The sequence below is a fragment of the Vidua macroura genome, chromosome Z (assembly GCF_024509145.1).
Source record: "Vidua macroura isolate BioBank_ID:100142 chromosome Z, ASM2450914v1, whole genome shotgun sequence".
Taxonomy (NCBI): Eukaryota; Metazoa; Chordata; class Aves; order Passeriformes; family Viduidae; genus Vidua; species Vidua macroura.
In genome coordinates this window covers 47,783,397-47,844,344 of record NC_071611.1, presented here as the reverse complement: position 1 = coordinate 47,844,344, position 60,948 = coordinate 47,783,397, and the positions used below count along the sequence as shown (strand labels likewise).

The window sequence follows — 60,948 nt, the reverse complement described above, 5'->3', positions numbered from 1 at the left end:
AGGCAGTTGCGAAGGTCCAAAGCAGGCAGAGGCCACTGCTCTCTTCCAGATCCCTCAGTCAATACGGTCTTCAGAGCATGCCTGCAAGCAACTGCAGGAGCTTGGGCATGTCCTGCCCACTGTGCCAGCCTGGGCCTAGAGGCTGGTACTTGGTCTCAGCTGGAAACAAACCCACCTTTCCCTGGAGAGCACTGGAGAGCTCATGCCTAGCCTTAGCCACAGTCTGGCCAGAAAGATCTCTTCCACAGAAACTGTTTTTGTGAGAAGTTGCCAAGGAACACAGACAAATGTTTACTTCAGTTGCCCAGGAACTGTCCATTTCCACAATTTAGCCAAAGCCACAAGCACTCAGGGAGCAAGCAGTGGCCTGTTCGCCCAAGCAGTCACAGCCCGAGTGAGGGTTTACATCTTCTGCCTGGTTTCAGGATGGACTGCATGCTGTCCCCCTACCCAGATATAGGAACCACCTTACAGTTTTCTGGTGTCATCTGGGGACTCTTAGGTCTGTGTCTCTAACAAGGAAAAAGTTTGCAGCACAGAGAAATTAATTCAGGGGGTAGCCAGAGGGAGTAAAAGCTGGAGAAAGTTAATGTAAGGAGATTAAGGCACAACCTAGTCCACCCCATGAGCCAGAAACCTGTGAAGACAGAGGGGTAATCCAGAGCAATGCTGCCAAACATTGTAACTGAAAATATTTTTATTTGACATCAATAGTAAAGAATACACATTTGATTACACATCCCTTGATATATAAATTATAAGAATGCAAAAGCAAAACCATCTACAGGAAACCCAAAGGCAGTCCAGTATACAAGTAGCGTCCTGGGGAAAAGCAGCATATCAGGACCCTCCCTCATGCTAACAAGCAGTCAGTCATCCCAAAGAATCCAAGCATTAGCATTTTCTTTGAAGCTGTTTTTCTGGGTTTCAACCATTAGTTACAATCAGTATCACTTTGAGTGTTTTCACCAGTAGGGGAGAGGAAAAAACACCACCCACCATAGGACACAGTTGGAATTCGCTTTGGTGCAACGTGTTTGTAAATGTGGCCCCTGAAAATCCCAGGGAGAGAAATTTCATGGCCAGGTCAAGTCAAGAGTATTTAATAAGTTTGACTGATATAGTTTACACAGAGACAATGAGATCTAGAAATCACAGGTCAGCACCAAAGGGCAACATGAGCTACGAAAGGTGGCTTCAGTTCTTTACATGGCTTGTGGCTTTAGCAGTGGAAGAGAAACTAGGCAGCAGCTTCTTGCACTACTAGTATCTCTCTGCTGAAAAGGGTTTTCAGGTTTCCTGACTTTCCAGTTTCCATTTCTTCCCTCTTTCAAGGCACATGTTGTAGAAACGTTTGATCACAACAGCCAAAAACAAGCACTCATCCCACCTCCATGACATTGAATAATTTCACCATACAGCTGAACAATGTGTTGTTGCACTAACTTTTTTCTAACCATCCAAGAATCTCACTGCAAGGAATGCTGCCAGCATCTCCCCCACCCACCTGATAGCAGACACATACCACTACAGCAGAAGATCCCAACTCTGACTTACAAAAGGCTCAGCACAAAACTGACGTGCTCTCTGCAAAGACATGGCATTTTCAAGTGCAGCCTTGGTAAGTTTTTGGTTATCTGCTGCTAGCTGTGGAAGTGGAGCCCTCCTTCTAAGGCAGCTTTATAAGAAAAATAAAAAATAATCCTTTCCTGTGTCTCCATTACTGCTACAGACTACACCCATGCCAATGTTTTACAGGGAGACATTTGACCTGATTTCTGTAAAACACATCATCTTGTACTCCCCCTTGCATCTTTAAGACCTGGAGCCTGATCTGCCATAAGGACTATTATATTGTTTGGGTTTTTTTAATATTCAGTGATAAGCACAAGGGATAAGCTCTTAACCACAAGCCTCCTTCCTTGCACTTTGCTCCTGCTCCATGCAAGATCATCTTTCCACAGCTCCCATTGTGACTGGAGCAGCAAGCCTAGCCAGAAAGAGCTTTGAACCAAAGGAGGTGAAGACTTTTCCAAAGTGAGACTGAAAAGGCATCTAGTAAATTAAAGTCCCTATGCATCCTGTGAGCCACTGCTGGCCTAAGAAGAAATGCAGTGTTCCCTGGTCCCTGCAGGATCCCACCCCTGCAGTGCAAGGGTTCAGCAAACCTTCAGGTCTCAAAAAAATCTAACAAAAAAACAAACAAAACCAAACAAAGGAAAAAAAAAAAAAAGAAAAAAATGCAGTGCTGAAGATGATCCCCAATACAACAAAATGTCCCTGATTTTAATAACCTTCAGCACAGGCCAAGGAAGTGCAAATTGCTGTGGTCAGAGCTGGTGGCAAAGTACTCACCAGAAGGAATTAAGTTCTGAGTTCTGGCTAAGAGCTTTAAATTACTTAAACCAGCTCCCTAGGTGTCAGCACTTGAGGCTTTCATACATACACGGTCAAGGGAAGGAAAAGCAGGGTCTGTACAGGTGGTGGCCTGGTGCACTGACCGAAAATAGTACTGCAGAATGTGCATGCTCCTCAAGCCTGAGACAATCAGAAGGGAGGTTCCAGATAGAGGACACACATTGCAAGCAGGCTTTAGGCAAAGAAAAATCATTTGGATGTCAGCCCTGCTGTGAATATCTCAGCACTGCAGGAGATTTAATAGACAAATACACAGAGCAAACAAAATACATGGCTTATATATAATGACACACATAAAAAGCCTACTAGTCTAAAGATAAAGAAGGCTTTGAATCACATCCTATTACGCTGCACCCTACTTTAATCTGGTATTAAATATACTGCTTATGATACACAAATTACTTTTAAAAGTTATTAAAATGTTACAATGACAACAAAAGTAATAAAAGATTTCAAGTTTTATGCACAACCTTGCAAGAGAAAATTTTGGTTTTAGGAAGCTTCAGACAATGCTTAAATAGCATGGTAACCTCCTACCACTGCTAACAAGTGTTAGCAAATGTTAAGGCCATAATTTATTTGTGCAATTAAATTAATCTTTATTTCATGAAAAAAAAATCCAAAAGACAGATCAACACCACAAACCCCTCTCTGAACTCTTCTACCCCCCAAAAAATCCCAGGAGGTTTTGTGCTGAAGCAAATAATCTCTATCATATCCAGAAATAAGGTTATCTGAAGCCAGCAGTTTTTAGAGAGGTCATCGGTATAGCTTCCCACCCTATGCAGGGAGCTTACCCACAAATTCTGGCAAACTGTCTCATCTCACTCAAAGCTTCCTTTGAGTCTAAAAGAAATAATGACATTCATTGAATTCAGACTTGATTGTTCAACACCTGCTCTGCACATAGATGAGATGTTTGTTTTGGTCACTCTGAGAAAAAAGTTGTATTATGCTGTCTCCATTTAAAAAAATCTAATGCAAAGCGTAAACTTGGACAATTTTAGCAGCATTTTACAGTCCTTCATAATGTAAAACCAGGAATGAATTGAAAAGAATGCCTGCACACACCTCATTCAAAATACCAAATATAATGGGCAGTAACTGTTGATACATCACAGTTGCAATCAGAAAAATTTGAGTCCAGCAATTAATTCAACATGGGGACTACTGCAGCAAATAGATCAGATTCAACAATTTCTGGCAAAGTAACTATTTACAACTTGTATGTACAGTTTCTGGACTTAAAAAACAATGGAGAGCTAGAAAGTTGTGTAAAGTCAAGTTTGAAACTTAAAAAAAAAAATTTAAAAAAGCACTTGTCCAACCAATTTGGAGACACTTCGGCATGCCAAAAGAGGCCTTTTTTTTGGTTCACTGCAACTCTTATAAAACCAGCACATATAACGCATCAGTGAGACCAGATATCCTGGGCAATATAGGCAAGTCTCTGTTGTGTCTCTGATGTTAGCTATTGGGGGAGCCAATATCCACTGTGATCTTTGTATAGAGAGGGTACTTATCAATTCTTAACACCTTGTAGGACAGCGTATTTAAGCCATCAGAATTCATTGTCTCCCGTGTGTGAGCAATTCGGTCAAACCTGCAGGAGGGGAAGGAAAAGAAGTAGGGGAGAGGGTGGAGACAACAAAGAAAGAAGGAAAAAATGTTTAAACAATCTGATCTTTGCATACCTCTCAGTCAGCATCGCAGGTGTTTCAAGAAAAACCTGAATATTGGTGCTATAAACTCCCAGATTTGGCCAGCCTGAGCAATGGGCCAGTGCATCCCTATGGGGTCAAATCTTAGCTAGGAAGAAGCAGCCAAGCTTTTAAATCACACAGGTAGTTTTCCAGCTCTGCACTAGAGAAGAGGTTTGTATCCCAAAGACAAGCTGGAAACAATTGCTCAGAGTCTAATTTTCTCGGTTTAAGAAATAAAAAAATGGAGGAGAGGCCTTCATGCCATAGTGAAATGTTGGGGAAATGGTCTATAAACAGATAATAAACTGGCAAGGGGAAGGTGGCCGCCTACAGAGCAGAAGCAGAGAGCTCAGTCAGTGAGGAGATGCTGCAGCCTTTCTACATTGGACCTTTGTGCCTAGCAAAGAGAAAGCCAAGCAGTTGGAGCAGCAAGAGCAGGAGGCACCTCTAAACCTGCTGTGGGAAAGGATGAGACGCACCTCTCGGGGTTGGGTTCATTCTTCCTGTCCCGGGAATGCCGGATCATTCTGCACTTCCCAATGACCGCATCCGGACGGGATATCCCCATGCCTTTAAACACCAGCCTGTATAAAGCAAGTACATTAAACACCCAACGGATGTGGGATGCTCTGCTGCACCTTCCACAAACAACCACTGGTTTTACCTACTATTTTTTTTTTTTTTTTGAGGGGGGATGTTACTAATGCACTTCCAAGCTTGCCAACACAAGGAAGGAAAGCCAGTCCTTTTCCACACAGACACTATTGTGCACAGTAGAGACCTCCCCCTGCCAACACCAAGATAGTTCACCACACCCTCACTTACACCTCCATCTTCTTTAAACAGCACCCAATGCCACATTAACCCTGGTCCAGGCTGTAGACTCAAATTAGAGTGGGAGTCATCTAGTTTTTAAACCATCTGGATAGGAGCCAGAGGAGCACTTATTTCTTGTGACGTGAAAGCTGCAGTGGTGGGGGAAACCGAAGTGAATGGTTGTGAAACAGCATAAAGGAAACACATGGTCAGAATCACAGTGGTCCCAGGTGGCAGCCCGTCTTTGTTGGTATGCTCTCTACAAAGCACCTGCAGAGTTTTTTCATGGATATCAGTGATGAAAAAGTACTTGATTTCTTCTTTGCCTCTCCCTTTTCATTTCTGTATAGCATCTTCTGTTCCTCAAAACCCAAGTGCCCCAAAAAGAAAGGACTGCCATGAATGTCAGAGCAAGGACTTGCTCTGAATGTCCTACTGGAAAGCTGTCCCTCTCTTAGTTTTTTAACAGAAGTGCAAAACCTCAGGAAGGTACATTTTTTTTTTAAACACCTTTCCTGAAGCCTAGAACAGCTCAGAAACCTCAGAGAAAAGATCACAGAGTAGTTTTGTTACCAAGAAACATGAAGAAGGCCTCCAAATACAAGGCCCTCATGATGATTTCTCTCAGTGAATGCTGTGGATATGTGAAGCTGTAAGGTAGCATATTTGTCCTTTGCCCTGCTCTTCCCAGCCTGCCCTGTGAGTACACCTTCATCCTCTCCTGCACTCCGAGCCTTGCTCAGCTTCCTTCCAGTCAAGCTTACATGGCTCACAGCATTATACAGACAGTCTGACAAATGGAACTCTCATGGGAACAAAGGGATCTGCTACAAGGCTGCAGACCCAAACAAATCTTGGGTTGCATTGGGCAAGGTGGGTTAAGGTCTCATCCACCTTCAGCTGCATGTCCTGAATCCCCTTCTTTGAGCCAGTGCTGGGAGACCCAGAAGCACACTGCTCCAGCCAGTGCACTGGTGTGGATGCTGGTGAGGCTATAGGGTAGAATGAACAATGGCAGGGGGTCGGGGTGTGACTTTTCCAACTAGAGGCCCTTCCCACTGCACCCTGGGAGCTGAGAAATGGGTGAGAAACCCAGCAGGAAGGAACATGCTCTCACTGAGCCAGCAGGTTGCCCACACACCACCTTCACCTCCTGCCTGGAGACACCCCATGTCCCCCCCCACACCCAGGTGAGAACAGCAGGTCTGTGTTCATCCCCACCCTGAATGCACCTCAGGGTGCCAAGGAGGAAAAATTATTTACCTGTTATAAATGTCATCATCTTCACCACCCCAGCCCCAGTAATTGTTTGGGAACCCATTGATCTTTGTGAACTGTTCTTTGCTCAGGGCAGACACACCTCCAAAATACTGATTGTAAGGCAACCTGGAAGCAGAGAAAAGAGCACATTAGAGGAGAAGAGGTGTTAGCCAAGGGGCAGCCTGCCTGCCTGAAAAGGGCTTGCTGCTGCCCTTCACCCAGCCCACACACAGCCAGCACCACTGCAAGGCACCTTCCTGCCACAGGAAGCAGCCATGTGTTGTGGTACTCTGGACTCAGCTGAGGGAGATAGAACTGGTAGGGTCAGTCCCAAATATATCTGAAAGTATTTTGCAACTGGAAGTAGCTGCAGCCTTTTACTAAGCTTTACACTGTCCTCAAAGTACAGGCTGAAATGCATATCACCTCACCGAAGGTGACATGAATGCCACAGGAGTAGCAAGAGCTCAGACAGACATTGGATGTGCCACAGAGCCTTCTCCTCCTGCAGCTATACCGCTCACCTCCACACTCCTTAGTGCCCCAAAATTAAGCTTGCAGCTCAAAACTGAGCTGGCAGGATGATCTTGCATACAGAAAGCCAACCAGCTCCCACCTGAAACAGGACAATTCACCAGGAGATTGGGGACAGATGAAATTCAGACCCAGAGCACAAGGAGAGGGTCCACACAGGGATCACCAGGACCTAGTGCAGACCTGTCTCTGCTTTAACAAGCAGAGAAATCCCCAGGGCCGTGCATTTCTGTTTGAAGTTTCACCTCTGTGCAAGAAAGAACTGCAGCTGCTGCAGTGTCAGTGGCAGTCCTGCTCCAAGCAGGGCTTGGGTCTGGAGTGGAGACATGTAGAGACCCTGCCAACACTACCAGTGCTATAGCTTTAGCACTACTGGCCACCACAGGGTCATGACCAGTCTTCACTTTATAGATGAGCTTTTAAACTCCTCCTTAGGGATTTGGAACAGGGAAAAAAATAACAGAAAGGAAAAGCAAGACATGTTTTCGTTCAGAACAGCTTGCTAAACCCAAATGTATGCTGCAAGAAGTTTCGCTCTGTGCTGCTCTCATGTACCAGGGCAGTTCTCTCAGCGGCATAAAACCAAACAGCCAAAAAATTTTTGTCTTGCTCTTAATATAGTGTCTGATGCAGTCTTTTTAAAGCTGCACATAATTCTCACTGTGTAAGAGTGTCTCACTTTTCAGACTGGATGGAAATACTAGCTGTCTTCCAGTTTCCAGACTGAAATACAAGAAAGGATATGTGGGCATCTGCAAAACAAAAGCTGCTTAGCTCTTCCTCACCCTTCGTTTCACCTTCCAGAAGCTGTGAATTTTAATAAACTGCTCAGCTGCATTTCTCTGCCTTTCTCCCCTGCAGCCACCTGCTCCCTGCAGGGCTGTGCATGTTACGACAGGCTTTTGGGAGAGATGCTTCCCCATGCTTTCAATGGTGGGCGGGGATGCATAACACTGCACCTGCCCTGTTAGGCTGGCAATGGTATTAGGAAACAGATGCCACTCCAAAAGGCGTCTCACCGAAATCCAAATTTATCCATGGATACAGAGAGGTGCCGTGGCTGGCTGTAACATTTGTAGGTGTTCCTGTCATCCATTGGGATGAGGTCTACATCACTAAACACAAAGCAATCATAGTCATATTCCTTCAAGGCCTCTGCAAATCCAATATTCAGCAGTTTAGCACGGTTAAATTCTTCTTCTCCATCCTAATTTAAAAACAAACAAAAACAGTTAAGTGACTTAAATATGAGAGTTGACATCAGCAGTTTCTTACCTGTTGCCAGATGCCAGTGTTGCTGCTTTGGGCTGACATGCCTGATGATGGACTGAGCTCGAGCTCAAGCACTGCCTTTGCAGCACCCATGGCATGTTTGCAGCAGACCTCCAGTGACCCCCAAATGCTGCCTGTGGGACAATGACACCTGAGACAGCTGCAAACCATGGAGGCAAGAAAAATGCCTGAGGAAAGGCTAGACCCAACTCAGCTCCCATCTCTTGGTGGGAGCCCCCAAGAGGGCAGGTTTGATAAGATAGTAAGCAGTCCCTATGTCCCACTCTATGCACAGGCATTTAAGGATTGAATTTTCTTATACAGGGCAAGCAGGTGGGGCTTCCTGGAACAGCAGAGAGAAGCAAAAAGAGTTGAGCTCCTCTGGAAGAAGGGACTCTTGCTACAGACAGAAACATTGGCAGTGCTTTAGCTTACAGCCATGACCAGGACCATGGACCAAAACCTCGCTGTGGCCAGCTGTGGCCAGCACCTTCCTCCTAAGCTTTGCCACAACATGGCTGTGAGACTGTGGCACAGCCACTGCTGAGCAATGTGTGATCACACGCCAAACCTGATTTGCAAAGCACAAGATGGCACCAGGAGCCAAGGTCTGATGCTTTACTGCTCTTCTCTGACCCTCTGCCAAGCCCTGAGCAGCCATGAATGCAGAGGAGCAAGATGCTCCCTGGGCTCTGAGCAGCAGGCTCAGCACATGGCTATGACACACAGCTTTGGTTACTGCATGGCAGGCCAGCATGAGCTGCTTCCTGAAAGGGCTACAGCTTGAGAGATGGATGCTGCCACCACAGTGGCAGCATCCCCTTAGTTGGTGTTCTTCCACCACTATTTATCTGTCCTGGGGGCCTTGATGGGAAAATGCAATCAGGAAGGCTCTCACATGGGATGATGGGAAGGACTTGAAGAGCTGACACTACAGCAGGGCATATTTATCCCAGGGTAAGCACAGCTAATGAAGGGACTGGCAAAAAGCAGGGCAGGAAAATCTCCACTTTCTTCCTCAAGTAATGAAGCACTTGAGGAGAGCCTGTTCAGCCTTTTTCAGGCAAAAACACTTCAAAAGCACATGTGGATTTGAGCACAAGTACAGGCTCACAAATTGCTGAGTACTTTAGCTTTTTAGCTGAAAGATCATACCCAAAACCCAAGAATACTGGTGGTTTGAGAGTAAGGATTTCCAATCAAAGACCCCACTCTGCAGCAGCAGCCTCAAACCCAAAACCTTACAAGGGAACAGAACAGGTAGAAAGGAACTCACAGGGCATCGCTCAAAGAGACTGAAGATTTTTGCCAGTCTGGAAACAAAGACTGCCAAATCCATTCCAATTTTAGTCCTTCACATTCTCTGAGCAGTATTAAGACAAAGGACTCTTCCACTGTGCAAGCTGTACCCCTAACCTGCACTACCGCACACCCATCATGGGATGCAAATCAAAAATGGATAAAATACTGTGCCCAAGGAGCAGCAGCTTGAAATACCACACTCTTTGTAACAGCTTTATCTGGCTAATAAGCAATAATTTTGGTAACTGTTTAATCCAGACTGATTAACAGATCTGCTGCTGAAGAGCCAATGCAGGTTCTTGAAACAGCCCCAAGTATATTCCAAATGAAGGTTTTAAAATGCAAATGTCAAACCAGTTTTCAAAAGCATTCCTCACCTGCCTTGGGCATAAATGACTTCACAGGGAGGAGTAAGATTTCATGGAAGAGGATCTGAGCAAATTCTCAGCATCCTCACCCAAAACAAAAGGGTTCACACAACAATAAGATGGTGGCTGGATGATCACCATCATGCATAAAGCAAGAGCAGTGAAAACTCAAGTACAGAAAATGAAGGCAAGTGGAACAAAGAGGCTGGGGAGAGGAACCAGCTGAGGTCATGAGATTGGAGGGTTTTCTTTCGCCAGCAAAGGCTGCTGCCCAGTACTCCTCAGGTCCCATGACACCAAATCCAAACTTGGCTCCAAGGTTCTGAGGGGAACTCATCCTGGTGCTGGTGCAAAGTGCAACGTGCTCACACCTCAAAGCAACTGCTGGGGCCAGTCTAGGAGAGCAGCCTCATTTGGCTGCTCTTTTCCTAATGAAATTCAAGACAAAGGGCACCAATTTTGTTACCAGCAGAGACTCAGCTGTACTTAGCCACTGCCTTTGGGTAGCCTCTAACTCTTCTGGGTGACACATGGAGATTAGCAGTGCTATAAGGAGCTGTTGTTTTTAAACCTCTCCACAAAAAATCTCAAGGCACAGAGAGTTTTGCACCAAGAGCATGCAAGACCCTTCCTGCCACCTCACCCACAGGACCCTGGCAGAGCTCACACTGGAGCCCTGTGCACGGAGAGGGACAGGACACAGCACAAACAGTTCATGTGGGCATTGTCACTCTCCTCCCAAGTGGCTACACAGCTTCACACTCTGGCATCCAAAAGACTAGGAAGAAAGGAATCTATACAACCTATACAAGAAAACAAAGAACCCTCTCCAAACCATTTTTTACTAACTTTACAGTGAGAGTGTAGCTCATGCAGCAAACTTTGCGAGGCTGTTACCAACTGTGACTGCTCTGACAGCAGGAGGCTGGTTTTCTGTCCCAGAAGGTATGTGGGGCTTTAACAAAATATATTGGAACAAAAAAAAGAGGTTTTGCTTTTTGCAGAAGCTCTGTTTCTTTACCTAAGGCAATGTGGAAACCCTGGTGTGCTTGTGGTATCTCAGATTCAAATCTCTTAAAACTTGCATGCTGCAATCTTTGACTGATCCCAAACATTCTGGAAAAACAACCAAACAACAAACCAGAGCTGTGAAAACTTCCGTCCAGGTTAGCACAGAGCGCGGTACCTGCTGGTGACCCTTGAGAAAGCAGGTAAAGCACAACTGAAAAAACCTCCATCCCTCACCTCTGCCTGGTAGCTTGTCATCCCATGAATGATGCTATTTGTCACAAAGAAATAGATTTGTTTGGACTTGCTCGGACAGAGGAGCATTATCCTGAAGAGCGAGGCAGCACACAGAGGACTGCTAGTTTGACAATGCAGTCAAGCTCTAGACATAGCCTCCATGCTTTCCTAGGCTTTCAGACAGAAAATATGTAGTCCAAGCACATTTTTTCTATTTTCTTTTTCCTGACAATTTTGTCCCAGTGTTCTTTTGTCCTGAAATTTAACCCATGTCTGAGTTCAGTGCTGGTGCCCAGCACCTGCTTCTGGCTCCTGAATTAACTCTGTCATTCCTAGAACAAATTGCTGCCTCAGTCCTCCAAGGTCTGACACTGACACTGCTTGCACCTGGAGGTGAGTGATCAGCCTGAGCAAAACAACATGCAGGCTTTTTTACTTCCCATCCCTTACCTTAGCTAAATCTAGTTTGTTCAGCCAGACCTGCCAAAGAAGCATTCTTTTTTTAGTGCTAGACAGAAAAAATTGAGGTTTTTGGAATCGTTATTCATACTAAAGGAGTTGCAAACCAGCAAGAAGCCACATGTCCTGACTTTGTTCTGCCTCCCAAGTCTATACAGGAGGCAGCTCTGTGATTCCTCCTGCAGACAGCACAGATGAAATGTGGCTGCATCTCTCTCCTGAATCCTATGCTCTTCAGATATCATGGAGGTAACAGTGAGGATGTATGTTTCTGGCCAACGAGGAGAGCCATCACCTCCAATGGGAGCTTGCTGGCTAAGTCATAGATACACTGAAATAGCCTGAAGCACACAGGCAATATCCATGGGGAAGTCCTTCCTCCAGTGGACTTGACCAGGTAGAAACAAATTTCCAGAGCCATAGAGAGACATCAGGAGATACTTTGGTATTTCTCAGTCACAGGGTGTTTTGAGGCCTCAGCACAATTACACTGGACAGTGGGAGAGAGCAGCCACAGTGGAAACCTGCCTCCCTTGCCACTGCAAGGGTAAGCAGGAGCTGAGCACAATTCCCTCCTTTGCCCACATACCTGATACCCCCTGCAAAGTAACACGAGTAAGAGTGATGCCCCAACCACCTCACACACACAAGCACACACAACTCTCTGGAAAACTACTACCAAGACACTTCAAATAGCACCAGGGGGCAGTGGAAAATGGTTGAACAACTACCCAGTTTTCAGGGAATTGGCTAAGTCTTCCCTTTCCCAAACTTTAGTCTGGCTGCATGGGCATTTGCATGGGCTGAAATGCAGTGAGATTAATTTCTAGACCTGAGCACCCACGTGGCAATGGCCACAGGTGTGGGAGAAGCCATGGATAATGGGAGTGAGCGAGGCTGAGGAAGGCACTGAAAATTCGTCACCTGTGCGGCATTGATGGGCCCTGGGCAGAGCATGCCCGGCCATGTGTCCTCATCTCAGATTTACCTGAAAAATCCTTCAACATACAGGGTTTGGGTTTTTCTAGGGGTGGAGTGTGCAAGGTGAAACATAATACGTTATTTTCCACTGGCTCCTGTTACATGCTGGACATTTTACAAACATCATCCCCCTGAATTCAGCCAAGTCCTACTCAGAGGCATTCAGGCATGCAAGAACAGCACGGTGGAGAAACAATGGATTCGTGACAGAAACACATTGCGCTGAAAGGAAGAAGTTTGACATTACCAGTGCAGCAGTAGCAGGGCTCAGCGCTCCTCTTTCTTTCTATGAGATGCGGAGCACAGAAGAGCATGTAGGCAGCGTGTAAGAGCCAGATCACACAGTAATTCTCCTTGCTTCAGTGATTGCTTTGATATAGACAGGATTAACAAGTAAAGGTAATATTTCCCCACTAGAAGGAAAAATAAAATTAAAAAAAAAAAAAAGGAGGGCAGATGCAAAGGGAAGGACAGACAAGAAAAAGAGAAAAGCAATTGTCAAGACAGCAGAGAAATAAGACTGTTTTCTACTGTACTTCTGGAAGAATTAATACATTTTCTGTATCTCTCTCTATTCGGTGTTCCCAGTCACCCTTGGGAGATGCATCCAGTGGTTTTACTACCACTGACCACTCCACTACTTCTAGACATGACTTATTAGAGGCATGCAGAAGGCGAACACTTATTTTACAAATTAAGTAGTCTAACTTGCTAACCTATATCTGCTGGGTGTGGCCAGGGCATACATACCTGCCATATATACTTGTAGTATGGCATATATACTTCTGTGAGAGTTAACTGTAAAGGACACAGCCCTAGTGCTAGAGAACAGGACCACAGAAGAGGAGTAGCCAGCAACACAGGGCAATGCAAGCCAGCATGCACCATCACAGCAGCAGCAGGGACTCCAATCAGGCTTCAGACACTGCCTGCCTTTAGGGGCACCAGCACTGCTTTCCTCTCCCTGGAACACCACCGATGGGGAAACACCCCTGCCAGCTGCACTGCCAGCTCTTCACAATGGAGGCGGTTGCTCTCTCACAAGCAATGCCCCAGACCACATGCGGGCAGCTCTCACAGCTGGCAGGTGACTACACCTGCTGCCTGGGAAAGCAGCAGCCCCCACCGCAGGACCACTGCTGGATGCCACACCACCCTCCCGTTTCCAAGCTGTGCTCAGAGCAGGGAGGCACCACCTGCACCCCCTGACCAGCAGTGTCTGTGGCTCAGCCAGCCCTGTGGTAACTCACATGGGCAAATGCTGCATGTGCAAGGAAACACAGCCCAAAGCATGGAGGGCTGCAGCTGGCCCTGCACCGCTGCACCACAGCGGCACCATCTGCTCCTTGCTTTACACAGGATAGGTTTCCTTACAGGGCTCAATTTTAGGGCACAGCATGCCAGTCCACATGCTGCAGAAATGCCTTGTGTCCTCAGCAATGTGGCTGCCAGGTCACAAGCACAGTCAGAGGCAGGCACCGAACCATCTTGGCTGCCGTGCCAGGGAACTACTGCTAATTACCCAGAAATCTCTTTTGTCCTGATCTCTGGCACCCTGGAAATGAGCAAAGCAAGAGAAATTGTAGTAATGGAGTATCAGTTTTCTCTCTCAGGATAAGTCTGCCCCTACTTTCAAGTCTGTGGTGAAATTCATCACTTGGGTGACCATTTTAAATATTCATGGTGTTTGATATGCCCAAACACACCAGCTGATCCAAGCAGAAGTTTAAGGAGTTAACACTTAAAGAAGCATGTTATTTCATCTCAGTTCTTACTGAGCTGAGAAAAGAGGATAAAAATACATATCCAAGAGAGAAACTGCAGTGCAATTGTCCAGAAGGTGGTCTCTGCTGAGGCTCTCAGAATTGCATCTGCCCTTTCACCCTGCAGCCTGTAAAAATGCCAGCACATTTTAAGCCTTTCCAAGGGCGAACAACACTCACTTATTTAAACACCATTATGCTATAAATTAAGACAGCTTGTCCTGAGCGAAATGTGCATTTTTATGCTTTTCTTTTTCTTAAAGGCAGATTGAAGGCCAAAAGATAGCAAGAAAAAAAAGCCCCAAAACCAAAACCTCCAAGAACTTCCCCATGATTGCTTGTTTCTTTTCTATTCTCCTGAAGGCAACCACTTACCTGCCCCACTACCACAGCTTTGTTTTCTCCATCCTGACTTTGTGCACTAGCTTGAACAGAAGGTGCTTGATAAAGTGAAATCCTACACATTTATGGCACATCTACTAACAAATTAGGCACTACCTTCCAACTTGTCACCTTAAAAATCTCTTAATGCCATTCCTGCAGCAGTTGGGAAAAAAAGACATTTGGAAAGAGATAATTAATTGGGTTGTGCTATTAGGAATTCTTTCCTCCTCACCAAGTGGTTTCTTTAAGCAGAAACTCTTAAGATTGAATTGTACCTGAGCAGAAGTGGGGATCTCAGGTTCTCCATCAAAAGCATTGAAGCAAAATCTTTCTTCCTTTTCTTTTTCTATTTTTAAGCAACCTTACAACCTGCCTGTCAGCCTATTGCTTTTCAAAGTAAAGCAACCATTCCTCTATTTTAAGGGGCACAGGCACTGTTGTGACAGCTGTGTAAAAGCTTATCTCTAGCATCTTACCTGGTTGATAACATATACTCCATAATCTAGTTGCTGCCTTTGGAGAATCGGGTGCAGGTAATAGAGCCAGTACTTCAGGTGCTCCTCTCGGTTCCTGAATGGTATGATTATTGCTACTTTCTGAAGGGCTATACAGTCTTTTGGAGCAAAATGACCTCCTGCTTTGACCTGTGGGTTTATTCTTGCCACTTCTTCCAGGTTTACGGGCTGGGAGAACTCCACACGTAGTGCACCAACTGGAAGAGAGTCATAACACAAAGCAAATTAACACACACAATCTATTTCTCTGAACATACATCCTTTACAAACATTAGGGTTTTGGTTGAGTTTGGTTTTTAGGAAACAGAGCTTTTGGGCAAACACAACCCCATCAGTGCTTGGAGGTACTGAAGCTTGAACCATCCATACCCAAAGCAACCTCACACCAAGTCAGAGCAAACCCACAAACAATGTGTCCTCTTGGTATCAGAACCCAAAGGAGTCACTGACACTGAGACCTGCAAATCCTGCAGTCTGTGTGGCCAACCAAGAGCTGTGTTCCCACTGGCACATGCACCACAAAACCAGCCTGAAGTACTGCCCTCTGGGCTCTCACCTACCTCAGGCAGCCCAAGAGTCAAGCACTTCAAAAATAGTTCTGTTCTCCTACCAACAAAATCACCTATGGCTAGTCACATGCAAAGTGAATAAAATCCCCTTCCTGTTTTTTTCTTAGAGATATTTTCAGTGTTCCGTAGACATGTCATTTATTTATTAGAAGTTCTGTTCTAGAAATGCTAAAAACCCCCATATCCAGATTTGCATTCCGGTTGGCAATTCCCCCAGATGGTTTCAAAAGCGGCAGGTTTTGAAACCACTGAAACAATGTGTCAAAACCAGGTTAAAAGTGAGAAGTCTGGATGGCATCAGAGAAACCCTTTCAGAATGGCCAGGGTTGCCCTTCTATTTGCTTCCAGCTTCTACAGCATCAATGGAGCGATTCACCACAAAAGCCCAAGGAAAGGCCATTCCTGCTGCCACGTCCTGCATCCAGCACCAGCCAGTCAACAAACTACACTTGGCACAAACTCTGCAGTGGGGGGGTTGCTGAGAGCCCCCTGCACAAGGCATAAAGCATCAACCATAAATACCAGTCTGAGGATCACCTCTTAAGGATTTGGCTGCTGTACCATCCCCTTCTCCTGCATTTGAATGTGTTTGAGTGTCCTACCTCACAAATGCTACTGCCTCACATTTGTTGCAGGGACCCCCAGGTCCCCAAGGCAGGGTACACAGCCCTGGAGGTGCCCCTTGAGAACGAGCACAAGTGACTTATGGAGCTCAAAAAGGCAGCAGCCATCACAACCAACCTTGTGCATTCCACAATTTCCGACTAGTAAAAAAAGCAGAAATAATTCTCCAGACTCATGGCTCATTCTTGGTTATTTAGAAGAAGCAACTGTAGTTTGGTTGTGCTGCTTCACTAACCTGTGGTCGCTCACACTGAAGAGAACTAAGAGGAGACTGGCCAAGCTGGCAGAGATGCTCGGTGTACCTCCAGAGGCAGCAGGGAAGCTTTGCTGCAGAGCAGCTACATAGTCACAGGATGCAAAGGGATCTCCTGATGTCTGCATTTTGCACTGGTTAAATGGGCAAGTTCCCCTCTAAAGTGAGGAGAAGGCAGTGATTTCTCAGACTCTGGGGGCACTGGGACCAGTCTGCCCACGCTCCCAGCACTCCAGCAATTCCCAGTACTGCTGACACCTGTGCCCAGTTCTGCACCCTCTCTGCCCCATGGTACAAGTTGGGTCCTGTGGGCCGAAGCCTCTCTACTCTGAAGTCTAAATGTGGCTTGCAGGGAGAGCTCAGAAAGTGCTCTGCAGCAGGAGGAAGAGGCAAAAATTGGAGGAACTGGGGCAGGAAGGAACACGGAGTGGAATTACCGGGACTGGGGCTCAGTGGTGACAGGATCAGGGGCCAGGCACAGCCACCCTCGTGCCTGTGGGACAGGCATCATATCAATAAGGCCAGAGGTGGCAGGAGGGGGAGGCAGTACATTGCATGTTTCCGCTGGATTTGAGGCCTGCTTCCACACCATGGTGGCAAGCATTTTTCCAAAACAGCCTCTGGCCCCAGCCCACTTGCACACCCACTTCCCCCAGCCGTCCCTGTGGCCATCAGTGTCACATCCATTAGGAGATTAGTACTCAGAGCTAGGATGATGCTACACTTTTGTGATTTGAAAACAGCAGAGGGCATTGCACTGGGCATGGTTCACCTAACCAGTCACAGCCAGCAAACGCAATTATGTTGGGCATCTGTGTTCAGGGACTTTATTTTCCCATCCTTCTTGGACCAGCAGCAGAACCTGTTGGGATGCTGCAGGAAGCAGAGGGGCAGAAGCAACTACCCTCTCACAGGGCCCCGCCAGCCTAGTCCATTGCCAGGCACTGGGTGTGGCTGCTGTCCCATCAAACAAGCCTGTTCCTGTTGGGACAAGCTGGGCTCTGTGTTCCCAGTTACTGGACTCTTCTCCCAGTTGCTGATCCCAAGAAGTGACTGTGAGCCCATCAGACTGGAGAATGCTTTCTAGTTTAACAAACAAAGGTTCTTTTAATGTCTCAAACCCACTCAGAGTAAGGCAGGAGGAAATGAAAGTCTGCCATTTAGGTGAACTTACAGACGAAATCTCCCACTGGTAACTTGTGAGTTCCAGCTGGGCAAGGACAGCCACAAGCATATGGAACTGCAAACAGCATTTTGCTGGCTGGCATCCAGCAGCCCCCCAAGGTGAAACATAGACCATTCATCCTGCCAGCACTCACTCTGGCTTGCCTTATGGAGACTGGAACATTGGCAAGGAAAAGATGGGAGCAGAAAGGATATTCATTGTAAAAAAACAGCTGCAGAAGGCAGAGATTTAACAGTTTCATAGTCTTGAAGGACATTAGTGAGAAACAATCTCTACTGCTCCAACCTCCTGCTTAATGCATCAGTTTTAAGGGCAGCACTCCTTCTAACAAATACTGCCCTAATGGATGCAGCCAACATGTAGGTCAGTGAGAAGTCCCCAGGCACCAGTGCCATCCATGTGTGGCAAGACAGGCACCTCTGAGACAGGCTGGACGCAAAACACTCGGTTAATACAATCACCAAATACAAAACCAGAAAAAAAGCTGAATAGGCTGTTTTGAAATACAGAATGACTAAAACAAATTTGACTTCATAAAGCCATGTGGCTGACACAGAGCAGCAGCAACATACTGCAAATTGACACTTCCAGTTCACTTCCCAAGCAGGACAAGGCTAAAGCCAAATCCACAAACAAACAGGCCTTCCAACTGGTTAATAGAGTCATAGTTCCAGCTACTAGCTTTAAATAATTTTCACTGAAATTTGACTACCTGGATAGGAAGCAGCCCTAGGGCTGCTGTTTCCCAAGGATGCTGACTCAGGATGTAATCTGCAATGCCAAGAAAACGTGCAAAGTCTGCTGCAAGTGCTGTCCCACCTGTCAAAACCTGTCCCAATCTATGTTTACTAGGTAAACTTTCCAGCTCGATTCACTCCATCTGAATAATTTCTGATTCTGTTCAAGCTGATTGCCTGACATAGGAATCACTGTATGAGTCCTTCTAAAAACAGTCAGGCATGACAGTGCTGTGTGGACTTGCAACTCTGGTCACCCATGCAGCCCAGCATCTGTAGGCAGATGCCTGTTGGGTTCAGCATCACAAAGCTCTAACACAGCAGCTTCATGAACCTCCACTGTGTATTTTTAGCAAAAGAAAACCTCAAAAACATAAATAAGCAACTGCAGGAATCTTGCAAGAAAAAAAAACCACAAAAGCACAGCATCACATCAAAACATTTCAGAGTTTGTAAAAGGAGGCTTTAGCTGGCAATGGCAGGGGAAGAGAAAGATACACCAAAAAAAACCCACTCCTGCCCCTCACCTCTGACCCCCAGAAGCATTTCTGCTCCCAGGGAAGGTGTACAGGAAAAGCCAGGGGCACAGCTTCTTACACAAAGCAAAAAGCGAGGCTTGCAAAAAGCAGAGGCAGCTCAGTGCTGAATCACCAGGAGCCTGTCCCACAGTGCCAGTGATTTTCCCATCCCCACTTCCCAATGGCCATGCCTGCCACAACAACTAAACCTCCTGCCATCTGAGGCTGCCAGCACACAGCCTTCCTGGTGCTCATCCTGCTAAGCCAAAATGAGAGGACCCTCACATAAGCAGCCCAGAATCCACTCAGCCTGATGTTAAAATAAATCTAGAGACTGCTCTAGCCTCCCTAGACCAAAGAGAGTGATCTCAGGAGGCTCCTAGGAACACCTTTCCAATACTAGAAGTGTTGGGAAAACTCAGGCAGCAATGCCTTGCAGGGCCAGAAGTGTATTCGTGCATCTCTATAGGGGCTACAAATGGGACGACACCACACTCCATCCAAGAAGGTGGGAACAGGTGATACAAAACAGGGCTGCTGCCACAAAGGGCAGACCTGGGGGGCTCAGGCAGGACAGACCGTGGGAACCCTATTCTTCAGGAAGGCAGTGCTGCCCTGGGAGAAGGAAATAGGAAGGAGGAAAACTAGTCTCTTGGACAGGCTTGAAGAGTGATCCAGCCATCTGAATCACCCTCCTGAGAGCTTCACTGGGAAAACAAGCAAAATCCACCTGCATGCTTTAAGCCAGGCATCAATCTCAGACATTTAGTTTAGTGAAAATGAAAGCAAAAACTGATAGCAGAAGTTGGAAAAAGGCTCTCCCCGAATAGAGCTAAAAAGAACATTTCCATCACTCTGGCTGAGAGCTGGATGCTGCTATCCATCCACTGAGTCGCGTGCACACCCGCACTGCCACACTCAAACAATCCTCATGTGAAAGAAAAGCTGGAAAAGAGAAGCAGAGCTTGCAAGAGAGAAAAAAAAAAACCAAAACAAACAACCCTCTCTTTGGAGGGGCCCAACAGAAAAGGGAAGGAATGGCCCGTCAGCCACACCAAGCCTGCCTTGGCTGGGAAAAACAGTATCAGCTCCACCTCAGACAATGTGAGAACAAGTTCCCCCACCCCAGGCTCTGAAGCAAGGCTGGACCCCAGCCCCACATGTCAGCTCCAGGGCAGGCAGGCAGATGCATCCCTCAGTTCTGCAAAGCAGTAATTTCCTCTTAAGGTAATTAAAATAATTTCCCATCAGCTAAACTTCAGAGCTGTGCCAGCAGCTTTTCAGATGGCACCAGACAGACTCAAGTCATGGCTCAGGCCCATGGTGGGGGGACGGGGCAGCCCCCATATCCCTTGCCCATCTGGGTCTCCGAAGCAGCCATTCCTAGCATGCAACTCACGGGTCAAAATGGCCAACTGGCTGGCAGCTGCTGCCTCTTGCTAACTGCAGCTGTTGCTTCCCTAGGAGAGTTTAAAGAAAAAACTCCTTGAGTCTTTCTAGAAATATCCTCGTCACAAAAAAATATGCCCTCCCAAAGGCTGGGATACACTTCATTTGGCTCTACATTTGGCTCTACATTTTGGCTCTACATTTGGATCTACACTTGTGAAGTTGCATACCCCCACAGATGTTAGCTACACCAAGGCAAGGGAAGCCTGCTACATGGGCTTATTTCCTGTCCTGGGCAGGCTTGCACATGGTCTGGCATCTGCAACTGTGGACCCCAAAGGAAAACAGGCTGAAAAAAATGAGGATGCATCACATGTGCTGGCTACATTGGGTCTGCTTGATTAATTCAGCAATTACAGCCAGAGAAAAAAGTTTCTTAACCCAATCACCAGCACTGACACTAGCACGTGGCATCTTTAGAACAAAATTAAAAAAAAAAGGGAGATAGTCTCGTTGATAGAAGGTACTTCTGGGAGAGAAGCAAAGTCCTCCTTGGTGGCTCAAATCCAGTGCATGCTTACTGAGCCGGCTTTGAACTGTCTCCCTTTGAGCCAGGCAATCTGCATGTTATTAGCTGTTCCCACTCACCACAAAATTAAATTCCAGGCTCTCTTAACAGCAAACTACAAACAAACAAACAAACATGGATCAGAAAAAGGCTGAGCAGCCATCAGCCATAAACCCCCCACTACACAGCAGGATGGGATGTGTGGACAGGAGACCTCCCAGGTCGAGTGGCATCTCAGGCATGTCTCTGCCACTGGCAGCCCCAAATCATCAGGCAATCCACGCAGCCGCTCTCGCTGTGCCCCATCCCATCCTTCCTGTGGCATGTGCACCTGGATTCCAACACTGCCCCGGGGCTGGGGTGCACTCCCCAGATAGGTGGGAGAGTGCTGAGTGCCAGGTGGGGTGGAGGTATGTCTGTCTGGCTGAAACTCTGCCAGGGCTTGTGCACCCCAAAAGCACGGGTTGCTGCTGGCGTCAGGGAGCGCAGGAGGCCAGGACAGCAGGAGGGCATTGCATGCCTGCAGAGATGGCTGCTGCTTCGTGCACTGCCCAAGAGCACAAAGGTTTGTGCGGACCCATCCCGTAAAGGCCTTTACAGGGCCACTTCCAGATTCAGCAAGACAGGTTTGCAGGTAACTTGTCTCTTTGCCTTCAAAGCAAATCCAGTGATAGCCCCGATGGGGGAGGTGACAAAAGCAACTCTTTCAGACAAACATGTGCAGAGGCTTGGGGACTGCCCCAAGCTCCCTGCACTTCAGCTGGAAGCCTGTAGGAGCAAGCTGAACATTGACACTGCTCCATCCACATGCTCCAACACCCCAAATCTTTGACCCCCTCACTGCAGTATTGCTGTGGACTGGCTGGATTTGTCCCCAGAACCAAATTCCCCTTCTGCCCTGCAGAGAAGGGTGTGCAAGAGGGAGCAGAGCCGTGGCTGGCTGGAGAGTAGTGTCCTCTGGTGAGGAAAGAAGGTGAGCCGTGGAGCCCAGCACCTCCTGCTTGTATGTGAGGCCATCAGACCTAGAGTAGCTCCCTACTGAGGACTGTGCACCTCCAGCACCCTGCCCTTTGGGATGAGTATGGCCCTCAAGACAGGGACAATGCTCCCTGTCTGCCGAATGAAGTCAGACTAAGATGCTCCACACCAGAGGAGGAAAGTGAGCTTAACTGAATTCTGCGTCCAAGTGCAGTTTTGGAAGCTGCAAGTTATCTGTCTCTTTCCAAACACAAACTTGGCCCAGTTTCCAAAGAAACTAGCTATTGCTTCAGATCAATGCTGGCAGAGAAAAAAGTATGTCATAAAACACTACATGCATGAGACAGAAAACTTTCCTTTTCTCCTCCGTCTGTTGTGCTTTGTCCCTGAAACAGCTGCTCCCCAGCACAGCACAGTATCTTTCCAAGTTACTGTGAGAGCCTAATTAACACTCCTTGACCTCCACTTTGACCAGATAAGAGGATGCTAGGGATATTTTCCTCACAGAAGCTGCTCCCTGCCTGCCAAGGAAGCCTGTCCTTCAGAGGTATGATGTGCTCCCAGTCACACAGATCGATAGCTGTGGAGTTGTCGGTGGTGTTGCCAGGATCACACATCTGCTTCCTGCCAAACATCTTAAGCATATTCTTTGGAGAAGTTTAACAGTTTTTCAAACCCTCTTTTGAAGCCAAGAAAGCTTAAATTTGAGCAAACTGATTCATGTGTTATCTCCTCCTCCCCCTGCCCTCTCCATGCTCTGCCCTGAATTTCTGTTTTACTTTTTCAAAAGAAGGCAGTAGAGGGACACTACACAACTCCAGCTTGTGTCTGTAAGCAAAGCAATGCCTCCAAGCACCCAGGCAGGCAGGAAGGAGCAGAGACTGGCTATATAAAAAAAGGTTAGAAAAAGGCAGGTCCAGATGAGAGAGGAAAGGGAGATGCTACATGTAAAGCAAATGTTTTCTCCACTGCCTGGTATTGCAAGTGACCCCACAAATTCAGAGGCTTCTAATTCCTGGGGTAGAAACTACCCAGAGCAAGATGAGAGCCTATGACTGCAGGTGGCCAATGTGACAGGATGACCAGATCCCAGGCATGCTAAACCTCCCAAATCCCTCCAGCACTGTCAGCATAGAATTCTTCCTAAAAAATGGTGGGTTTATCATCTCTTAGGTTTTCACCCTCTTGCCCCAATTTTGTCCTGCTAGGATTCTGCCAGCAGTAAAACATCTTCTACCTCTGCCCACAAGATGTCCACATATACAGGACCTCAAACTATATTATTTTTTTCCATCTCAGGCAGCGCATAACCTCTAAACATTTCTGCAATACAGACACTAACCATCACTGCTGATTTTACAGACTACCTCAAAGCATCAGAAAACCCTCATCACTTATCTTCAGCATCAACAGTTTGAAGCATCTGCTTGTACTGACTACACAGGTATCAGAGCAGTGCAGTGAAGAAATAGCCTGTGTAATAGGTCCTCTCCTCCCTGAGTGACAGCTGCCCAAAGGAGTTTTTTTCTTTCAATCCTTGTTTTTTTAAAACATGCCTCATTAACACGGAAGTGGGAAGCACAAACTTATATCCAGAACTCTGACATCTTGGAGAAACAGTTCTTTTCCTTGTATGCCCAAGAACCCTGAGCAGAAGGACTTAGGGGTGCTGGTGGGTGAGAGGCTGGACATGACCCAGCCATGGGCACTCTCGGCCCAGAAAGACAAACGTGTCCTGGGCTGCATCCAAAGCAGTGTGGGCAGCAGGGGAGGGAGGGAATTCTGCCCCTCTGCTCTGCTCTGGTGAGAGCCCACCTGGAACCCTGCATCCAGCTCTGGGGTCCCAGCACAGGAACATCATGGAACTGCTGGAGTTGAGATGATTAGAGGGATGGAGCACTTTCTCTGTGAAGGCAGGCTGAGAGAGTTGGGACTGTTCAGCTTGGAGAGGACAAGGCTCTAGGGAGAAAACAAAGCTGGAGAGGGACTTTTGACAAGGTAGTGACAGAATAAGGGGCAATGGCTTTTAAGTGCAGCAGGTTTAGATGAGATGTTAGGAAAAAAATCTTTACTGTGAGAGTGATAAGGTACTGGAACAGGTTGCCCAGGGAAGTTGTGGATGCTCCTTTCCTGGAATTGTTTGTTCAATGCCAAGTTGGATGACCTGGTCTAGGAAAAGGTGTGCATGCCCACACCAGGGAGTCGGGATTAAATGATCTTTAAGGTCCCTTTGAATCCAATCCAATCCATTCTAGGGTATCCCAGGAAACAGCCATTTCTAAACCTTAGCGAAAATGTGTACATCTCTATTGGTTTGTCCTTTGGACAATTCACTGGTTCATACTTTAACCTACACTTTCGTGTTGTGAATATTTGTTTATTGCTAGTGTACATAGTTATCAGTTTTCTAATTTTATATCTGGGCATGAAAAGCTATTAAGACAGACACATGACTGCAACATTTAGCACACTTGGGTAAACTTTCCCAGAAGATGCTCACGGCAAAAAGGGCAAGAGCGCATGTTTTATGTTTGCCATCCCAGCCACTCCCGGTGTCTAAATGGGGGTAGAACTGGCTAAGGAGACAGCTGTACTCTAAAATAACCTCCATAAATACATGCACTCACCTGGGCAGGACTTGAAAATTGCATCCCTGAAATACAGATAAGCCTGTCTATGAAATTCTGCTTTGCAGACTTCTACTGCTTTAAAATGAGCTCTTTTGGAAAGGGAACTTTCAGCTGAAGAATTTGACCCTTGGTGCATATCCTCCTTAAACCAGCAGGCATGTAACTACCCCCAACACCAAAGTACAAAAAACACATGGAAATTGTAGAAGAAACACATTTGACTGTTTTGAAAGTGTGTAGGCCAACACACATACTACTTCTAGAGAGCAATTTTTTAATTAAAAAACAAACAAACAAAAACAAACAAACAAACAAACAAAAAAACCCCGAAAACCAATACCACAATACTGTTCAGCATCTCCTAAAGAATGTAACAATTTGGGGAATGGACACCTGCAGGAAATACCTGGATATACTTGCTTTTGGGCTTCCCAGAGAAACCAGAATTTCTTGGAATTCTTGAGATTTTACTGCAGCAAACAGGTTCTGTTTCCTGATACCCCATTTAAGATACTCATTAGCATGCAGTTTTAAACTGGAGCATAAATCCAAAATGCTTATATTGCCTTGTATTAAAGAATTGCATAGCTTTTAAGGACTTTCAGCTCAAAGCTGAATTATAGTATTACACCACTCCTGATTTATTCTTTTAAATTATAAATAATAGCAAGTGAACCATAAAAGCACATTTAAAATTTGGCAGCTTATTGTAAGAGATTAAACCTCATTTAGCTAATGCATTTGTTGCAGAGCCAGACAGCAGGGATTGTAAACTACTCTCTAGAAACTGCTAGGAAGAAAACTGTGGGCCTCTGAAATGAGTACCTGGCTATTTTACCATTCAAAAAGCCTGAGCAGTTCAGTCACACATATCCTGTGTGAGTCATCACATGCTTCCCAACAATGATGTGGGAGGGGCAAGCAGGAAGTTAAAAAAGCCAGAATCATGTATGTTGCAATAAATGTCGGTTTATTGAGGAAACTGAGTTTTTGGAGCTACCTGTTCTCATCAGAACACTTCCCATGCCTTTGGAATACAGGACTCACAGGGTAATTCCTGCTTTTTATGTTCATATTGATAAGTGAGTTTTGAGCTCAAAAAGGAATATTTCTGAGTTCTGGGTGAGGAAATTACATGTCAGAAGTGCCTACAAAGTGCACACCCTCTATTCCTCACAGTGGCCTTTGGGACACATGAGATGCTGATTAGGGCAGACTCAACTCTTACCAACATGAGAGGCATGATACAATTGTTTAACAAATGCTGTTTGCTACCAAAATCTGAAAAGAACAGAGCAAAAAAAGAAAGAACAAACAGTATCTCACTTATACGCTGGCTATAAATCTTGATGCTGTGACGGTGCCAGGCTGCATGTGACTGCACCACCCCACAAGTACTGAAGTTAACACAGCTAGAAAACGTTTGCCTGCTCTGTTGTAAAGAGCTACTTCTTCCGTGGCCCTGTAGCTCTCTCGACCATCTGTAACCACCACCAGCAGCCTCATATGGCCTTTGGCAGATTCAGTGAACGGCACTGAAGATGTTACAAAGATGATTTAAAATATCTTAAATGATCCTTCAGCAACTAACTCCAAAAACACTTCGAATCTTGGAGTCACTAAGAGCATTTCTCTGAACTCCAGGCATTTCCAAACCACATGACTCACTCCTGACAGGATCAGACTAAGTAGAGACTATTCAAAGCAAAGCAGTATTCATAAAGGGTTCCCACATCCACTCTCCCTCCAAGGACAAGCTTACACAGCCACTTTCAACATAAGTGACGTAGGAGAAAAAAAGCGAAAGATACTAATCAAAAACAACAACACTAAACACACAACAGTTTCTTTTAGTGATCTCAAAACCACCTTCCTAAAATAACAAAACAGTCCTTTGTAATTCAGATGCATTGATCCATAAAGGGTTGACCAGCAAGCACCGAGAGAAACGACGAATTTTTTTGTTCATTCTGTAAACAGAAAACCACAGGTAGCTTCTCTGAAGTCTCTTCCCCTGTTGTGATCTCTGGTAACAGAGGTACCTATGCTGAAACGGCACACTTGATGGATGAGGGAGATTATCCCCAGGCTCAAGGGCCCAAGGTGTGGCCAGGCTACTGTCAACTGGGATGCCAGCAGGTCATGGTATCAACCCTACCTACAGCACAGGAGTGTCTGTTCAAGGAGCAGCAGTTACAAGCAACAGGTTGGGTGGGAGAGTCTTTTAAGGGTACGAAAAAAATCTGAAATTCCCCTTGTCCCCAACTCTGCCTTGTCACAAAGCCAGCAGATCAAAACAGCTCCAGGTCATCACATAGTAAAAATGAAACCACCAGCAAGCTGCAAACCCGCCGAGATCCTGCCAGCATTCCAGCACCCAAGCGGTCGTGGAAAAGGCCTATGGGGAGCACAGCTCCAGTGCAGATAAAACACTCGCCAGGCTGCCACGTATCACGCTACTGCATCACAGGACCAAATATATCCAGTGGAAAGCGCCGCTGGGATACATAATAACTGTACTCATGACCCTGCCTCACAGCTCATTTGAAAGCCGTGCGGCTCATTCAGCAGGTCCGCGGACAGAGAAAAGCTGCGAAAAGCCTGCACATCGCAAAAAGCCCTCCTGAGCTTGGCGTTGCGCAAGAGGAGCATTTTGGGTAGAGTTCCGAGAGGAAATTACCCAACTTCGACGACAACCAGAAAGAAACCTAGCCGGGCGGGGTGGGAGCGCTTCCCGAGAGCAAAGAGGCTCCGCTCGCCGCTGCCGTGCCTGCGGCAGCATCCGCGCCGCGCTCCCCTGCGCACCGGCTCCCCGGGGATTCTCCCACAATCCCCCTCCTCCGGCGGCACACGCGAGAGCAGCCTCGCCGCTGTCACACCGCGCCCGCTCACATTGTGAGAGTGCGGGAGAGGCACCCACGGGCGCAGGGGGACCCGGCGGCGCCCGCCCGCGCCTTCTCCCCCGGGGCGGCAGGGCCCCTGCCCGTTATCCCGAAACCCTGCCGGGACGGCACTTACCGAGCAGCGGGGAGGGCTCGGGGCAGGGGCCCGGCGGCGGCTCGGCGGGCAGGGACCGGGCCCGGGAGGCGGGCGGCGACGGGCGGGAGAGCGGCAGCGAGAGGTTGGCGGGCGGCGGGCGGCGCGGCGGCGGCTCGGGGCTGCCCGGCGGCCCCAGAGCGCTGCCCGCCAGGTAGTAGAGCAGCGTGGCCGAGAGGTGGAGGGCACAGAAGGCGACGAGGAGGCGGCAGGCCCGCTGCAGCGAGGTGCCGGGCAGCGACGGCTCCTTCATACCGCTGCGCTGGCGGGGAGCGCCGCCCGCCCCGTGCCGCGCCGCCGACGGGGGACGGGGCGGGGGTGGTGGCGGCTCCGCCCGCCGGGGGCGGCCCCGAGCCCCGCGCCCCGCCCGCCTCCGCCGGGAGCGCCAGCAAGACCCCCACCGCTACCCGGCTTCGGCATCCCCCTCCCGTCCCCAGCCTCCCGCTCCGGCTTCCCGCCCGTGTCCCCCGAGCCCGCGCCGCTCCGGCCGGCGCTTGTGAGCGCATCCCACCTTGGCTGGCTCTCCTACATGGTGCCCGGTGGCAGCATGCTGAAACGGTCGGTGTAGAAGCCCCCAGATGCGCTCGCCTGTAGCAGAGGGGGTAAGCGGCAGCAGCGAGCTGCTGCGGGGCAGCGAGGCCTATGTTTGTATTCATGCCCCTTGGAGGTCTGGCTACACGTTGTCTTCACTTGGAGCAACTCTACATAAACTGTAGCTTTTCTGTGAGGTCGGTGGAGCATGTTTCAGCTCGTTTCCTGCAAAGCATCATAACTAGCTTTTTGTTAAATATATCACAACATCCTAGCAGTGCCAGTGGCAGGGTCTTCTGGAGGTCTCCAGTCAAACCCTGCTTGGAGTATGACTATTGTCAGCAACATGTGATGTCAGCTGTGGTTTTGTCCCACTGAGTCTTGAAAGCTACCCAGCATGGTGATCTACACCTCTCTGGTGCCCTGTCCCAGAACTGATCCACTTTTCTGAGGAAAGATTTTCCTCACGTTCAATATCAAGCCAGTAGTAGTGCCTTTGCATGCAGGTCTGGGCACCATCCAACATCTCTCAAAGTTAGTTACATATGTTTCTTATAACTAGTAAGTCCTTGAGCCTGGAAAGAAACTGCCTTGGTTCTACAGGAAGAAGCCTATCCTGTCTTGGCCAGCAGAGATGATGATGGAGGTTTTGTAGAGTTGCCCTACTGCAGGAGCAGGGGACAGTCAGGAAGACAGTACTAACCTTGCTGTTCCCCTGGGCACTGTTGGCATTTCACTCACAGCTGACTGGAAAGTAATCAGTCAGCTGTGAGTGATTGGTGATTCACAGGATGAGACTGACAGCTCACCGGGCAAAATCCTGTTTGTGGTCTGTCAGACTTGTATGTATCTGGGCTGCAGAGTGCTTCACATACACTGTACAACACTCAAGTGGTTTTCAAGTGCAATAAATATCTCCTGCTAGTAGCCCTTAATGCCACTATTCATTTGGTCTCACGAAAGCAAAGTAACTGCAGGGAGAAAGTGAATCTCATTCTTCTCATCGGTAAAAACTACTTTGTAACACCCCCCCCCCCAACATACACACCCACACACCCACAGCCCCATGTGTACATGAGCTACTCGTACTGTCCTCAGCCCTCTGGTGCTGCCTGGTGGGCTGCAAAAGCGACGAGAATGAGCTATCCTGCTGCCAAAGGGCATGACCAGAAACATCTGCTTCCTCTTTTCTGTTCACTTAGATGTTTCTCACTTCTTCCTGAGACATTCTGCAAGTCAGTCCAATAGTCGCCTTGTACTTTGTTTAAATACGATGTTGTGAGCAACATGATGTCAATGCCGGTGTCCATGATGCTATAATGACACCATCACTGATGGCACTGATATTCTCAGTCAACACTCAAACAAGCATAGCTCAATAATTGCCTTCTTCAATGATTAAACCTATCTTTCAAAACTTTCAGGCTCTTCAGACATCTTTTATGGATCAATTGGTAAAAGGCAACCCACAATGTGAGCCAACAGAAAATCCATTCTTCAGGGCTAGCAGGTCAGTCCAAAGTTTCCATGTTTCTCTACTGTTAGAAAATACCTGGAGACTTGTGCTAGTGAAATTTGTCTTTCCCTTCTTTCAGTTTTGAACTGAGCACTTGTAGGGAAACTGATGCATTGTGAACCAGACCTCAGTTGTGACTCAAGGCAGAGTCAATTTGATTTCCCATGACACTATCATATATGCCATCTTTCAAATTTGTCTATCAACAGCAAAAGAAGTGACAGCACAGTGTTCAGTAAAAACATCAGAGTTTGGAAATGTCTAACACATTTTTCCATGCATCCACTGTAGCTCCCCACCATGAATGCCTGCTATATTTTATGTGAATCCAATAAAAATATTGCAGTTTTTTTCCATGGAACCACTGTCTTGCTTGGTCTCAACATGTATCTGGAAGAAGAGCAAGGCTTTGTGATTAAAGGCCCTGATGCTGGAAGGGATCATTCACACTCTGCACCACTCAAGTGTACAATGTGTGAAAGGGTAAATACAGACTTACAGATCCAAGCAGGTAACTGCACACCTATTTTTTACATAGAGGTAAGGTATCCTAATGAACCCATGAGTGAGGAAAGAGAAATATAGACCTTACAGGAGAAGTAAAAATGAGCATGTGTTTGTGCAAGATCTGGCTGCTCACACTGCATGCCAGCCCTCTCCAGCTTTTCACCATTGCATTCTACACTCCAGCCCAACCTGTAAGGAGTCCTTGGAGATCTCACTTTTCCAGTCACACTATAATCCACTCCAACCTCATCATGTTGTGATGTTCTTTTTTGGCATAGTTAATTTTCAGTCTTTTTCTCCCTACAAAAAAACCCACTGCTTGACTGTAATACTTTGCTACACATGAATACACCTGTCCATCCATCATGCCTAATGACTTGTAAGTCTGATTTTAATCAAAGCTGGAAGTTGGAAGAGATTGTAAACATCTAGAATACCTACTGAAACAAGCCATCAGGTTGCAACAGAATGAAAGTTCACCAGTAATGTGACAAGACATTTGTAGTTAGGCATCAAAGTATGAGGAGGAAGAAGGAAGTTACAAGCCCTGTATTCCCAGAAGAAAAGGAAAGTTCTCAAGGAGCATGGCATAATCCAGGAAAGGATGTGAATATTAATCAAATGGGAGGTTCTTGGTCAGGTAGGTCATGTGCTGGGGTCAGTATTTTCACCAGAACAGTAGCAGCATGTATTTTCACTGGGCAACCACTTCTTAGCTGAAGAGCAGCGTGTGGTCACCACCAGCACTGCAAGGACATATCCACATGAAAATGCAATGCCACACAGCAAAACATGGCTTATCTGGGTGTGTGGTCTTGTGGAGTTGAAGGTGGCTGGGACAGTGGAGGTGCAGTAGCTGTTCTAGCCCTTCTGAATCAAACCTCGCAAGACACTTTCTGGCCAGGGAGGACACAGAGAAGCACAGCCCCACAGCAGCTCTCCTGTCTGCTTATTCCAAGCTCAGCATGCATCATGTCAGCTCCTCCAGGAAGAGTGGAAGTTTGGGCTTGTGACTCTGCTCTTCAGCATGGTTGTGGCAGCCCTGAGCATCTATGGGACAAGAGCATGTGTGAGCAGACCTGGATTGTGCTAGACTGAATCCTACAGCCCCGGGTCACTCACAAGAACAAAAAATATGCAGTGCATGTCCCCACATCATGAGAGTGGTGCCTGGGATGAGGACTGCTTGGCCAAGAAGGAAGCAAGAAGAAAGGTCAGAAGATATTGTCAGGATTCGGGGCTCGGCCAGATGAAGAAGGCTTTTGCAGATTGGTGAGTGGCAGTAGATCTGTGCATCTACTGCATCTGTGCATGGTGTGTGGGGCTCTGTGCCAGGGTACCCTGGATTGCAGGTGTCCTCTGTTGGCACCATGTTCCCAGGCGCTGGCAGGGAGTCCAGGCACTGTGCAACTCCCCAGAAAATCCAGCCCATGTCTCTCCATAGAAATGCTGCTTGCAGGGATGCCAGCAGGACAGAAACATGCTGTCTTTGACATCTTTATTTCTCAGATTTACAGGACCTATTAAAGTGATTTGATAGCTTTCCATAAGGTATAGCTTTCCTTACTATCAAAACTGCAGTAACCCAGATTAATGATATTAGGAATTTGTTCTGTCTTTATTTATTTCAGAGTGTGCTTGCAGCCCAGAAAACCAATTGTACCCTGGGCTGCATAAAAAAGAATTGTGGCCAACAGGTTGAACGAGGTGGTTCTACACTGCTCTGGTGAGACTTCACCTGGAGTGCTGTGTTCAGCTCTGGGGTCCCCAGAAGAAAGATGTGGACCTATTTAGAGTAGTCCTGAGGAGGCCATGGAGAAGATGAGAGTGCTGGAGCACCTCTCTTATGATGACAGGCTCAGAGTGTTGGGGTTGTTCAGCCTGGAGAAGAGAAGGCTCTAGGGAGCAGCCTTTTGATAATTAAAGGGGGCTTTACAAGAAAGATGGGGGCAGATTTTTTTTTTTTTTTTAATCAGAGCCTGTAATAACAGGAGAAGGGATAAGGCTTTTAAATTGATTGTAGATTTAGACTGTTCATGAAGAATTTTTTTTTTTTTTTTTTTTTTTTTCAGTGAGGGTGGCTTGTATGGGGACTTACAGCAATCAGGTCAAGTGAAAGTTCTCCCTCTTCATGGCAGGGGGCTGGACTAGATAATATTTTATAGGTCCCTTTCAGCTCAAATACTTCTATGCTTTTTCTTCTATTGCTCTCTTCAAGGCCTGCAAAAGCCCAGGGATATCCCCAGTGCCTGCCTCCCGCTCACTGACTCTGGGGTATGCTCTGTGGATGGGCGGGTGGCATCCCTGCCGCACCATGCAGCACTTCAGGCACATTCCTCTGGCTTTTTCCTGCCGTGGCAACAGGGCAGAGTAGTGTACTTCCGCAGGGCAGGGCCCCAAGGCAAGGTCATGGCTCCGTGCTGCCTGCAGGTCACCCTGCTGCGGGGACATGAACCTGAGTGTCACAGCACAGCCCCCTGCTCCTGGGATCCTGCACCATGACTCGCCGCTTGCTCCTGTGTGAGCTGCGGAGCTCTTCTGCCAGGGCGCTGGTTTAGAGGAAGGATTGGGAGGGGCTGACTTCATCTGGAGGGACCGGTAGCAGCAAAGGAGTAAGAGAAAAGAGGCAGAAAGCTCTGGAGATCCAATTGCAACATCCAGCTGCCTTTTGCTGAGAGCCCAGAGAAGTCAAATCAGGAGCAGCACTGTCTCCATGGGAAAAAGTTTCATGACAACCCAGGCCACAAACTTTGTCTACAATTTGCAATGATCATTACTTGAAATAAAGACTTGAAGACTTGAACAAAGAAACTTGAATCATCTTACAAACCTGGAAGTCCTTTTGCACAGTTCTGCTGCCAGCATTGAACTGCTTGTGGGGTGGTTTTGCACAGTGGGAAAGGTCCCAAGCAGCCCTGATACAGCAAATACTGATACAGACCAGATCCTAATCCTAATCTCCTTGCCTCCTGAATGGTTCTGGCTGGTCCTGTTATGAACCGGGGGTACCCACAGTTGTGACAGGAAAGACACATGAGCTTGTACCTCTTTACCCAGCCATACCAGGCTTATTCCCCCTTTCCTCTCAGTTGTATCCAGTCCTGTAAGGTCTGCATCTTTTTAACCACATGGTGCTAAGCTGTGCCCCATGTCTCAGGCCTCATTTTGTGTGCTTGCCTTGGAAGCGAAGTGACGATAATCTTCTACATGAGGCTTAAAGTCAGGCCTGCCAGAACAAAGGGAGGTGCCTGCAAAGCTTTGGTTGTGTGTAGGTCGATGACAACAGGGGAAAAAAATAGCTTCCTCTGTGGAGAAGCTCATCATCAGGCAAGAAGATATGTTCTGTACATATCTACTGAAGATATGTTCTGTACATATCTACTGAATGCAGCTACATTCATCTAAGTGAAGAAAAACATCTGCCATTCTTAGTAGCAGTCTTTGATAGCTTTTAATTTGAAAGTTTTCTTTATCTGTTTTGGGGTTTTTGGTGTCATACACAACTTTTTCCAATCACTAGAATAAGGTTAAATGGGCCTTGCCAAAATCTGGCTCCAAAGCCAGTTCACATTTGGTTACTGCTGCATGTTCCCAGTTCCTAGCTCATCTTCTGTTGGTTTGGGTGGTTCCTGCTGAAGTGCCTAACATACGGCCTGATTATTTGTCACAGCCATGTAATATATAAATCACACAAATCCATTTGTTACAAGAGTGCTCAGCCTTTGTGTCTATAAGCGGTGCATTTCTTCTCTATGCACTGCTTTGCCTTCTTGGACAGACAGCAGCAAGAATAGCATCTGTCCAGAGGTGCCAGGACCTGGCTGGACCCTTGGCTATGTATTTCCTGGAGGAGAATCTGGGATGGCAGTTATACTCAAAGGTAGGGTTTTTCCCACTGTTGACCTGATTTTACCTGACAGCTCCCGAAGGAAAAGCTTTGCATTAGCATCTGGCTACTTAAGAGAAAGCTGCTTTCAGAACTTCTGGTTCTGCTCTGATCTGCCAGTACACATCAAGATAATCGCAGTGTTGGAGTAAAAAACAGAGCTTCTGTGAGTTAAGAGAGGATATCTCTGTCTCAAAGCAAATGAGATCTCTCAGAGACTACCAAGTTCTCTCTACACATTTTAAGAAAAATGAAAGCAAAGGTTACAGGAATGTGTTCCAAGAAACAGGATGGGTTTCACCGAGGGTGACTGGTGCCTTTCTGTTCAGTGGTACTTGTTGTGGCTCCCTCCTGGTGTTAATTCATACATATCCAAGTAGTGAATAGGTAATTTGAAAAAAATTACACCTGCACAGTAGGTGGGCTCTGAAGTCAGAAGCAGCAGGCAACATCAAGGCCACACATTTCTGCTTTTAGTGTTGATGTATAAACATGCATCTTCCTTTTCTGGCAATTTAACTAATGGGGAAGTGCTGAGCAGTTTGTGTGCCTGCACACAAACAGAATAAATTCACTGGATAAACAGAACACTAAAGAGAATTTTATTCCCTGTTTTTTCTTCAGAAGGATGCTGCACCTGCAGATGTGTAGGAGAAAGTGGAGACATATGAATGTTAACCAGTGACAGTGTGGAAAGGTGGCTAAGCACGGCCGGGTGACCCTGCTGTCAAAGATCTATGCAAATGCAGCGTCACAGAACAGTATCCCCTCAAAATGCAAGGAGAAAAAGAATGATTTCCCCAGTTCTCTTACATTACTGCATCCTTATTGTGTCCTTTATTACATCAATTCACTCTGGGGTATCTTCAGGGACTTTAGCAATTGGCTGACTGGGAAGACCAGGCCTCTCTTGCAGAAGTCAAGGGGCCTCCTCCACAAAATCTCACCAAGAGCAGCTGTCACTTTGAAGGGGGGAGCTGGCATATGTGCTACCCCTTTTTCTCCAGCGTGGTGCTAAATGCAGGGTGATGACAGCATTCAGTCCCACACAAAATGGAATTAGCAACACTGTTTTTAGAAGGTATAAAAAACTGGGGGCCTAGTACAGATTTATTCATTCAGAAACAAATTCCAGGGAAAAAGAGACTGAGAAATCTAATTTTTTTTTATTATTATTTTTATTCCCAGATAAACAAGACTGAACATCAGTATGCTGGGGACAGCATTCCTGCTGCTGCTGCCAGCACCCAGGTTATCTGTGTCAGCTCAGAGCAGGAGGGGACAGTACTGCAGCAGCAAGGGAGCTCTGCCTACCCAGCCCAGTCACACAGCCTCATCCTATCCCTGACACCAGCAATGGGGCTTGGTGTGCCCCAGGCCAAGAATTTACTGGGCAAGAAGTAAATCTGTAGTTTTATGCTGTTTTATCTGCTGTGCTTGGAATTTGATCACTCAGCCCTCAAGTGCAAGCATGTGGAAAAACGCAGGTCAAGGCCATCCTTAAGCTGCCAAGGAGCTGCAGAGCATTTGCAGACTGCAGGTGCATTTAGAGCATGTCTTGCAGAACAGAGGTCTGAACAGGCAGTGGTCAACACAAGGGAGAAGAGAAGCGGGTGCCCATGGATCAGGGCAAGTTGCAGCAACTTCTGCCCAGCTACAGCTGTAAGCTGCAGCAGGGGAAAATGTATGCAATGGATACTCCCTTGGGCTGTTGCACTTCTGAGGTCCACTGTAGAGCTTTGCCTGGCAGGAAGCTCTAGTCTTCTCCAGACTGATGCCAGATTGATGGTTCAGATTGCATCTGGTGAGAATGCCAGCAGACAGGATTAATCTGTGTACTCACAATCTTGTGTTCTCCCAGCTGACAGTGTCACAGGGTAATTCTTCAATCATAAAAGAAATAATGAACACTACTCATTGCCTGACATACTGCAGTATTTACTCACAATAATAAAAAGGAGGAAGGTGGCCAAAGATGTATTTTGAATCCTGAACATCTGGCAAAATTGTTGGGAAGGGATGATGGCTGGTCCCTTCCCCAGTTACAGAGTGAGATTTCAGGTGTCGAGTTTTGAATCCACAGTATATCCAAGTGCAAACCTCTGGTGGTCACTTGCATCTCTGGTGTTGCTTTTGGGTTTGGTTTGTTGGGGTTTTTGGGTTTGTTTTGTTTTGTTTTTTGTTTGGTGGGCTTTTTTGGGTTTTTTTGGGGTTGTGGTTTTTTTTTGTGTGTGTGTGTTTTTGTTTGTTTGTTTTTTGTGGTTCTTTTTTTGGGTTTTTTTGGATTTTTTTTTTTGGTTTTGGTTTTTGGTTTTTGTTTTTTTTTTTTTTTTTTTTTTTTTTTTGTGGTTTTTTTTTTTTTTTTCATACAAAGGAGAACAAATTGCTCCTTCTCTCTCTTACTTGTCTGGAGACCTCAGAGTGGTCAGAGGAACAGAACAGAGACTGTTATCCTCTCTATAAAAGCCATCTAGATGCAGGGATTGAGCTAAAGATGAAAGTGAGTGTGGCACTTGCCCTCCTCTTTTTGCCTTGCGCCATTGTGCAGCAGGAGGGTAGATGGTGGACTCTGGTTTGGGCTGCACAAGTAAGGCAGCACTCTTCTCTCAGGGCACTGCAGTACTTGTGGGACCCTGGTGTCTGCTGGTTCACCAAAGCCCTGGGAGGAGCAACAGAACAGGAGTTAAAATATCAGTATGGGTGCAGAACATGAGAAGGCCGAGAACAGCCATGAAATCCAGGAAAGACAGCAGATAACAGCAAGGAAACAGCAGGTGCTGGGTGGAGTGTTGACGACACCAAGGCCATGCCACCGATAAGGCCACCAGGCAGATGTGGAGCAAGAGCGATGTGACGCAATCCGGTCTGGCCAGCTGCCATCTGTGCCCACTCAGATGGAAAGCCTGCAAACAGCTGCAGTCCCCTAGGAGGGGAGAGGTGTAATAAGGGCTTATGATGTGATGAGCAATCCCAGATGGATGTGGATACCACTGGTGTAGCACTAGCACAAAGGCAGGGGCAGTGCTGCCAGGGAGCAGGCCTAAGATTGGTTTCAGAATCAGAAGTCTCCTTGCTTGTTACCGCTGTCTCCAGCAGAGTTTATGTGTCTTGCTGGTGGTGACACTAGATCTCCAGCTCCTCAAACAAACCTAGAGCCTTCACATCTCCCCATCCTATGTCTTGAAGCCTTCCACATCACCATCTTGCTGGTGTAAGTACAGGGAGAAAATGCAGAGCCAGCTGGAGCTCCACAACCAGTGTGAGGGAAGCAGCCACCAGAAAACTTCCTGCCTCACCTGAGGAAGAATTTCCCTACCTCTTCTTCAAGCGGTACAGTAGGTAGGGCTTTCATTAGGAGTTGCAAGTTCGTGCTTGGCAGAAAAGTTTGAAAAGAAAAAAACAGTTTGCAAGAGGTCATTTACCCTTTGTCATCTCTTAGCATATAATTTTAATCTGCTTTTTGAAGGCACTGGAATTTGAATACCACTGAGGAATGAGGTGGAGGAAGATCAAGCCTTGTATCAGCCAACAGCTTTGCTACAGCACCACTGACCTTGTGGCCTCCAGCAGAGAGGGGAAGCAGACATTTCCTGCCAACTTCTATCCAAGGAGAGTGGTCTGGAGTACACAATGTGTCCAGCAGCACAGCCCCAGCCTGCTGCTCCCATGCTGCTGCTGGCATGACCATAGATCCAGGCCATGCTTAGAATCAGAGGCAGCAGAGGTGGCACCAGAGGCATTACAATCAGCATTTGGATGTCTTTCTTGGTAGTAAAAACTTTGGAGAAGACTTTAAAGGCCCAAGATAGCCCTCATCTGGAGCTGTGAAGTGTGTTGCTGTGTGAGCAGTTTGCAGGAGGGGACTTGTGTTGTTCATAACGTCAAGTGTTGGCTAGGACCAGATTTGCCAGATGTGAATCTAAGGTCATACATCCATGTGTGCTGGAGAGTGAGAGCTGCTTGTCCCATGGACCCAGCCTGCTGGAGGCAGGGTCCTACAGGGCTCACCCAACAAACCTTGTGCACAGTGAGTCTTGGTCAGGTAAATGTCCCGCTGAGATGGAGATGTCCCACCTCTCTGCTGGTTTGGGTTGTTCACCCTTTGGGGTAAGGCTTCTTTCCTGACTCCTGACCTGATCATCTCAAGGCTGCAGTTTATGACAATTGCTTTTTATTCTGTCATCTGGAACCATCAAAAAGAGATTGGCTCCATCAGCTTCCCTTCCAGCAGTTGTAGGCTGCTATCAGATCCCCCTTGGCCTCCCTTTGCACTAGACTAAACAAGACTAACAGGACCCCATGTGCCTTGGGAACAACTGCTAATGCAGTTAAATATTTACTTTAGTTGAGGGATTTCCAAAGTGGAATAATAATAAAAACCAAAGGTTATTGAACTGTGTAAACTCCGTGAAGAGGGAATATAAAGCGTATGCAGCTGCCTTGGCAGAGCGGAGGAATGACTCTGCCAGGGGAGCCCTGAGCTGGTTACATTGCCACTTCCCAAGTCCTGGTTACAGCCCTGCTGAGTTGCAAGAACAGACCTCCAATAGAAGGATGCAAGCAGCCTCTACCAGGGCCCATACCTCTCTGGCCACTGAGGATCATCTCCGGCTTCTCTGTCCTCTCCTTGCTTTGTGTGCCACCTCTGTGTATTTAATCTGGGTATTTATTCACATTGCCTCCTTCCAACACACTGGATCTTATGATAATGATAATTTTGCTCTGGCAATCTCAGTTGCAGCCCAGGTGGTGAGCAGAGTAAGGTATTAAACCACCTCTGACTATGTGGCTCCTCTCTCCTCCTCATAGGCAGTGACTGCACCTACAGCTCCTTGCCCCCAGGCAGCTGAATTTTGTACCCTCCAGACCCTCTGCACCCTCAGCCTGTCCCATCCCATCCAGAGACTGTGTGGGCTTGCTGCAGCATGGTGACAGGCCTCCTGTTGTGTTGGGATCCTGACCAGTGCATCAGGCAGCTGAGTATCCACCTGGCTGGGTCTCATGGAATAACACCACAATGCCACCACTCTAATCGGCCTGAATTTCCTGGCTTTTCTATGTCTAGTCTCACAACTCAAGTGCAGATACCTATCATGTAAGAATAACAGCAGCTGCAAGGCTGAAGGGATGGTTTGAGTGAGATACAATCAGAAGTAGCTGGCTGGGGTAAACAGAGGAGAGCAGCATTGCCCAACCCTGATGTGTTATTTTTGCATGGCCTGGTTTTCGATAGCAGGGGACCACAGAGGTGGCTTCTGTGAGAAGCTGCTGGAAACTTCCATCATATCCAGCAGAGCCAATCCCTGATGGCTCTGAAGATGGACATGCTGCTGGCCAAGGCTGGGCTAATTGGAAAGGTTGGTAATGCCTCTCTGATAACAGATTTAAGAAGAAAATCAAGACAAAGTGGGGTGTGCAGTGTTAATTCCAGTCAGAGAAGAGGTAGGGGTGAGAATGTGTGCGGGAAACAACATAGAGACACCAAGGTCAGTGGAGAGGGAGGGGCAGGAGGGGCTCCAGGCACTGCAGCTGAGATTCCCCTGCAGCCTGTGGTGCAGCCCATGGTGAAGCAGCTGTGCCCCTGCAGCCCATGGGGATTCACAGGGATGCAGAGATCCACCTGCACGCCATGGAGGTGTCCATGCTGGAGTGGGTGGATGCCTGGAGGAAGCTGTGACCCTGTGAGAGACCTGTGGAGAGAGGGGCCCTGCCCCCAGGCTGGAGCAGCCTGTCCTTGGAGGACTGCACCCCGTGGGAAGAGAAACACACCGCGGCAGTTTTGAGAGGACTGCCTGTGTGAGGAATTCACATTGCAGCAGCTTTGGGATTACTGCTGCTCCTGAGATTTAGGCCCAGCTGGAGAAGTTCATGGAGGACTATCTCCCATGGGAGGGACCCCATGAGCTCACAGGTGAACAACTTTTTCCCTGTGCAGCAGAAGACCTCGGGTGATGAACTGACCAAAACTGCCTGCCCTGTCTCCCATGCTGTCAGTCAGAAGGATGGAAGGGTTGTGGGGAAAGGGTTTTTTTAAGGCTTATTTTACTTCTCATTATCCTCCTCTGATTTTGTTAGTAATAAATTAATTTTGTACCTCTAAGCTGAGCTTCTTTTGCCCTTGGAGTGTTTTCTGCTAGTCCTTATTTCAACTCATGAAGCTTTCATGTAATTTTTCTCTCCTCTGCCCAGCTGTAGCAGGAGAGGGTGAGTGATTTCCATGGCTGCCTGGCGTTCAGCCAGTGTCAAACCACAACACCTGACTACAGTTCAAAGGGATTGTAAAGCAGCTTTTGATGCTGCCACCTGAAGCTGACAAATGGGAAGCTTCATGGGAAAGCTTATCTCATGTGTGAAAGTGCCTAAGTGATCCCTTAGGGTGTACAGTCCAGCTGCTCCCAGCAGGAACAAAACACTGCTTTTCCCAGTGCTCCTGAGATAAGGCTGTGCCCTCCCTTATAAAGGCAGCCACGAGCAGAGCAAGGTGCATGAGCAGGTTTGCGTGAACTGACCATGCCTGGGAGAGAGCTGCTGCTGCTGGTGGCAATGGTGACTCTGGTTGCTGCCGGAGGTAAATCTGCTCTGCTGCTGGAGGCTGATTCATCAGCGGTGGGTTGGGAATGGCAGATGGATAATGGGATGGAGGGGAATGCATGATAGGGTATAAAGACCCAGAAATTCTGGTTTGGAGAGGAAGTGAGGTTAGGGCAAACAAACAGTGGCAGCATGGTGAGGAAGAAGGATTGAAGCAAACACACCATGCCTTTCTTATTAGCAGTCTTGTGGCAAGGGTTACAGGCTGGTTCATCAAATGTATTGCACTTGGGAGTGATCTGGGAGAGGGGAGAGTCCACAGCTGCTGCAGTTCCTGCCTCCATGCAAACTGGCAAGTCTTTGCAAGAATAGTATGTGCTCAGCATGTTTATGAGAGAAGCACCTGTTTACAGGCACTGGGAAGCCATTGCTACCTATGTGCAGGTAGTAGTGGTTCTGCAGCTGCCTGTGTGTGAGCCTCCATCTTCCCAGGACATCTGTGCACTGCACAGGTGAGCTGTGAACTGTTGCTGCTGCTCTGCTTGCCTGAGAAAAAAGAACCCACCAGATGCTGCTCTCCCTAGATGTGGCAGTTGTCCAGCTGTGCAATATCACCAAGCCTCATCCCTCCGAGGACACCCCATGCCATACGCTGCATCGTATGGTTTCCCATTTCCTAAGATGTGTTGGATGCTCTGTGGAGCTTCTGACCCAGAAACTTGGAGAGAGGGCTGTTAGGAGAGGGTTTAGGGAGTGGGAACAGCCATTCACAGGTTTGTCCCAGTCAGCTCAGCTGTGGATGGAAGCTGTGTGCTGTGCTGCTGTCAGGGAGGGGTGGGAGTGGCATGTGGCAGCAAACTGAACCCCCCTTATGAAACCCACAAAGCTGATTCAGTGCTGAGTGGGCTCTGCACAACACTGCCTTCCCTTTGGTTTGGATGTGATCCTCTGTCAATATCTCATGCTTCTGCCGTCAGGCACGGGTGTGCCACGCTCATGGGTCTCTGCTCTGTTTCAGGGTCACAGCTGAATGAACGGGGTGGCCTGAGAAGGGTAAGAGGCTTCTGGTTTTCTTTGTTCATGGCTGGAGATGGGCATGCTGCTGTGCCTGGGAGAAAGACTGTTCCCAGAAATCATCCCCAGCCTCATGGCAACTGGTGTTCCAGCATGAAACCCACTCCAAAGCCCAAGCCACGAGTCCCACTGAGAGATTCAGTGGCCCCTGCTCCTCTGTGGGCACACACTGCTCCAAGACAGAGGGAACCAGGTTGCCAGTGGCACTTACTTCTGCATGAGTGTTCTGGGGGGAAGAAATGGGTGCTGCTGGCACTGAAATGCGTGCTGTGGTTTCTGCTTTCCAGCCAGTGTGTGAACACCTGGTTCACCTGCAGGCCTGCCCCCTCCTGTACTTGCCCATCTGTGGGACCGATGGGAATACCTATGCCAATGAATGCCAGCTCTGTGTGGAAAAAATGTAAGCTCATGCCCTTGGCAGGGACCTCCTGGATCTAATTTTGGTTGTCTGAAACTGGGTGCTTGTGAAGTACAGTCATTCAGGCTCCCTAGAGCCTGGGAAAAGCCATGGCAGGCTGCACTTGCATGGCAAGTAACACAAACCGTGTACTGGGCTGCAGGAGGGGAAGGATGGCCAGCTTGTCAAGCAAAGCTGCAAGGAAGTGCAGAGGAGCTGTACCCGGCCAGGCTGAGGAAGGGCATGCCTGGGGGTATCCAGCAGCAATCTACAGTTGCAGATGGGATGGAGCCTCAGTCGTCTTGGTACAGGCAATACAACATGGGGCAACAGCCACAAACAGCAGCCCCAAGAGGGTGAAAATTTGACACAGGCACCAATTGGTGGTGCACCACAGAGGTGTGAGGGGGGGTGGGTCTCCATTCTTGGGGATGGTGGTTGGGGCTCAGATAGAGCCATGGCCACCATAGCCACATGTTAGGGACAGCCCTGCTGTGAGCAGGTTGAGCTGCAGATACGCCACCAGTACCACAGGCCCTGGGAGGGCACATCCATGAGCCAGGATGTTGCAGTCACCTCAGCTCGTTAGACAGGAAAATGAGCAGGTCAATTTTATAATAGCTCCATTACATTTGATGGAATGCAGCCAAAGTATGACTCACGGAACGGGGTTTTTTTTTTTTTATCTCTTACTCTTTCTTCCTATATTACTCTAGGAAAACCAGACACGACATCCTTATTTTGAAAGATGGGGAGTGTCAAGATACCTGAGCTTTCTGATGGCTTTCTTGAACCTAAAAACAGGTGATTAATTGATCCTGTGTGCTCTGTGCCGATTGCACCCTTAAGCTAGCTGTGGTGAATAATAAAATGACATGCACAATCTTATTTCAACAGCACTTTTTTTTTTTATGCATGGCTGGAAGAAAACAGCATTAGCCAGTTCCCACCAAGTGCTACTAAAAGTGCACTGTCAAAATAATAATTTCAAATCCACATAACGAACCGGGGTGCTTTGCATAGAGTATTATCTCACCCACACTCCTGCAAGAAAGGCCATGGGAGAGTAGCAAGAAATGCACCTGTCCTGATGAAGAAGATGCTGAACAAGCACAATTTTTTCTCTGTAGGAGGCAATTTAGTGAAGGGAAAATAAAGTTTCTCTGGCATGGAAGAAGATGACTCCATGGCTCTATAGTAAACTGCTTCACTGGTTCCAGAGCTGATGTAAATTGAAAATAGTACCATCTGCACTTCTAATATTAGATGTTATTCGGCTTTTTATGTAAGGCTCTTTCATAGAACAATCAGCTCAGATAACACATGGGAGCATGGAAAGAGCCTGAGCGAAGATGGTGAACACTAGGTGTCCTGGTTCAGGGCAAGTCTGGGGAAAGAATTCCCCTCCCCCCCACAAAAGGGTTCCTTTAGGAAAGCAGATTCAATTGGCCCCTCCCCCCAGCCGGTTCGGGAAGAAATACCTCTGGAGGAAAAAAGTGGAAAAAACCTGTTTATTATACAAGAGAACTTAGACAATATTAAACAATAAGACTTCTTGCCACTCCAAGAGAGACAAATTCAGAGCAAATCCCCCCGGGCTGCAGCTCAGCTCACTCAGTCTCTGACCAGTCCTTCCGGCGCTGGCAATGCCGCGGCCCAGGCCCGGCCCGCTGGGCCACAGGTGTGAGCTGCTGATGCTCTTCTGGTGTTCAGTCCAGAGCAGGTCCAGAGAAAGGAAAAAAAACCACAGTCCAGGGAACTTCTCTGCCTCAACTAGCTAAAACTAACTAGAAAAAAGCAAAGGAGAGCTCTGTCTTGCTGTCCGTCCGTTCGCAGACAACACCGTCCCGGAGCAGGAATGTGGAGGAGGGAGTGAGTTTTTTGAAAACAAACCCTGAGCTTCTTCCCTCCTCCTTTCACTCTTGGAACAAGACTTAAAGGTGTAGAACTTATTATTCAACGTAAACAGGGCAGACGATTGGGGATAAAGGCATCATACAGCCACCCTAGGACACTAGGGATCCCAGATGTATGCTCCAGCACTTGAGAAAAACCCCAAAGTGAAGAATTTTCAGGTGTAGGTTGCTCCTGGTGTCAGAACCATCTTTGAGATTGTGGCAGGGTTCAGTCCTGCCAAGGTAATAGTGGCAGTGTGCATCAGCAGGCCTTGGGAATTCCTCTGTTCTATCTCCCACTTCTAGCACATGGACACACAAAACACCTGCAACAAGGCAATACAACTTGGGCAGGCAAGGGCCCCCTTTGCACACAGTGGCAGAGATCAGAGTGCTGATGCGGGGCTTGCCTCCTTAGGTCATTTCAGTCCCATACCAGATGTTGTATTTGTACAGAATTACCAGCTGAGTTTTCTGATCAGCTTTGAAGAGTGCTTCAGGCTGAGTTGAAACCTTCCAAGGACAGGTCTGTGCTCACCCACAGGAGAAAATGTTGCTCTGACTTGCTGCTATACTAGTATAGTATAGTATCCCACACAGCTCTCATTTGCAGGCATCTGATAGGAGTCTGGGGTCTAATATGTGGTCAAGTGAGCTCCCCAAAGTCAGTGACCATCCTCAGAGTCTGGGAGATGTGCCAGTGTCTGCTATGACTATTGTGCTTGGTCAGCTGGAATTCACCCTCTCACCCAGTTCTGCACCTTGCTGGAGCCACCAGATAGGACACGCATAGCATCACAGTGCACAACAAAGCCATTGCTGACAGATTGAATGCTGCAACTGGAAATAGTATTGAGGAGTATAAAACAGCTGTGCTCTGTCAGATGGATTGTATCCACTATTTTCTGTCCCAGAGGCATTTGCTGTCATCAAAAACTTTATTCTCCTTAGAAAGTTCTCTCCCAGGCTGAGAAGTCCTAGCCTGACTAATTGCTCAGGGTTGTCCAGAGCTCTGACTTTCCCTGTTTTCCTTTCCTGGACCCTTTCTACTTCTGCAGAGAAGGTGACACCTGTCCATGGCTGCTGCTATTACCTGTTCATTTGTCCCAAGGCTTTGCAAGGCTGTTCATCCCCTTCCAGTCCCCAAATAGCATGGAAGAGGTGGTCTGGCTGTGTGCTACTCTCTGTGTTGATAGCTCTTATCTGCAGGACTTTTTGTCTCTCCTGTGCCATAGGGAAAGACTTTGGTAGGGCCAAAACACATCCACGGTGAGCAACACAAATGTATTGCTCAGTTCTGTCCTGAGGTTCTGCTCCTGCTGTTGCCAACTCAGCCACAGGCGGGATTTATTTGGGCAGTTCTATCCCAGTTTTCTGCCAGGGCTGAGGGGAAGGTTATGCCCAGCTTAGCATAACTGGGATTCTCCCCTGGGGTGGGCAAATGTCACCAGGATCTCAGCCCCACGCCATGGCTTGAGCTGCACCGGCAGAGTGGCTGCAGCCCAAGAGAGTGTGTGTGCTGTGTATGCCCTGAAGGCCATGACTATTTATGTGCAGAGGCTAGGAAAAAATAACACAGACCATCCAGAAGCTCTTCTGAAGAGGGAAACCACACGCCTCCAGCACAAAGTGGAGTATTTATTCAGAAACTTCAGAGCTAAAGCACAGACTAATAGGCCAGACCTGCAAGGTCAGAGCTTGGGCAGCCACAGGACAGGGTCAGTGTTGACTTCCACACAGCAAATTCAGAGATACTCATCCTCCCCAGGGACTTGTGGATTTGGCTGTTTATTTCACATGGCTCAAAAGCAAGTGGCAAACCAAGGGAAGGATGAAGGCAGTGACAGGGCCTGTGCAAGACCAGCCTGCTGCAGAGAGCCTGACCCTGAAGCCCAACAGAGCTGTGTCTGCCAAGGTCAGGTGAGACTCAGAAAGCAGCTGGTGGACAACAAGATGCCTGCAATGCCCTGACCTGTGCCAGAGAGTATACATATGAATTTGCACTTTTGCATACTCTTTTCCTATTCGAATTATCTGTCTGTTTCTCATATTTTCATGCTTCAGTCAAGGCAGGGAAAGAAAGGGATTATCTGCTTTTACTGGCACTATAGTTTGTCACACAGAGCAATGAGTAGTCCTGCTCCCAGAGCAGTGTGTTGCAACCAGACAAGTTTCCTCAAGTCAGAGAGTGAAGGACAAGCCTGCAAGTTGCTTCTCTGTCATTGTCCTGTGAGACAAAACTGGAAGAAGTGCCTGACACCCTGTAAGAGTGGCAGCAGCATATCTCCCCCAGATGCCCATGTTGACCAGAGCTGCCCCTGACTGCAGGGGGGGATATGTAGGTCTCTGGATTGTGCTTTGCAGTAGCCTTCCAGACAGGGGGAACAGATACCCTTGAGTCTCACAAAGACCTTTGACTTACACATAGATCCGAAGCCTGGTGTTGTGTCTGCAGTGAAAGCAGTCCAGCCAATGGCAGGATCCAGCCCTAGGAGTGTTTGTTCCTTGGACAAAACTTTCCTAGGATATTTGTGTGTTGAAAGCTGTGTGGGGGGATGGTGAGATGTACCCAAGGTTGGTGATGTTCCCCTACTGAGCAGCTCCAATGACATTTGAGGAGTCTGTGACACTGGAGATGCTCATGTTGCTGAACTCTCAGTTGACATCTTCCAGGGCCACAGGAACCAAGGAAACTGGACACATTAGTGAAAATGGCCCAGGGCTAGCTGAACTGAAATGTGGAAAGAAAGGGGAGGGAAGCAGCACTTGGCACACTGTAAAGTGTCCGGCTACAGCAGTTCATGTAGCCAAGACTGGCCATAAAATTTAACCCACTTGCACAAATTTCTCTGCAGCAAAGGGGGTGCAGCTGTGGTCACATCTCAGTCCATCTACTTCAGAGCATAGACGACTTGAAAGTAGGTAGTGTGGCCTGTAATTTCCACATTGCTAACCATTACAGAAGTTTTCTGTGGGATACGGAAATTGCTTCCTTGGCATTTAAAGCAATTTACACTCAGGGGACAAGGGTCTTCCAGAGATTTCCTTCCTGAGAGATGCAAGTGCAAGCTCTGTAAGATTCTGAAGTCCATCTATTCCATTAAACACTACTGAATAACCTGGGGGCACAGTGACCCTCTTTCACAAATGCTCCATTCAAGGTCGAAGACAGACAAAATGGAGAAACGTTCCCAGTACCAGCTCTGCAGTGTCTTATGGCAAAGTTTTGCTGAGTCAAGAGTCACTTATCAGCCCTCACCAGGCTTTGGGGTGACTATGTAGATGGCTGGTGTGAGAAGCTGAGTTAGCCACAGCCTGAGCATGCGCCCAGTTCCTGTGGAGTACTGAAACACACAGGGATTTCTGCCCTTCCCTCCATGCTTCATACCACCTGCAATCAGCCCAGAATGTAGAATCATTTCGGTTGAAAAAGACCCTTAAGACCATGGAATTCAACCACTAACTGCCATGTCCTGCAGGAAACCATGTCCCTAAGCACCATGTCTAGACGTCTTTTAAATACCTCCAAGAACAGTGACTCCACCACTGTCCTGGACAGCCTGACATCCAACCTAAACCTACCCCAGAGCAATTTGAGGTCATTTCCTCTTGTCCTCTTGCTTGTTACCTGGGAGAAGAGGTGGACCTCTACCAGTCTACAATCTACTATCAGGAAGCTGTACAGAGCAATAAGTCGTCCCCTCAGGTTCCTTTTCTTCAAGCTCAACACCCTCAGCTCCCTCAGTCACTCCTCAGAGGACTTGTTTTCTAGACTCTTTGCCAGCTTCTTTGCTCTTCTTTGAACATGATCCAAGCACTTCAGTTTCTCCACCTGGGACTGGACAACCCTGGATGTGTGTACAGACTGGGGAATGAGAGGCTAGAGAGCAGCTCCACAGAAAAGGACCTGGTCAGTGGCAAGTTGAACATCAGTCAGCAGTGCCCTGGCAACCAGAAGGGCCACCTGTGTCCTGGAGGGGCATCAGGCACAGCATCACAGCCAGGCAAGGGAGGGGATTGTCCTGCTCTGCTCTGCACTGGGGTGGCCTCACCTCAAGTGCTGGGGGCAGTTCTGGGTGCAGTTTTGGGTATAAGAAAGACATTGAGCTCTTAGAAAGTTTCAAAGAGAGGCAACAAAGATGGTGAAGGGCCTTGAAGGGAAGCCATATGAGGAGCAGCTGAAGTCACTTGGTCTCTTCAGCCTGGAGAAGACTGAGGGGAGACCTCACTACAGTTACAACGTCTTTGTGAGGGGAAGAGAAGTGGCAGACACTGATCTCTTCACTCTTGTGGCCAGTGACAGAACTTGAAGAAAAGGCTTGAAACTGATTTAGGGAAGGTTTAGGCTGGATATCAGGAAAAGTTTCTTCACCCTGAGGGTGTTTGGGCACTGAAACAGGCTCCCCAAGGAAGTGGTCACAGCACCAAGTATGTCAGAGTTCAAGAAGCATTTGGACAATACTCTCAGGCACATGGTGTGATTTTGTGGTGTTCTGTGCAGGAACAAGAATTGTACTCAGTGATCCTGCTGCGTCCTTTCCAGCTTAGCATATTATGTGGTTCTGTGATATTGTGTTTTTTGTAATGAGGAACACAAAAACAGAAACAATGTTCAAGGTCTGATATGTTTGCCCCTCCAAAAGCAATGCCGTTGCACAGTGAAGTATCCTGTCAGCATACAGTTTCCAGATGTCTGCATGACCAGGGTGCCTCTAGTGCTTTGCATCATCACACAGTGCTGGAACACGGACACCCTCACCAGCTTGGCACACCTTGTCTTCATTTGTGACTGAGCAACAAGAAACTATTCTGTGAATGACTTGGTAGCCCCACATCTCTTTATGACATCCATGCTCCTGGCCCACCCTCCCGTATCAGAGCCTTCCCATATCTGCTCTGCTGCCACCACCCTGTTGCTTCTTTTGGGCTGTTAGACCTACCCCACCTCTCTGGAGGTACCATGTAATCTACAGTAGACACAGGGCAGGAGCCCTAGAGTAAAGTGGTAGCTCAGGGGATAAGAAGAATGGCAGCACATATGACCATGGACCTCCAAGGTTGCACCTTATGAAGTCTACATGCATGAAATTTCAAGCTCTGGAGCTTCCAAGGATCTAGAGAGAGATTCTGCTTAGAGTATAAGATGTACACTAAAAATGAAAAAGACTGGCAAACATTGGAGGCAGCCAGATCTGTTCATCTCTGAGAAGCCGCTTTCCTCAGGGCAAGTCCTCAGACTGCTGGAGGAGGTGGGATCATCCCTGCCATGAAAGGCAGTCAGGTCCCAAAGGACCTAGGGGTAAATACATTATCAAGTCGTTCTACTAAACTTTGAACCACTTTTGAACTCATGGCAAGCAGGGAGGGAAGGGATTAGCGGCACTAGCACCTAACCAGTGTGTAAGTAGTTGAGTATCTCATGGAGAAAAGTGCTGACAGCAGCTGAGTGCATGAGAAACTGGGTAAAGAGCTATCTCTGGTCCATTGGAATTGTTACACACAATATACTCTTGAGCTTTTCTGTGCTATCCTGGCATAAGAAACTATGAAGGCAGTTTTCAGGAGAGACCAAGATTATCTCCTCATTTCCCATACGCTGATCTAAGGGCCTGGCCATTCCCACAGAGCAAGGAACAGGCTCTCAGCATTGAATTGTACCAGGCAGCAGCTTCCCCTTTGCAGCGATTCTGGCCCTGCAGATGTCCCTGCACCAACCTGCAGGCCAGGCAGGGCTGGGGCTGCAAGGGGCTACCAGCTGCTAGGAAGAGCCACTTAAGCAAATCATCCTATGAGGGGCAAGGGAATGGCTGGGTTTTCCCACTGTTTTTTCTGGGACTGCCCATTACCATCCTACTTCATCAGTGAAGTGCTTTGTCCATAGTCCTGATCCACTAGGGACTGGAACAAAGAATCATTAGGAAGTTCTCAAAATGCACAGCCAGGCTGGCATGGATTTATTATTCTGTCTGGATCCCAGGAAGCTGGTGCAGCTCTTGGACAGGTACCATGACTGTGACAGTCTCCATCCTTCAGGGTTTCCAAAGAATATGACAAAGCCATCCTGACCTTGTGAAGCAGACAGTCCTGCTGTGAGGGGAGCTAGAGGATGTCTCTTCTTACCAGCACTGCTAGGATCCTATGCAAACACCTTCAGACAGCATATGTCCCAATTAAGACCTCTCAAGGAGTTCTTAAGGACTAACAACACGTCCCTGCATCTCACTCTAGAAAGCAGCAGTGAGGCAGTGCCACATCCTGCCCTGCCATGTCCAGTACAAAGGAGAGCTTTTGAGTCACAGTTTAGCAGCAGTGAGTGTAAATTTCCTATCTGAAGTAGAATTATTGAAGAATAAAAGCACTAACATATTTTGCAATCCACACAGTAGATCCTGGACTCACACACCTTTGCACTCCGATAAGGAGAATATTAATACCCTCCTAGTGGCCTGGCCAGATAAGAGGTTTGGGGCGGGCAGTCTGCAGTTTTTCAAGCTCTCATTATGCTGCACCAGTATCTCCAGATGCTGTTTCCAGGGAGCTAAGCTGCTTTCTAATTAAAACTGCAAAGAGCAATGGAGAGCTTAGGCAAAGACCATGCTTCTTGGGACTCTTCCCTGCCACCCTCTGCAGACTGTGAGGAGTATGCTGTGCCAGGTAATGATGAGAACATTCTTAACTTGAGTTTTTGGAGAGAGGAGAGCATGATTTTTGTTACCAAGTGTTTCTCAGAAAGGAACTAATAATTATTAGTCTGTGCTTGGAGGTAGAGGATGCTCATTTAACTGCAAATGCTATGTTCCAGATCCCAAAGGCAGAAGCACATATAAAGGCTTTTCAACTAAAGTCCTTCAGAGAGCATCAGTAGATTGTTTGCAGACTGGCAGTACTGCCTCATTGTTTTTATAGATTTTATTTTCTCTTTTAATTTAATTTCTGCTTCTTTGTGCCCTCTAGTAAATATTTTTTCATTGGGATGCATATGCTTTACTGTGATCTTTCCTGCTTAGTGCTGGCAGGTGACAGCTTTGGAGCTGTTGTGGGAATACTTTTTTGGTCCAATTAGAAATGAATTAGGGGTGTTTTCTTAGAATGGACTTGAAAAGAGACTGATTGCAAGCAGCTAAAACTGCTTCTACAGCTGACAAGACATTTTGAAAGGAAAAGAAAATAACCTTGGCTGCAAATGGGATGTGCAAGGGATTATATACTTTAGTAGCTGAACTGAGGCCCTGTGCAGATCCTGCTACTGCAACTTGTAACCTCATCTTCCCAGGGAGTTTATTGCCTTTTCCTTTGTGGATGGCAGAGTCATCTCCTGCTGGCTGAGCCCTACTGTCTCTGTTATTGCCTCATGTCAGGGAACAACCTTCCACTTGTCTTGGAGTTATTCTCAACTTCCCTGGAGAGTGTCCTGGGCACTCAGATGTAATTTTAAAGTTATCTATGCTTTGATGAGGGCACTGAAGCATAGACCAACATAAATACTCTCCAAGCTAAATTTCTCTAAGATTATTATTAATTATCAGAAGTGTCTTGTGTAAAAGTCTACTTTGGGCAGAGACTGGCTCCTGCTGTCAGTTTTGCATTGTCCTGTCCTGGACTACATTTTCTCTTGCATTTAATAAATACCTGGGATAAAAGAGTTGTAATCCCAGCTCAGCCTCAGAAGTCTTGACACTTCTACCATCTGATCAAGGGAATGACAAAATTACAATTATTTACTGATTTCACTACTTTAATGTGAGCCGAGGCTTTTTGTGAAAGGAGCTGGATCTGACTGCATCTGGAAGGAGCAGGTCATAATTTTGCTTTTCCACTTGTGTGGGTTTTATTGAAACTATGCAAATCAGTTCTTTTGTGATCTCTTCAGTATACATTTCGGAAGAATTCTCTCTCCCTCAAGGCCTCAGGGCAGTAGTGTTGGTCCCTGTGTCTCCTGGGATTGGGTCTCATACTGCTTGATTTGAGACAAGTTTTTATTATCACAGCTTAGAGTCTACACTAGGAATCATCAGGGATTGCTGTCTTTTAGGACAAAGACATGGAGAAATGAAGTTCAGACCATTTTTTAGGCTGGTCTTTGTCTTGGGAAGCCATTTGGAGGCCTTTGCAACCAGTGAAATGGACACTGCTGACCTTAGCCAAGGAAGGCATGGTGACTGGGATCTGGGGAGTCCTCTGCTGCTGGCTGTATGCAACCTGCGCATCCTGCCCAAATAATAAAGCTCCATTGTTGGAGCTTTCTCACATCAGTTAGTGTTTCTTAGGCCCTGCCATGGTCTTCCTCACAGCTGCAGACCATCTTGGGGCTGTTTGTGTGGTGTTTGGGACCAATTTTCTCAACCCCAGCAGTGTGTACTAGTCCTGTCTTGGTCTCTGGTTGGATCACCATCTCCCCACGAGGTCTCAGCCCAATGCACGTAAGCATCTGTGTGGGTAAGGCTGTGCCCTCTGGCTCATCCTTGCCCCCACAGAGCTGTTCCTTTTTTGAAGGTCTGTCTGTTCTGTGGGTCAAGACTTTCTCTTTGTTGTTAGATAAACATCTTGATTTCAGTGGTGGCCAGTTCCAGCTCTCTGGGAAAAAGGGTAACAATGGAGCAAACATGAAGAATTATCTTGCAGTCTATACTGATGCCTGATCAAAGGCACCATGCCCCAAGTCCCTACAGTGGGGAGTAGGTTGGACATGGGTCACCCCAAGGAATTGTAACTGGAAATCTAGAGTAATTGTCAGGCTAGGAGCCTGGGAGTTTTGGGTGCTGTGTCATCAGATCCTACCCACTGAGGCTGTGCTGGAAGTACAGTGCTCAAGGAGTTTCATATTAAGACCCCTTTGGAACAAAAAAAAAATCATGGCCTCATCCATCAATGCTCTAGGACCAGGCAGGGAAGGATCAGAATGTTATGTTAGCACTCAGTTTATCCTTGTAGATGTCATCATAACCCGTCGCTTGAGAGACCGGGAGTTGCTCAGGAAAAGAAAAGCAGAAGCCATGGAGAAAGATTCAGCTCAGTGGGTTATGAGGTAAATCTTGCTTTTTCTGTCATATTGCTTTTGTGGTGCACTTAACCTGAGCCCAGACATGGCCCATCCCCTCCATCTTCACCCAAGGACAGAGCCATCAGTCTTCAGTGGGGAAAGGTGACCTGCAGCTAGTAGTTGCTCAAGGTCTACAAAGGCACTGAGGGTAGAGGTGGATGGGTAGCAAGCAAACCTCAATCATAATGTGGGGCTGAGGAAAAATTTGTTACCCAAGCTCCTGCCCACCGGTGCAGCTGCAGAAGGTTGTTGTGCAGGGCTCATGAAGGGGGGCTGAAGAATTGCAGCTTCTGCCGGGATGAACTGGGTTGCAATCACAACAGGGGGACCCAGCAAAGCTGCCTTAGGGCAGAAAGTCCTTTGTCCTATTCCCAAGTCATCACCCCTGTGAAATCCCCTGGCAGAGACTATAAGAACGAACAGCAAAGGAGAGGCAGAAGAGCCAAAAGAGGACGGGGCCGTCAGATGGTGGTCAAGGCTGTCCTGGAGTCACAGCCAGCAGTGGACCCCCAGCCTGACCCACAGGAGAAGGCTGAACCAGTACCCTCTGAGCCAGCACTGCCTGAACCAGGCTTTCAACAGCAGCCACCTGTGCTGGCCATCCAGAACATGGTCGGTGGGATGCAAGCAGTGGCAATGGAAGGGGAGCTGGCAGACAGGAGCTTGGACCCTGCTGGTGAGTTGCTGCAGAGCTGCTGGCCCCATGGTGGCTTGGAGGGCAGTGCAGTGCTGCCTCCTGAGGATTGTCAGCCAAGGGTGCTCACTTTATCAACAACAACCCCACAGCATCTACAGGGTTTAGGTCCCTAACCTGCAAAACTTGGGTAGCTGAGAAAGGGTGGGGGGATGGGATGGTGGGACTGTGCAGACAGACAGCTCTTTCTGAGTCCAGGGGAGTGATAACAAGTCGATTATTGTCAGTCATTGGGATGGGGTTGTGGACCTGGTCCTTTATAACTCCTTGTCCTAAGAACACTTCTGTGGCTCTGCTAAGAGCCATATTAGTACAGGGTGATATATCTCTGTGAAGATCTCTTCTCTGTGGAGAGAATATGAGGGTTTTTTTGTGGTCACAGCTGGATGGGGGAGCCAAAGTCAAGACATGCTTTGTCCACAGTGCATCCAGTTTCAGGACTGACACTGGGATGGTGGGAGAGCAAAGTGGGAACTGGGAAAAGAGGTGGGTGTCTGCAGGCAACTACACCTTTGAAACCTGCCAGGACTGAGGCATGGAGGGAACTAAGCTGGTCTGAATGGCAGGCTGGTGTCTGGGCTCAAAAAATCCATTTACAGACACTGCATCAGGAGTTGCTCCCAGATCTGGAGTGGGAAGAGTAGAGTACATTCACTTTAGCAGTCAGTGGGTCAAGCATGCAGGTTGCCTCAAAACAGGAAAACTAAGGATCTGCTTCAGAGGAAGTAACAATCCTTTGACCATCATCTACTGCATTTCCAGCAATGTCTGTGCAGGGGGGAATAAAAGGCCTGTTGATGCAAGGCATGTGATGCTGACGTGCCATGGAAAACAGCTATTCTGTGTCCTGGGATCTGGGGTGGTGTCCAGCCTCCAGCCCTGAGGTCTTGAAATGGGCAACCATCAGGTTACTGCCTCTGGCTTTAAAACTGCCAGTGCTTTCTTTACTTTCTCCAACTCCCCTCCACAACTGGGACTGCCCTTGAAAAGCAGGCAATCCACCCTGAGCTACATAATACCTTCTCCAGGCAATTGCAAGAGACTGGCCAGGGGAGCTTTAACATGGGACAGAGGGGTAACACATGAGAGCCCCCCAGTACAAATTTATCTGTTTCTTACATGCCTTATAGGTGAAAAGGATGTGCTGAAACCAGCAGAAGCAGATATACTAGAAGAGTTGAATACTCCTCTGGAAAATGACCACCAGGATAACGAATTCATCCCGCCTATTCTGTATTAACTTTCTGATTTTTTGGGGATATTTTTTATTTTTACTCTCAACTCACAAACTTGATAAGTACAGCACAGTGATTTTGAGCAGCTGCTTTCTTGGGAGCCATAAAGCCCATACTCTCCTTGTCACTCTGCTTTCTACGCTCCTTCCAGGCTAGAGAGGCAGTCCATAGGGAGCTGCTTGTGGCTTATGAGCCTCCTGCTCCCTCTGCAAACAGGCTGTTTTGCTTGGGCCCATGGAAGGCTTCACAGTGCTCTGCCACACTACAGTTCAGTTGTACAGTCCAGCATCCACCTGTGTTTCTGAAAGTAATTTCTTATTTCTTAAGTGGCATTGCAAAGCTAACACTCACCATGATTTTTAGCTGGCTGGAGAAGCCCAGCTTGGGCTTTTTACTGCACCCTACAAATCCCACCACCCTTTGCGCTATTATCTTTAGTCTGAAAGTTTTTCTGATTGCCTGTTTTCATCTGCAATAAACATCTTGCTTTCCTAAAGCTGGAAATATTTTTTTGTTTTAATTTCTGGGCAGCTTCACTCTCACCTTGTAAGACAAACAAAAGATGGTTTAAAAGCTGAGTGCATTGGGCTGAAACTTGGCTGAATTATACACTTTTGTCAGGAAAATGCCATTTGGAGCAAAGACAAGCGACACTCTGCACAATCATTGTCTTCCTGTCTCCCCAGTCTTCACACAGGATTTCTCCTGAAGCCGGGAGGTAATGGGGCACCCTGTGTCTCTCCCCATATTTTAGGTCTTGTGGTTCTTGCTCTTGGAAGGGAAGAGTCTCTCTTGATGTAAGAGAGGGAAGAGGGAAGAGGCTCTCTTATATTCCTGTAGTATCCTGACACAGAGGATCCTTCTCCTCTTGAGGAGGAGTGGAGGTCATATTGCCATTGTCTGACTTCCCAAGGGCCTGTCTCCCAGAGCACAAGGCTGGCTGGATCCTGCAGGGGCACCCCTGATTTCGGGGATTTTCTTATGTCTCTGAATATGTTGCTGCTGCTGTCCCAGAGCCCTCGAGGCTCTGTGCCACAGTATTGAGCTTGAGCCACTGATACTGGTGGCAGCTGAACAAGATCTCTCAGCTTCTACCATGAACCACTCAAACCTTACCCACAACCCCAAATATCTAAGGTATAAGAGGGCCTTGTGGAAGCCCTGCAGCATGGAAGGAACTTCTATCTGTGAGGTTTGCTCTTACACCAAGGCACTGGGGGAAGGCAGCTGAGGCTGCATTGGCCTGAAGTAGAGCCAGAGGCTGGAGGTCATGTTATGGATGAGCAAGAGCACAACAGTTGTGCTGGGGTCCTCCTGCAAGTGTGGTGCCCACACCGTGCTGCAGAAAGGCTGGGCTGTGGCTGCTGCCAGGCAGGCCAGGAGACCCTTCCACCTGGTGGAGCCCCACATGTGCCATGGCAGAGACCAGCAAGAGCCAGTGGCCCTTCCCTGTTCTCTGATCCTCTGTAGTGCTGACAGGGATGGGGAATTAGCCATACTGCCCACATCTGCAGACATTTAGACTCTCCTGACTTCCAGAGCCCTTTAGATTTTTTTGAGAAGAAACTTCTGGGGGGGTTTAGATTCATCTTACAGCTCACATCAATCAAGGAGGGCACAGAACAACTGTATTCCACCTTCTCCTTTGTGAAGTGGAGCTGTAGGAGGTGATGAAGGCCTGGCAGAGTGAGGTGTCCATGAATATGGGGCAACACTCACTCTTGATGCACACATGGGCAGCAGTGCTAATCCTTGCACTGGAAGGGCTGGGAGAGCTCCCTGAGGGCAGAGATGTGCAGGAACCAGAGCAAGCACCTCTCTCCATCTCTGTGGAGATGCCTTTGGTGGCTAGGAAGTCCTGGAGTCATCCCAGGTAGTGCACACTCTCTCTTAGAGCTGCTCTTACTTTGTCTTCTTTGGCAGACAGTAAGAAAGGTATGCCTGTGCAAAAAACAAATCTTATCACAAACTGAACAAAAGGAAGTCCTCCTAATCAACGCTTTCACTTGCCATGCACTGGTTCTTCCGCTGTTGAGAGGACAGATAACAGAGCTCTTGCTTATACAGATGGAGTTCAGGTGTGAGGCTGGACTCATGGTGGTCCCTGTGTACCCCTGAGGTAGGTTCTGCTGCCTGAATGGAGCTGGGGAGGCTGGCAAGGACAGCTGTATCTAGGATAGGGAGATGTCGGAGTCCAGGACATCCCTCTGGCTGCCCTGGCTGTCTCAAGACCCTGGCAGGGGTCTCAGAGACCCTGACATGAAGTCAAAAACATCTGTGGCTTCGATTTTAGCCTGTGGAAAAGGCTGTCAGTTTTGTATGAGGAATTACAAGCCACAAGGGTTTTAGTAGTGTGATATTTGAACAAACACAGGGCAGAAAAGTAGAATTTTGGGATTTTTAGAATGGGGTTCAAGGGGGTACAAGATGAAGGAATTTGGTCATGTCCTAGCCTTCTTTTCCTTCTTCTTGTCCTCCATGTCTTGGTGTGATGGTGACACTTTTCTATTGGTTCAAGGTAGAGATTCACTGTCTAACATAGATGATGGGAATTGGTAATAAATTGTAAACATAGACATGCAGTTGTGAGTATATAAGGTGGGAGCCGCCCGAGGCTCGGGGCAGAATGCTATGGCCTCCTTGCTAGGCAAAGCTCGGCAGGTCAGAGAATGTTTAGATAAGAAATAAACAACCTTGAAAACTCAATTGGATGCATTCCAGGCTCCTTCTTTGGCTGCTTCAGGCTAGGGAAGCAAAGACTCTTTACAATCTCGGGGTCACCCTGACCTTCAGAACCCAGAGAAATCGACAGGGAGGCTGCTTTTTGCAAGTGCAACAAGTCACCTTCTCCCTTTCTTCCCTCCTTCCTGAATCCAAGACAGATGTCTTTACCCAGGGCCATTGACAAAGAGTCCAATAAAGTAAATTTTCACCCTCTGGGTGAAAACTGGATGACACTATGGTCTGGTTCTGACATTCAGGGGAAGTCTGGGGAAGGCCAGAGATCTTTAACTGACTGCAGCCTCCTTACTGGCAAAGAGAAAGATATGGGTTCAGGGAGCTATGGGGCCAGCACAGGGAGCCAGGTAAGTGCCTGACACAGTGATCCTTGGTGTGCTGTAAACTGGCAGGGCTGCCTGAGGCTCCTCCAGGATGCTCTGACCTGCTCCTTGAGGCACAGAGATGAAGGCATGTTGTGGTACACGGTGGACACGAGCACTGTAGTTGTCTCCTCACTAGTGAGATTCAGCAGGATATTAGTTAATGTCAACCGGCCTGGACTAAACATGCTCCTGTGAGCTTTTCTCAAGGCTTCAGGTGCTGACCCCTCCTCCTGCAGAGCACAGGAAGCCATCCTGAGTGCTGACAGCCATAACACGAGCACTAAGAAGAGGAAACCTAACATCATATCCTGGAGAACCAGATTGTCCTCTGTCATGCTGATTACCTTTCAGTATCCTTTCAGGAAATATGCTTCCAGCTCTATGGGACAAGGGAAGTTGTTTTGTTTGTGCACCCTGGCTTCCCACTTCTCAAATTAACTATTAATATATGGGCTCCCCCACATTTGCTGAAAGTCAGGGGTGATCTGTGGCAGGCTGTTGCTCATGGGCGATGTTTTGAACCAGAAGGATCTTCCTGTCCTTGGCAGAAGTGAAGTTGTATCTAAGCCTCAGCAGAAAGAAGTTGGCAAGCGACTTACAACCAGAAGCCACCACAGGTCAATGAAAGCCATTCCACCCCATAAGTGCCTAGTCTTGCATGATAAGAAGCATTTGTTAATCAATTTACAAATATTGACTTTAAGCAGTAAATCCTGGAGACAGCAAATACCCCTCCCTTTTTGGCCACCACTTCCTGCTCAGAACTTGTTAGCTCTGCTCCTTCCCATCCTGTGTTCATTATTTAAATAAATACTTTTATAATGCTGCCAGGGCTGCCACAGACCGGAGATGTGTGCCAAGCTAGGCTCATCAGTGCTCCACCACCTGACCTGACTCTCCTGTTCCACCAGGAAATCATTTAACTTTAGGAAAAGTTAAGTGAGGAGAGACTTCTGGAGATCTTGGTCCAACCCCTACTCAGAGCATGGCTAAATCTGACCAGCCTGCTTTGGGCTTTCTCCAGTCAAGTGCTGACCTTCTCCAAGACATGAGATCATCCCCCTCTTGTCCTCAACCCAAGGCTGCCCCACTTTCAAGAAAAGAATGTTTTTCCTTTATGTCCCACCAGGCTTTCCCTCAGCACAGCTTTAGCTCCTTGCCCTTTCTCTATCTTAGTGCCCTCTTCCTCCATCTTAGTGTCAGCTGGACTCCAGCTCCATCTACTCTGTAACCCTCTTTCAGACTGCAAGTTAGATTCCAGGCTCACCTGCTCTCCATGAGAACAACCCTGATACCTTCAGTCTGTCTACACACCAGCTCCCTGCCTTGATGGCCTCAGCTGAGCTCCAATATAAGAATGACTTTCTGGCACTGGGTTCCCCTAACTGAATCCAGTATTCCAGCTGTGTGCTCACATAAGGCAGGGGGAATGGCCACTTGTCTAAGCCCACTGCCTGAAATTCAGTTCATCAAGATGGACTTGGGGTGCTGAGCATGAGCTGTGCCTGTGTCTTCCTCAGACAACCTGAGGTTTTCACTGACAGGACACAGAAAAAATGAAGAAACCAGGATATAGCTTGTGTGGTAAACAGTGTGATCTGTGCTTTGCAGGCTTTATAATGACACTTTTATCAACTCTCCTCTACCGACCCATCTCTCTGGAAAATCATGAAAGCACTAAAGCGGAGCTTGGGTGCAGTATTAATCACATGCCCCTGTGAAGCGATACGCGGAATAAATAAATAGACTCCACAACCTGGGGTAGTTATGAAGTGGGTATGTATGTCAGCGCCCGGCACAAGTGAGATAGCTCTCCAAAACTTGTGCCCCGAGCTTCAGTCTGACCCACACCTTTATTCTCAAAGATATTCCATATGCAATACATTGCACAACTCTTTCATGCATATTCAACCCCTGGCCCCGCCTGTCCTCGCCTCTCATGCTAAATAAGTCCACGCCCTTCTGGGCACCCGTGGTTTGCTGTGGTGGTCGCACGGGGGTCTCTCGGTGGTCCTGAGGCTGAAGATTGTGGTCTTCCTCATGATTGAACTTTTGAACTTTTCCTCTCTGCGCGTGCGCTTTTGGTCCTTTAGTGCTTATCTGAGTAGGTCTGTCAGTCTTGATAGGCTTGGAGACAGAGGAGCTTCTTTATCTGGGTTCTTTGCCTCTTCTGGTATTGTTCTTTATGCAAGAAGCTCTAGAAATTTGCATTTTCCTATGCCCTTTGTACCAGGCAGAGGTTTCTTAAGTAAAAGGTTAAAATTCAACACATAACTCTACAAGCTAAATTATAAATGCTTAATTCATTTTGTTAACCTAACTCTAAAAATCTCTGTTTCACCTGGGCACGGCTGCATGTTGGCCCAAACTCGGACGGCGGGCTGGAGACGCAATTCTCGTGCGCGCCTTTGGAGCTCGGCACCACGCTCTGCACAGGACGAGCCTCCGCCCGCAGGGACCCGAACCGGCCGATCCGCTTTTCCTGCCGTGCGCCCCGCTCCGTCCGTCCCGGCGAGGCCGGCAGTGCTCCCTAGCGGCAGCACCGAATAGTTTGCGTTGAAAAGGACCTTAAAGATCATCTCTTCTCCCCCCCGATTGTCCACAGTCCCATCCAGCCTGGCTTTGAACACGTCCGGGGATGGGGCATCCATAGCTTCTCTGGGCAACCTGTGCCTGTGCCTCACCACCATCACAGGAATTTCTTCTAAATACCTGATCTAAATCTACCTTTCTTCACTTTGAAATAATTGTCCTTTGTCCTAGCACATGGCTCTTGTCAAAAGTCCCTCTCCTATTTTCCTGTAGGCCTCCTTTAGATAGTGGAAGGTGCTATGAGGTCTCCCCAGCTGTGTAAGGTCTTCCTGGATTTAAGTTCAATTCCTGTTGTGGCAGAGAGGTACTATATCTTACATCCACTTAAGTGGGAAGGCATGAAACCATTTTCTCTGGTTGCTTCAAGAGAGCTTTTCTTTTGTCTTTTCTCCAGAAGATAATTGTGGAGAAAACCTCAATGAAAACAAAATGCAAAAG

The 60,948-nt window shown here is 47.6% G+C and overlaps 3 protein-coding genes across 3 annotated transcripts; 2 read left to right on the top strand and 1 right to left on the bottom strand.

The window, feature by feature from the left end:
- Window positions 1-679: 679 nt before the first annotated feature.
- Window positions 680-27,761, bottom strand: B4GALT1 (beta-1,4-galactosyltransferase 1). The gene is made up of 6 exons (XM_054003186.1): window positions 27,491-27,761; window positions 14,982-15,217; window positions 7,751-7,938; window positions 6,201-6,323; window positions 4,601-4,705; window positions 680-4,021 (listed from the first exon to the last, which is right to left on the bottom strand). Exons 1-6 carry the CDS (start codon window positions 27,759-27,761, stop codon window positions 3,886-3,888), a joined length of 1,059 nt encoding a protein of 352 aa, XP_053859161.1. The 3' UTR covers window positions 680-3,885.
- Window positions 27,762-40,455: 12,694 nt separating this feature from the next.
- On the top strand, window positions 40,456-42,740 carry SPINK4 (serine peptidase inhibitor Kazal type 4). The gene is made up of 4 exons (XM_054004194.1): window positions 40,456-40,516; window positions 41,498-41,532; window positions 41,841-41,953; window positions 42,667-42,740. The coding sequence occupies exons 1-4, from the start codon at window positions 40,459-40,461 to the stop codon at window positions 42,719-42,721; spliced, it is 261 nt and encodes an 86-aa protein (XP_053860169.1). The 5' UTR covers window positions 40,456-40,458; the 3' UTR covers window positions 42,722-42,740.
- Window positions 42,741-50,317: 7,577 nt separating this feature from the next.
- HEMGN (hemogen) lies at window positions 50,318-55,310 on the top strand. Its single transcript, XM_054004386.1, has 4 exons — window positions 50,318-50,499; window positions 52,777-52,870; window positions 53,290-53,561; window positions 54,710-55,310. The coding sequence occupies exons 1-4, from the start codon at window positions 50,418-50,420 to the stop codon at window positions 54,817-54,819; spliced, it is 558 nt and encodes a 185-aa protein (XP_053860361.1). The 5' UTR covers window positions 50,318-50,417; the 3' UTR covers window positions 54,820-55,310.
- Window positions 55,311-60,948: the final 5,638 nt, after the last annotated feature.

What these genes read in the sequence shown, in the direction of transcription:
- B4GALT1 (XM_054003186.1), bottom strand. Translation starts at nt 27,761, where the DNA reads ATGAAGGAGCCGTCGCTGCCCGGCACCTCGCTGCAGCGGGCCTGCCGC. An exon ending in CGAGCCCTCCCCGCTGCTCG is followed by an intron (nt 15,218 to 27,490) that starts GTAAGTGCCGTC and finishes ACTCTCTTCCAG; the next exon opens with TTGGTGCACTACGTGTGGAG. An exon ending in ATGGATAAATTTGGATTTCG is followed by an intron (nt 6,324 to 7,750) that starts GTGAGACGCCTT and finishes CTCTGCTTCCAG; the next exon opens with GTTGCCTTACAATCAGTATT.
- SPINK4 (XM_054004194.1), top strand. Translation starts at nt 40,459, where the DNA reads ATGCCTGGGAGAGAGCTGCTGCTGCTGGTGGCAATGGTGACTCTGGTT. An exon ending in AACGGGGTGGCCTGAGAAGG is followed by an intron (nt 41,533 to 41,840) that starts GTAAGAGGCTTC and finishes TCTGCTTTCCAG; the next exon opens with CCAGTGTGTGAACACCTGGT. An exon ending in CAGCTCTGTGTGGAAAAAAT is followed by an intron (nt 41,954 to 42,666) that starts GTAAGCTCATGC and finishes ATATTACTCTAG; the next exon opens with GAAAACCAGACACGACATCC.
- HEMGN (XM_054004386.1), top strand. Translation starts at nt 50,418, where the DNA reads ATGGAGAGCTTAGGCAAAGACCATGCTTCTTGGGACTCTTCCCTGCCA. An exon ending in TGAGGAGTATGCTGTGCCAG is followed by an intron (nt 50,500 to 52,776) that starts GTAATGATGAGA and finishes TTATCCTTGTAG; the next exon opens with ATGTCATCATAACCCGTCGC. An exon ending in CAGGAGCTTGGACCCTGCTG is followed by an intron (nt 53,562 to 54,709) that starts GTGAGTTGCTGC and finishes CATGCCTTATAG; the next exon opens with GTGAAAAGGATGTGCTGAAA.